Source organism: Pezoporus wallicus, unplaced genomic scaffold (genome assembly GCF_028554395.1).
Source record: "Pezoporus wallicus isolate ANWC-B61680 ecotype Strahan unplaced genomic scaffold, APGP_CSIRO_Pwel_v1 contig_2, whole genome shotgun sequence".
Taxonomy (NCBI): domain Eukaryota; kingdom Metazoa; phylum Chordata; class Aves; order Psittaciformes; family Psittacidae; genus Pezoporus; species Pezoporus wallicus.
Window position 1 is genome coordinate 206,285 of NW_026639478.1, and position 72,089 is coordinate 278,373.

The 72,089-nt window shown below is 41.1% G+C and overlaps 1 long non-coding RNA gene across 2 annotated transcripts; it reads left to right on the forward strand.

Annotated features, from left to right (window-relative positions):
• Positions 1-778: 778 nt before the first annotated feature.
• LOC130602170 (uncharacterized) lies at positions 779-42,659 on the forward strand. Of its 2 annotated transcripts, XR_008972839.1 has the most exons (5): positions 779-930; positions 18,294-18,384; positions 21,830-21,950; positions 40,499-40,588; positions 42,523-42,622. It is a non-coding gene; the product is annotated as an uncharacterized LOC130602170 (long non-coding RNA). The 2 variants fall into 2 exon arrangements; XR_008972838.1 differs by lacking the exon at positions 40,499-40,588 and having other exon boundaries at positions 42,519-42,659.
• Positions 42,660-72,089: the final 29,430 nt, after the last annotated feature.

Genomic DNA, 72,089 nt, shown 5'->3' on the forward strand with positions numbered 1-72,089 from the left:
TAGAAAGGACCACATTTACTTGATTATATGCCCCTATAAACACTGAAGTCAAATACACTGGTCCCAAATCAGGCATTGGTATAGCAATCGTAATCTGAAACAAGACATCAGCCTGAGTGAGTTTGTGAGGTTTTGTGTGTGGGTTTAAAAGAAAGAAAAGTGCTGGGATCCAGGAATGATTAAAGGAAGTTAATCTAGAAATGCTGCCATGCAGCATTCCAAATAAGAGGAGAGGACTGATTCAGCCTGTGCAGTTTGTATGCAAATTGATCGTGCACAGGGAGATTGTTTTTGACAACTTGACTCCAGCAACGCTGCAAGGCACCTAGAATGGTCCTACTTTCTATTTTCTCCAGCTCCTCATATTCCTTGAGGTCTTGATAATGAAAGACTCCTGTCCAAACTAAATGTAGCTCATGTTGACAGGGACAGCAAATACACATGGTAGCTTTCATGGTTCTCTGTGAAATCTTTTGACTTTTTTCATGCCTTTTCCATAGGGCAAGCTGTTAAACAACATATGATTTCTGTTACCTGTGTTGAGATTTCAGCAGTAGGATTACAAAAGATATGCAGGTCTTTAGAAAAAAACCATTCAGAAAATGGTGTTTGAATGCTCTTTGGACTCTCTTTAGGCTTCAAAGGAACTGCAACACTTTCTCCTTAACCTCAGTAATTGCTGCTTAACCAAAGAAAAAGAAAAAAAAAAAAAAGCAGATTTTAAAAAGAAATCGTGCAATCTAGAAACATACTTTCCATCTGTGTATTGCGGCTGAAATCCAAAATAGGCCAGCTGGTCATAGCACAGCTCACATATTCACGGTATCTATCCTCTGAATAAGTCATTTCATCATAAACAGTGGAAAGCAAAAAGTGGAGCCTTAGCTTCTCTGATTTTCTCCCTGTATTTGACACTCAAAGGACTGGCAGGTACTAAAAGATTCCTCTTTGATGTTAAATTTGATACCGTCATTGCATTTTACTTGCTGCTCAAATATGTCTTTTTAAAACTGTGTGATCCAGGATGTGGAGTGGAATGTTTGTTGTGGCAAATGCCTCTCTTCATTGGAGCAGTTTGGTCTGGCAGTGTTCCCAGTTTGCTGTAGATTTAGCAAGTAAGTTGTGCACAATCCCTTGATTTTTGTTCTTGCTTTTTGTGGCACTCTCTCTATATCTTGAGACCTCCTGGAGTTTTACAGTAGTGTCTTTCAGCATATACATTTTACATCTAATCAACAGGGACTGATCCCAGCAGACTAGAAATTCCTCTTTAAGTAGTGGGAAATCTCTCTTCCCCTCTGTATTATTGATTTTGCTTTGTGCATAGAGGCTGCAACCCTCCCCACTCCTTCCCAGGGCTGGAATGTTTTAAACCAGCGATTGCCACTCTGTGCTGAATCCTTTTAGATAGAAGACAAGAGATGATGTTATGTAGAGGAGGAGAAACAAATGGCAAAACCCACGGTAACAGCACCCAAGGACCATGATGTTAGTCATTGTAGTCTTTTGAGGTGATCTAAAACAGTTCTGATCAGATGCAATGGATATAGAGCCAATGACCAAGCTTCATATGAAACATAACCGGTGAAGGAAATATGGACATGGAAGGGGAAACTCCTGCAGTTATGAAAGGTTCTCAGGCTTTGACTAGCAGTCTGTAGGTGTGGAGGCACCAGACTATATGAAAATGTATAAGGGTTTTGGCACTGCTTAAGTTCTTCCTGTCTTTTGTAGTTTGGGGAGGCCTCCCCATCTGTCTCGGTGGCCCTCCACTGAACTTGCCGCAGTCTGTTGAAGTCTTTCTTGCACAGAGGAGAATTATGTTGAATGCACATAAAAACTAGACCAAATGACAGCTGAACTTACGGTTTGGTGCTTTATTATTTTATCTGGTTTTACATTCTTAAAGTATGAATCTAGACAGAGTGTGTTTAAAGTACCTTGTCTACATAATGGTCAGTCTTTTGGATAAATCAGTGATGGAAAGCATGAGGCTAAAGTCTGTATCCTCAGCAAGCGGATATTAGGTTTGGAGTGGGAACATATGCAAAAGAATGGCTGCATTCATAAATGTAACCAAAACCCCTGCTGTACATACAATGCAGTTTCCATGCACAGTCAGTCATGCACACCTGTATTATATCTCCATGGCTAAATAAGTGTAAGCACAGCCTTACTTCAGGCTCTCAGGAAAATACTACTATGCTTTGTAATTGCAGCTGTGTGCTAATATGATGCCTCCTCCCCATTAGCAATTGTTTTGTACTTGTAATCGTATGTCCTTTTCTGTACTCCTTAAAGAACATCAGCTTAATCCAATTTTGCTTTTTCTTTAATGACAAAATGTCTCATTTGGCTATTAGTTACAAAAGTGCACTTACTAGACACAAGTTTACTAACATTACAGAATCATTTAGGGAAAAGGGAACTTCTATAGGTCCCCAGTCCGACACCTAACTCAGAGCAGGACCATCTCCAAAGTTACAGTAGGTTGTTTAGAGCATTGTCCAATGAGTATATGAATATCTCCAAGGACTGAGACTCTACATCTTCTCTGGGCTACCTAACCCAGGGTTTTACTGCTCTCATCATGCAGCTCTAGCTGGAGTTTCTGTTGTTGCAACTGGCGTTCATTGCCTTTTTCCCTATTACTTTGCATCTCCGAAAAGACTCTATCTGTCTTCTCTATACTACCCATATCTTGGGTGGCTATAGAGATAACATGTATGGTAGCTTGGAAAAACTTGGTTCTTAATGAACCCTGTAGGTCCTACTGTAAATCTGAAAGGATTCCCTCTCCTTCCAAGTGGCTATGAAGTGGGTTTTTCTCTGTGAAAATTATCACAGTTGTTCGATCCTTTGGGCTATGCCTGTCCACGGCATTTGTTCTCAACTCTGGTGTGTGTATTGGAGTGTGTCCTGCTTGTTTCACCTGCATGGATATGCCCTGTGCTAGTTCTAATGTGAAAACTAGAGAAGTCTATGAGATTGTGACATAAATTTTCACACAGGGTTGGTAGTGATAAAAGACAATTGATCCCTGAGATAGGATTCAAGATTTCAGTCTCTCTGGAATGAAAGTGGAGCACAGGTCTGTGTGTTTTCTCCCAGCTCTCCAGTCTCCCTCTGTGGCCTGGCTCACACTGCATGTGTTCAATCCTCTCTTACCTTCATGGCAAGATACGTGCCACATGCACCTCCTATCAGGATGAACAGCTCTATGCAAATGAATTTCACTGCTTTTGATGAGATCAGGTGGACTGCTCAAGAAAAGCTGGCAGTCTTTACATATGTACTTGGACAGTGTTATATACAATGTATTTTGCTTCCTACCCTAGAAATTGTTTATTCAAATCTGGTTTTGTGTGAGTGGCTCAGGCATAAACACTTGTTGTCACTCAAGCAGGATTAAGTGTGGTTTATATCCTTCCAGATTTGTTTATTTGTGGTGTGGTTCCATCCTTAGAGATGCCTGATTGTTGAGATTTGTGCTAATTCTTTGCCTACTCATATACTTAGCTTTACTCAGTTAAGTAATACTGCCAAAGTTTAGCACGAGCCTGTTAGACTGAGGTCTGCCTCTGTATTAACTTACTGTAATGAAAATGTAAAATAACCGCAGCAAACCCCTATTCTAACTACATATACAATCAAATATGCCCTTAAGTAATTGGAACTGTAGGATAGAAAGCAAAACATTGCAAATCGTACTGGTTTGCAATAATTCATAATCCTTTAAGCATATAAATCCACCAGACAGCTTCAAAGTGCAATTTCTGCCACCAGCTATGTTCAAAATACACTTACATACTTCGTACTAAACTATAGCATCAAGCAACAAGCTATGCTCTAGGGATAGTGTAGAGCCCCTATCACTCCTCTGCCAGTCCTGGGAGCTGTCATGTCTTAGGGAGGCAGAGTGCCTCCAGAGCTGCTCTTGCATCACTATTAATTAGGGAGCAGTTTGCACTCCTTTCTGCATCTTGTCAGCTTTAGTGGCTGGTGTGCAGGATGAGATAGTTTCGTCCCCTTAGTGTATGCCATAAGAACTGCTACAGTGGGTTAGATTGGAAGTTCAGCCAGCCCAACACGCATTTTCTGACAGTGGCCTGCAGCAGATGTTTAGAGAAAGAGAAGCAGAACAAGGCAATTACAGAGAGATACATTCCAGTGGTTTGCTGAGAAACCAGGAATGTGGAGGCTGCTTGAGCCAGATATTGTCTCTACACTTTAGCATATGATAGCTGTATAGGCTGCCAGTGAACTTGTTTTAATCTCCCTTTGAATTATTTTTACTCTTCCTGCCTCCCCAATATCCAATGGCAATATATGCCATAATGATTCTCTGATGTGTGAAAAAGTTATTTCTTCTGCTGTCTTTAAACCTACCACCTGCTAACTTCACTGGATATTTTCTCTCCCCGCTCACCCTCTCATTCTTGCACTATGAGAAAAAAAGCACTCTAGCCCAGTGTTCAGCAACACCCTTAGCTGGAAACAGTCCCCTCCTGAGCACTGCTTACACAAGGGGTGCCAGCAAGGAAAAGGATATTTTTTTGCCCAGGTTTTGCTCAAATGCATCAAAACCAGAAGGATACTATCTGGCAGTCACCTCCAACAATCCCCTTGTATCGAGGAGTAGAGAAGGCTCACCTACATAGATTTTTGCCACAGATAATGGCAAACATGGGGGTAGATATACCTTTCTGTACCAAGAACAGCAAACACCTTCTAGTGAAATCAAAGCATAGTTCTTACAGACTTGTTCTAAAGGAGAATGTGAAGGGGATGTTTTTACTTTAAGAAATGCCCTTTCAATTGAAACATCTGTGTAAAATTCATTACATTGTTTTCTTTCAAAAAGAAATGACAGTTCGGTTCAAAGCTTTGGAATTATACTTAGATTTTTCTTTAGGGGAATGTTTTGTTTCATTTTGAAATTAAGTTTACTGGAGTTTAATTTTAAAGAAAACAAAGAAAATGAATAAAAATGCAGTGAAAGCAAGAAAGCCTGCCTTGCCTACCACTGTGAGCTGCTTCTGATAAAAAATGCTCCTCATCAAAATAACAAGCCCCTTCCACCTTCTCTAATATGAAGAATTAGATCTGTTTAGAAAAGTGCTAGAGACTGTCTTTAAAATGGTCTTTGGCAGGCTGTGTGTGCTGCACAGCCCAGACCTTCGATCTGATAATTATGATCAAAGTTACATTTTACTCTATTTGCATATTTTAAAACAGATTCCAGGTAGCTAATTGCAAGAGAACAAGAGAAGGGTATTTACAGAGCTGCATTTCATGCTTTCCTCACATTTATGTTGCATTGGGTCAGAGTTTTCCACAACTAAAAGAGCCAACTGAACAACAATCCCTATTCACAGTATGAAAAGAGATACTACAAAAATTAGTGTCTTCTAATGCCTTATTTGACATTTCTCCTTATTATTTAATTATTTAGTTCCAGGACAGACACAGTGAAGTAAAATAGGTATTAATACGGCTAACAGACTATCGGAGACTTTGTGGGTGCAGGAAGTAGATTCTGGGAAGCAATGGCTGAATATTCTTGGTAAAGATCTTTCTAGCAACTGATCAGTATTTATTTTAGGAGATGTCTGAAATATATGTGTTATCAATAAACTGCAAAGAAGTGTTCTCCTGCAAGTCAATGTGATTGCCAAAAGACTACTACTACGTAAATTAAAATCTGCTAATTGTTTAGTGTTGCCAAATGTTTAACTGGCCTCTGAAACTTGGCATACACAATGAAAATTAGTTACCAAATGGATAAAACAATAGCAGCTATGAAGGAAATTTGATCTTGTTCTCTGAAGTTGTGTGCTGAGATGGAGTGCTATGCTGCCGCTGTATCATGCTGGATGAGCTGGGTGAGCGGTGAGATGCCCAGTACACAAAGGTAGCTGTGGGAGGTGCAGAGACCTATAGCATTGCAGCTTGGCTCAGTGGGTCTGGGCTTAGTGAAGGAGCACACATTAGAAAGTGTAGCAGCAGTAACAGCACAACAGTTTTCATGATGTGAAGCCTCTGTATGCTGGTGCACAAGTATCAGCTGAAGGGTAGGGTCTGATTGGGAGAAATTTCTAGTGATACTTGTGTCCATCATGATGTCTTGGTCTTTGAATTTATCAGTCTTTGGTGGCTTCTGAGGGATGGTAGATTCTGAAGTCAGGTGCTTTGTTTAACTGCCTGGAGTTAGACGGGATAATTCTGGGTCACAGGTGAGACTGGGTCTATATGTTGGCTTTCTGGCTCCAGCCAATCCTGCCCAGCCTTAGATGGCGACATCTAAGATTCCCTTTGGGGATTCTCAGCATTTTAGCTCGTAATTCATTTAATTCTAAAGAAATGGTGCAATAGCACCCCTTTTCTTTCCACAGGCTAAAAGAAAAACCTAGATAACTGGTTCAGGTGTGTGTAAAAATATCTGCAAGTTAGGTGGGACCAGGTGTTCATTTACAATTTCTGTGGATAGGGACCATTATGAACTTCTGAATGCACACACTGTTCTGGCTGTGTGTCAAAGATTTGGTATGATGTTGCTCTAAAATATTCATGCTTGGTTTCTTTGATCTGGCTGTGGAAAGCTCAGCACAGGAACCAAGCCTGGCAGAAGCAAAAGGATGGTTAGGCTTATAACAATACTTCCACTTGACTACATTTGACCTTCCAGAGGTCCCTCTTCCCTTATACCTACATATAATATAGGCATTACATGTAATACCTATATTATGTTGTTAATAAAACCATTGCAACTCCAAGCTCCCTTCCACAGAAATGGAACAGAAACAGAGATGATGGTAGGCATCCCCAGTGTTCATTGTTTGCGCAGGTTTTGTTTTCAAAGCCAGAGAAGAAGTGTGAGGCCTGAGGGCCTTGCTAGGACTAACTCCTACATCATCCTCTGCAGCCTTTCTTTGCAGGTACTGAATAGCCACAGAATTACAGTAGTTTTCTGGTAAGTGACCACTGGAGTGACCACTGAATATGCATCCTGCTACCTAAACGTGTAGTTAAACTCTATTTATAAAATCCCTTCCTATTTTCAGCACAGCCTTCTGTACAGCCCTCTGCAAGATGAACTAATCTTCTCAAGCTGTTGACGTACTTTAAAGAAGAAAAATATACTATTGCTTCCCATGCCAAAAAATATTCATTACCATCTCTGAAGTATGAATGAAATCACTTAATCTTCCAATCATTAAGCTCCTCCCTAACTTTTCTAATTGCTGATTTTAATGTGATTAAAAACAGGTACCATGCATCTGCTAACACGTTTGCACAGGACACGCAGAACTGTTTCAATTGGACTTTGCTGCTGGGGGTACAATGCTGTTTATTGGTATGCAACAGTGTTCAGCTCGAAGACGTTTCATGCTCATCTCAAGAAGTGACTTCTTCAAGAACATTAGGATTCCAAGTGGATGATTTTATATGCGATTTATCTGCTCACAGTCTATGGACAAAACAACCCCCAAGGTCTTTCCAAACTGCCCTGTGGTTACGCCCCAAAATACATTTCATGTGCCATGTGTAATTCAAATACGCCCAAAAGGACTCTGAGACCAAGAAGCGAGTTCTGATTGAAAGAATTCCTCAGGGGAATATTTGTTGCTAAGAAGTGGCTGGATGCAACGGAGATTAATAATCCCAGTATAAAATACTTTTCCTTGCTCTTTCATTCCACTCATTTATTTAGAACATATGCCAGGGACCATTAATGTTTAAAAGAGCCTCTGCCGATACCCGTGTACAATGTTCTAGTAAGATGGACCCAAAGTTGTAAGTGTGGTCTTCTGACAGAGCAGATAGGTATATTTACATCATTGATTTTATTCCCTTCTTTCTTCCACGTGTCCTCTCTATAAAGTGCACAAGCTTTTTCCCAAACACCCTTAACAGATGTAAGATGGACCTTACAACATATAAGCTTTTATTCTTGACTTTATAGTCTGGAAATGGGGAGAAGGGGATTTCTGTGGTATAATTTACCCAGAATATTTTACATAGCTTCATTAGGATGAGGTAAATTCACCCTGGAAATGCCTCTTTAAAGTTTAGGTGACTGATAGAGGTATGGATGTGTGAAGCTAGGAAGGGTGAATCCCAATGTGCTCTTGAGATAGCTTGCTTATTTTGGGAAGTGAGAGGTTGCATGTCTGCTGAGTTACTGTGTTGTTTCACTACTAATGCAAAGTGACAGTACAGGATATAGGGACAGTATCCTGTATTCCTGGTGTCTCAGCTGACACTCGCATTAAAGATGTTGTGCTAGAACTGGTCTTACTTAGAGACCAGCATGGGGCCCCCTTCCACTACTGTTTCTATACAGCTCCCCCTGCCCCTTCCTTGACTCAGTTAAAGGCAAACAGGACTGCAGTTCTGCTTGCACATTAAGAAAGAGAAAATACATAGCAGACTATACCAATCCTTTAACAAAATAAAGCAAAGTTTTCCAGCTCATTGCTATTCTTTTACTCCTTTGAGTACACATAACTACAGAAAGAGCAACTGTATAATTTGACCCCTTTTGAAAATGAAAGTAAGGAAAAAGTGAAATGTAGTTTCACTGAAACATGAAGATTGCAATTAAAATGAGACATTTTGTACAACTGTGAGGAGAAAGCAGCTCTTAAAATTACAATGACAATCCTTGAGCCAGATCCAGTACTTGGGTGATTGTTTTAATTAGGACTGACATATATTTGTTTCTAGATGTTTCAGGGCGTAGGGAAGAAGAGAGATCTTGGCAGAAAGTGTATGTATCAGGAGGCACCTGATGCTATTGAGCCTGAAGCAATCCTCCCCCAAACTCTTCAGGATGTCATTGAAATACACAGATGTAATAATTTGAAGTTCCTTAAGGAATTGATGTTGCAGTAATTAGACAACTCGTTACATCAAGAAATAAGGAAATAAGACTGACAGAAGTAAAAATGAACACACTGATAATTTAGCAATGTGTGAACTAACAGAATTGTAAGAACTGCCTTTCTGAGAGGAGAAGTGCCTAGGAGAGAATCAGCAGACCCATTGACCCATGGGCTGATCTGTCCATCCAAGTACTAGTAAAGAAAAAGAGGTCAAACCAGGATACACAGTCACTGCCTAACCTAGCAGTTTGCTCAACCCCTTGCTCCTAGGCCTCCATCCTCCCCAGCCAGTTGTCAAAATTTGTCCAACGGTGTCCCATTGCAAATGGAGAGTATCATGTGTGAGACCTCTAGAACCAGACTTTGTCATGTCCTCCCAGACAAGTTGATAGAGTTTTTCCTGATTTCAGATAACTGAACCAGGGCTTCAAGTTGTCTACATTGACACCTTTCCTTGAATGAAGATGCCCATGGAGTGTGCTCATTCCATTGTGGAGCTGATTCTCCCTTCTGCTACTTTTTTGAGCTCTGCATATATTACTTGCTAGGTCTTCTAATGCACCATTTCAGTCTTTTCATCCAAAAATCGCCCTGGTTAATATTCTATTATTCATTCTAATATCTGTTATGTCAATTATTAAACAAACTTTTTCCTCAGGGAAACCTTGGTGGTAATAACATAAGAGGCAGAGAGGTATTGTTTACATGTCAGTAAATATTTTGAGAGCTATGGTGAAACTAAACTTTAAGACATGACATTTTGCATTATAGCAGAAAACTTCACCATGTACAAAGTGCTTAACTGTTGTCTTTACAGATGATGTGGTGCTCAACAAAAGCTTTGAACAATAAAAATAAATTACTAGCACATGCTACTTGGCAATTTCTCTGCCACTTAAGAGAAGAAACTGAGTAATTTCTATGTTCCTCCCGGTATCTTTGCCGACTTTCTTGAGCCTCTTAATAACTGTGCAATTTATTTGAATTATCTTCAGATTCACTCTGGCAATGCAGTCCTCAGATGCCATTTCAAGTTTCCTGCTGCATGAGAATACTCTTCATCTCCTCCCTTTCTGATCCCAAATCTTCACTTCTTGTATCCTTTGCCTGTGAAGAGCTGTCACCAGTTTTGCTGAGGACTTGCATCACTCTACAGGAAGAGAAGATGTTATGAGGTCCCCGGATAGCCCAGGTCTTATGACTGGACATTAACCTGAAGCCAAACTTACTTGGTCAAAAGGGACCAGAAGTAATTTGTGAAATCTCCTTGACACCCACACATAAATGGAAACTAGAGCTAGTGAAGTCGGTTTTGGTTATGGTTTGGGGGGGGGGGGGAGGTGTTTGATGGTGGTTTAGTTTTGTGTGTTGTTGGTTTTTTTTCTTCATTAATAGAGCATGTCCTGTGAAAAATTTCTTGGAAATCTTTTCAACAAATTACTACCTTTTCCCACAAAGTGCCTTAATTCAAAAGAGGGGGTGAGAATTTGTCATGCTGATGTTCTTCCTTTTTTTGCCTTTTGCTTTTCCCCACACTAGTCAGGTTCTAGTCTTCGGCAGTGAAAATGCAAAAAACACCCCAAGTACAGAGATGGAAAACTATTAGCGAAACAAGAACAAGCCCAAGGAATAGTAGTGACCTGCTGTCCTGAGCAGCAGTTGAACAGAGCTCATCTCAAGGTGAGATGAGGCGCTGCCCATTCTTCCATTGTCCTTGCTGACATCCTACCACCGCTTCTGTTCCTGACACAGGGCACGGGCAGGAAATATGCTCCTGAGGTGTCAGAGGCAGCAAAAGCTCCATTGTCCCCAGAGCCTGAACACTGCCTCTTTGGAAAAAGAAGCGCTCATCACCAGGCAGGCTGCTGTTCAGCACTGCTGTTTCTGAGACTGATTTCAGGCTGAAGCAGCCCCTTGGTGCTGGGACCCAGCTCTCCCTCAGAGGTGCGCTGGGGAAGGCGTGTGAGGGAGTTTGCACAGCTGCTGTCCATCCTGTAAAGGCCTGACCCAGGAGCCAGAAAACTGGTCAATTCGAGGCTTGTCATTGACTCCAATGGGCTGCAAATGAGCTCCAGAGTGAATAAAGAGTTTCAGTTCCTGAAGCTGCTCATCTGGCACCTTTCACCAGAAAGGGGCCAATTTTACAGTTTTAAGTAAATAAAGTTTAAAGTAAACAAAGCTGTTTTTCACCAAAACTCTGGATTCTTTGTATGTGAAGAAGTGGAAGCTGCTATTGGCTCTGAGGAAAACTGACTGATAAAAGGAGCAAAAAACGAGGCTTGTGAATGAAGAAAGTTGTATGACACATTGCTTCTCTCCTAAATCACGCAAAGCAGCCTGCTGCAGTAATACCTGAGCTAACTCTAAATCTGAGAAGCATTATAGCCCTGTCAGCATGGCACTCTGCCTGAGCCACATATCTTGTACCTGATGTAGTTACACTGCTTCTAGGACACAAGCTAGTATCTATACAGTACTGTACTGTGCTGGTGTGACCAGCCGTTGCTTGTTAATGCTCTGCAGGTACCTAACTTCATGTCTTAGTGCATGCTAGCACACATACCTATCCCAATTTGGTGCCATACTGTAAAATTTAAATCTGTTTAAAACCCACATACAGATATTCGATTGTCTGGAGAATTCAGCAAATAGCCATTTGAGCAGCTAAACTGATGGGTTGTTTTCTGGCTTTGGTTGGTTTGTTTGTTTTAATTGAAGTGAAATGGTGCACTAACATCACTAAATCAGCCTAAATTCACCTTTTTGGATGAAGTCACACCAAATACACAGCCTACTTCAAAGAACCACGTTGCTGCATTTACACTGTGCAGAGTAGAAAGACTGATATCTGGATTTCTTTGGGACATTCCTCGTGTTCTCCTTGTGATTCCATCATAAAAAAGGTGCAAAAGGGAGTTATAACTAATCATTTGGAATTTCCCTTTCTTTTTACTGCAGTACGTTAAGTATTTAGTAAATAGTCTGGAAGGAGACTCCTTCAAAGATTTTCATTACTTAACACCTACTGTTTAAAGAACTATTACTAAACTGTTGTAATAGTACAAGCTGAAGGGATATCACATATTCCAACTTTCTTTTTTTCCACTCCCTTCCCCTCACCCCATTCATTCTCCCTTTTCTAGCCAGAAAACCTCAAAGCCCAGAATTCCTCCAAAAACACAACTCTGGTAATAATCAGAATGTTGATTTTCTGACAAATGCCATCTGCTGATTTCTTTTTTTTCTCCCCCAAAAGACAAGATTTTGGATACGTCTAGTAAGTACTTTAGCTTCTTCTACTTTGTGGTACCAAAATAATCACCATGGCAACTCTTTAAGGGCAGTCTTCCAAACAGATTTATTGTGAATGCAAGAACTCAACAGCACTCTCTAGCAAGAAACAAGACGGCATCTATTGTGGGTTATTTTGGTACAATGCTTGAATGATGACTAATAGACATAGGCATGTCTGAACTTTTTCACTTATCCCTAATAGTTTAACTTGCCATATTTATAGGTGGTGGACGATGCAAAGGGGAGGGAGAATAGGGGAGAGGAGGGAGAAGCAATCAGTATTAAGCTTACACAGCTTATGTTGTAATTGCCTTTCCTGAATACATTTTGTGCGGCCCCTGATTGCTGTAAGACAAGAATACCAGAGAAACAGCACAAATACTAGAACAATGATACACTAGATTAGAAGGAGGTTAGATTTCGTTTAGGATAACTAATGCAGCTTTTGGCATATCATTTTTCCCTTTTCCATCTCTTCTTATTTCTTCTTTCTTAGCAAAGCAATGAAAGTAAAGGAGATCGCCAAAACTATTCTTTGTCATTCTGGAAATGAGAAAAAAAAGAAAATAAGAAGAAAGAAAAAAAAAAAAAGAGAAGGTCTGTTCTGCAGGCTGTGAGGAAGACAAACCAGGACAAATGCTAAATTATTAATCCTTAACAGTCATGCTAGTATTGTCCAGGTATCTTCTTTTTGGCTCAGGTGTTGGTTGGAGTTAGGAGATATAATCTGTACATAAACTAGAATTTTGGAAACCAGCCAGCATTGCTGTGTTATGTAGTTGTGTAAGAGGTTATATATGGTTCTTGCTTTGCATTTGGCAAATGGTTCTCACTTAAACATTCATTTAGCATGATTACTTAAGTGAACCATATAAGGCTATTCCTTGGAGCTGCAAAATTAACTTGTTACAGTGATGCACTATGCCAAAAGCTAATTTAGGCTCTACTTAGGAATTTATAGCATTTATTTACCATGCCATTTGAATAAGGCAACTTTGCTGACAACTCTTAGCTGACCACAACTTTCATATCATGCTGCATCTCATCTAACACTCCCAGATTTTTGTTTTTCTGTTATGACTATCATCCCGTTATCCTTACTGCAAAGGAAGAAGACAAGAAACACTGTGCACAAGCAGAAGCACACTGAACCCTGTGAAAATTTTCCTTTTGTGCATGGATGAGGGGAGGACTTAGTGTTTAGGGGAGTTTTGCTTTAATTCAGTTGAGCACTGAAAGAAATAAGAAGGATCTTTCCCGCCTTCACCTCTGATTTGAGAAGATCAGAGGCACAAAACAGGGACTTTTTTCCTATTTTTGTCAATTCAGCCAGAAGAGAATGTTAAAAATGCTGAAGTACCCCCTGCCTGCAGCATCATGCTTGGAGATAACATCCTGAGGATGATAATTAATGTATACCTGCGTTCTGCAGCAGGTACTCATCCTCGGGTGTAAGGTATCCCACAGGTTTTGTTTTGGGGCTTTCCCAGCCTCAGCTACATTGCAAATTGCTTATGAACTGAAACACGAGGTAAAGCAGATATACTGATGCAGTGAAGCAAGTTCTGCAATCACTGGAAACTCAGGAGATTTCCTTGAAAGTAGGGAGTGAATAGAGGTAGGGGAAAGCATTGATGTCTCTTTCTTTTCAGTCAAGTCAAAAGTTTGCTCACTGGCTTATGTTCAGTCCAATAAGCACATGCAGATCCAGGAGAGCTCTCTCCAGTCAGGTTACTGTACTCCTTATTTGTCTCAGAGAGACTGAGATCAAAATCTGTCCTGTCGTCTCTTTGTACATCTTTTTCTCTGCAACCAGCCTTTGTGCAGAAAGCTCCCTGTGTTGCTCTTCGGTACTAGTTTCAGCTTTCTCCTCAATCCCAGCTCTTTTTCTCTTTAGCACCGTAACGATTCTCAAACACTCCTTCTTTTGTCCATTTTTTAAACAAGAAGAAAAATAATGAAGGGAAAAATTAATTTATGTCTCATTGTAGATACTAATTGCAGAATGCGTTGTTTTTCTTTTCTCCCTTTTCTTCCCTTTGCTGACGCACATGCTCTATAATAAGCTCTGTTACTTGGAGCCTGTAAGCCTCTATAGTAAGCTGAAACTGCCACTATATTTACTCACTTTCCACATTTAGACAAAGGCTATTTATAACCAGAGTTCTATTTGCGGGGGCTGCCAACGTCACTTAATGTTCACATGCATCTTGGGCATCATATGCTTGTTATTTTTATTTACTGTGCCTATGCCAGGTCTCCTTTTTTTGGGGGAAGAAAGAATGAGAATGCTTCTTTAGGCCAGGTCTTGAAAGCTCTTTTGTGCAACAGCAGATAGACAGATAAGCACAAAAAAAAGCAACTCGGTGGTAGATTTGGCAAACCTGCTTTTTAATGGCTGGCATCATTTTTCTCCCGGTTTAGTTGCAAGGCTGTGTTCTTAGTCCCACTGCATTTACTAAAGGTGAAGATGCTTGAAAGGTATATTAATTATTCTGGTGTTTCCTGGAGGAGGCATCAGTTCATGTTGTGTGATGATGGATGCAGGGATCAGGAAATTATTATGATTCCAGTACTGCTACCATATAGTTGAAATAGACGATTCAGTGCTTTCCTGATCCTTCTTGGAAATAGGTGCATGCTTTGGAACTTGAATGCAACAGATGTTATTTTCAGCTCATTAGTTTGTATTTTCAGTGTAAAAGTCCCCTGAAAATGCTGGAAAATACTGTGCTGCAGCCATAAATCAAGACTGCAAGCTGGGGCTCCTACGTAGTGTTTTCTGTATGGGTTTCCCTGCATTGCTCTAGTGACCTCAACTTGACCTAAGGGAATTGCCCTCTACAGAGGTTAGAAACACTGCATTCAGCTTGCTGACTCAGGACGCCTGACTCATTTGATATTGTCATCATCATATGCCCAGGATTTTGAGATACCCACATGCTTTTGTAGGGAATAGGTTATCCTCTGCACACATAATAACATCTTTATTTGCACTGAAGAACAAATTCCTGGAAAGGACTGAAGTTAGGGAGAAAGCCTTTAATGCTTTGTTGTCAGCAGGCTTTAGAGGAAAGTTTCAGCAGGAAGCTAAGTTAAGGAAGAAAGCCGAAATGGAACCTCCTAGAAGCGGATCTTGTTTAAGTTTGAAATGTTTTGGAAAGCTTACAAGTTTTTTTTGAATCTCTCTCTCTGTACTTCCTACTCTTAACACTAATTCCATTTTCAGACTGATTTCAGCATGACAGAGACTGAATAAGCTTCACACAAGTCCAGATTTATGTATGCTGATCACAACAGTAGAAAATGCTTTACATTTCCCTGTTACTAATTTTTCCAGTGTTGTTTCTTTCTCCACTACAGTGAATGCTTCCATTTAAAAAAAAAACCAACAACCCCAAAACAACCACCTTTTGGCTGCCTGTAAAGCCAAGTCAGGGTTTTAAAATCAAAACTGCTGTTTTCACATATGTACTTCCAAAGCTGGGCAGCAAAATCCCCAGTAAGTCATGGGCAGGTGTTGAGAGTCAGTGAGAACCGCACATGTTTAATGTTTTATAGGTTAATGCATTTAGTTAAGTGACTACATATGAATGAATCTACATGCCTGTCTTTATATGCTTTTATTTAAAAAACATGTCATCCTGATATTACCCTATTTGGGAGTCCTTCCGTGTGAAATCGTGTTTCTACCACTAGCCAATGCTGTTTTTTGATGGTTTACAAACTACAAACTGAAACTAAAAGCTAGAAGGGAAGCATGTCTGAAAAAGAAACCAAACCAAACCAAAACCCCAATCATAACTATGTACCTTTGATTATAAACTGTCCTGTAAAAAAACCTGCCTTTTCCAGTGCCCCTCAGTTCCTGCCAGGCCTTAGATTTACCATTAGAGAATAAACTGCTTTTAGGTCCTAAGGATCACCCCAGGCCAGCAGTATGTAGCGTCTGTGTGAGTCTCTTGCTTTGGGCATGGTTCACACTGGTGGGGCACAGTAGCAAAGCTAACTACCGATGTTAGTTACCGAGTTGAGGAATCACAGCTTAATTCTTTTGTTATAACTTCTTTAACAGGAGTGTAATTGCAAGCATTCTGTCCTGTGTGTAATGTCTCTGATATCCACGGCCACATGACAGCTAAAACTGTACAAGAAAGAACATACATAAACATCCTTCTGGAGGCAGAACCCATCTTCCCTTTGTCATGCCACAGGCATGTGATATGCACATGGCTCACAAATGACATGCCACTAATAGCTGTACATATCAGGAGCAGAGGTGAGATCATCTATGTTTTCAAGGTAAATCTGTCAGTTACCTCATACCAGTAAGAAATGAGTATATCAAAATCATGGCTCATTAACAGAGCCACTTGTTTGCTGTCACAAGTTACAAGTAGCAATAACGGCTTCAGCTGGCACTGGCATAGTTTTCAGCTATCTCCTTAAAGCTGTTTTCTCCAATGTTTTTACTGCAGTGTCCAGACAAGTTTTTTATAGCGTATGCAAAGATATGATATTTTTACGCATATATGGATGGTTCTTTCCCTGTCAGCTCTCCACAGGGGGAAGGGTGGGTGTGAACAAGCAGGGTTCGGGAAGCTTTGATAACATCCTCTCACTGCTCTGTCTGATACATTTTTCTCTGTCTCCCCAACAAGCAGCAGCAAGCTTTGTAATTCATAGTAGTACTAGACTTATTCTGCAGACACAAATGGCAGGCAGGTTACTAAAAGATAAAACAGACTCATAAGAAAGCCTATGCAGCCTACTGCCAATATATCTGACTTTCTACAGTATCAACTATTTGCACTAGGCTGTGGCAGAAGGAGACTTATCAAAAGAAAAGAGAACCTTTTTCATCTGAAGAGCTGCTGTGGAGGGGAGGAAATGGGTTAAGTATTACAAAAGTTTATGCTGACAGCCAGCCCTTGGTCTCTGCTGCTTCGCAGAGGTTTCCCTTTGATGGAAAGAATTTCAGTGGCGCAGGACAGCACCAGCTGAGGTAATAGGCTTCTGCTGCAGAAACCTTGTGCTTGCCAGTGAAAGTCAGTGCATGAGACGGGTCTGAGAACAGCAGTGGCCAGCTTCTGTTCCTCCTCATGCACTGCTCGTGCGTGAGAGCATGCTGCAGGGGTGGTGGAGGGGATTGCACTGGGAAATGCACCATATCAGGATAAACAGGAATTATTTACTCAATGCTATGATGAAGAACCTTTCTGAGGGATGACGAGCGGTCCCAGATATTGCTGTTATCCATTATGGAGAGAAGCACCAGGACAATGCTTATGGATCACTGCAATCAAACTTGAGTCTTCAAAGTAATGTTGTACTGCCTTTCCCATTGATTCTGGAATGCACTAAATCTATATACGAGTACATTGTAGCTTAATGCAAGAGTTGTCAGGAGACAACGCTCAGAACCTGCAGCACCAATTCCGTTTCATGTGACTGATCAAACTTGTCACCTTGTCAATAACATCCTTTGTTGTAAAAAGTGTTTCATGTTAAGTGTTAATATGAAATGATTTATACAATAGTTTGTGCTTTTCAAAATGTCCATTACGTCTAACCAGAGCACTCTGGGCCCAGAGCCCCAAAACTGAGCCACAGACCTAACTACCTTTTGCAAACTGTAAGCCTACGTTGTTTGAACAGGGCAAGGAAAATTGCTGGCAGGGCAGAAATATGCACACACACAATTCACCCTTGGTGCTCTGGTATAGCTGGATACATAGAGAAGTGGGGGTGGTTTATTAACTAACAAGAAATTAACAAATTAACCTGTTTTGATCCAAAAAGTTACTGGTAGACATACCAACAGACTGGAAATTTTTGGTAGATATCTACATTCACTAAAATTCCTGGGATTTTTGAAAAAAGCAGGACTAGCTTTTCTTTTTCCATTGAAATCCAGTGTTTGGTGGCTTTGAGGAAGCACTGCCATCCAGGCATATGAATTCAGAAGCCATTTTACTCAGAGAATAAGCAGTGCTTTTTCAGTTGTTGCTACACCATATTACTCGTGGCAACACTTGGCGAAGACAAAACAGGAGAGAAACATTCTCTTTAAAAATACATCCTCAGATTATTCTGTGTACCCTGTTCCAGAGATTTTAAAGAGGTATTTGAAGCAGATATGGCCTTATTTAAAATAGATCCAGATTTCACATATGACAAATGAAAGTGGTTTGGGACTGAGGTTAGTACGTTCTAAAGAAAGAGACTATTTGTACTATTTGGATTTGGACCTGCTTTGGAATATGCATGAATATTTGGATGTAGGCTTACAGGCAGGGTAAGGCAGCATGAGCTGCCTGGAAGGAAGTTGTGAATCAGGCCCTTCATTTCCAGGCATTTCCAGGCATCGCTTTTCTTCAGAAAGAGAGAGAGAGAGAGCAGGTTGGCATTCATCCCTCAGGCTTCATTCAAACCAAATTCCAGTTGCAATTTTGCCAACTCTAAGTGTTAAAAATCAGGAAATTAAAATAAATAAATAAATATATGTTGTGTATTTCTGTTTGCCGTCTGGTGTTTGAGACTTAATACGGGTTATGTTTTCAGGCTTTTCTCTGCAACCAGAAGAGATAGAACCTCTGGGGCTAAGAGGTTGAGGGCAGAATGAGACCCTCACAAAGCACTTGACTCCAACAGCAGTGCTTGAATTGAAATCCCAAATATTGGGAGATCTATACTGTAAAATCCCAAGAGTCAGAACACATTACATTTAAGCTTGTGGGAATTTTGTCGATTAAGAATTATCTAAGGACCCCAAGCATGGTTTTGTTGCATTCCATATTACTGAACATGCTCTCAATAAGAGCTAAAGAAGTCATTTTCAGAATTAGAAGCTTCACACAGAGCTTTTACTCCCTGTGTTCTCTGTATGCTGTGTGTCTGCCCCCTGGACTAGGCTATAGCATAGGAACAAGCAAGAATAAATGAGGACATTTGTTATAACCTGTGAATCCATCCAGCTCAAATCTCCTGATACATAAACAACACCAGATCCAAACATCTTGTCACATCTGCTTCGTACACCAAACAGCTGGGTGCACAGATGCTTTGGTCTGCTGGAGCATCTTAGGCTGAGTGCATTCTTCTCTATGCTTAGTTATTTGTTTTAATTGGTTTTGATGGTTTTACTTAAATTGCTTCTGATATTGCTGAAAGATAGGTACTTTTGTGGCTGATTGTGACAGCTGCCGCAAGCACATGAGAGTAACCTAAACCTATTAGTTACCATCCGTAACCTAAACCTTCTGGGTGAGAGATCACTGCGAGCAGGCCCTGAATTTAAGGACACTGACTTCAGATGCAGGAACGTTGTTCTCTGGGCTAGAAAAGACACTTCTTCATGTGTCATGAGGCCCTGCCACCAGAAAACAGTGGAAAATCACACTTACAAATGCACAAACAGCTTCTGGCAAAGGAAGTGAAAGTTGAACAGCTAAATAAAGTCTTTGTATAAATTGCGTGTAGATCATACATATAAATATACACACACAACTATATCCATATATTTTTAACAGGCACAACAGAGCATCTTGTTGATTTCTCCCTGCCCTTCCTCTCTAAACCCATTCTGTCTTGCTATCACACCATCGTATCATACCATAATTTAATTTCAAAGCTTTTCAAAGGCAGCATCAGGGCGCTCTCATTCACATGGTTAAACAGCCAGCAAGCCTATGAGGACTGGAAATAATAGATAGCATTTCTTCTGAAAGGGGAAACACCCTGTGGCTCAGTGACTCCCCACACTACTCAATCTTTTCTCAATCCATTTTGGATTCAACGGGGAAGAGCCCTTTTGCAAACAGCACCTCCTTTAACAACCTGGCATGTGTGTCAGTGCTCCAAGGGGAAGTATTGAACCCATCCAATGTTCCTCAGCTGACAAAATTAGAAACCACCACAGACCAAGATGGTCTGGATTCTGGCCAGCCTTAATTAAGTTCTATGAAGCATCACACATCTACCTCTAAAAAAGATTACGTTTATATTAAAAACTTTTGGGGGGAACAAATCACCAAAACCCCACCAGAACCTGATCCTGGTTTCTCACAGTGCAGGACAATAACCCCTAACTGCTATTTCGACCTGTGGCTGCTTCTACACGGTGCTGAGCTGTGTAGCCTGCACCATCAGCACTGATGTCCCTCACAGTGCTTCGATGGCTTTCCCTTTGGGCCATCAGTATGCAGCCTGCCTGTTGCATGCAGCTCAGGTGTCCAGGGGCTTCCCTGCCCCTGCCCGCTCCCTCCATCCCATCTTTGTTCTCCACATCCCTTTGAGAAGTTTCACCTTTGAGGATGCACCTACACAAATCCTCTGTGCCATGAGCATGTATACAGAAATGACCCAGCTGGCACAGATCCTTGCAAGCTTTCTTGCAAGCTTTCTTGCAAGCTCTGGAAACATGCTAACACTTCTTTCCTCATTCAACATGTTTATTTTAAAATCTATAAAACAAAGAGGAAGGGCATAGTGCTGGTAGGGGAGGAATTTTCCCTAACTGGTGGATCAGGGAAAGCGCTTTGTGTCTAGCACTTGTAAACCGGCAAGAGGGAATCCTGTCCTTGGTGTCACCGGCAGGACGTTGGCTCACCTCTAGTCATTCTATACTGACCGTGACATTTGCTAAGCCAAGACTTCTCTCTCACGTCTCCGAGCGCTTTCCACGAGGCACCAAATTACTCCTTTCACCTGGGAGCACCTCCCTGTCATCTATCCTGTGCTACAGTGATACTGCATCACGAGTCACTTCAGATTAATTACAATTGCTCCCTTTTTACTGAACCTTGAAGAACTGGGTATTGCTTCTCCTTCCCATGCCTTGCTGTAACAGGGAATTCACCTTCTGAGTCCAGCATAGCTATTCGATAATCTTTGGAGTTTCCTGCAGGTCTTCATAGACTTTGAGATCTTTGTAACACAAAACTGAATTTTACTTTGATGAATTTTTCATTACACTTCTTTTTAATGATCTCTGACCCAAACCATGGGAAAAAAAAAACAGTCTAGCTTCATTCAGTGCCAGAACTTGCACAAGTAAAGGGAGCATGATGTTGTCCCTTGATGTAAACAGCTGACAACTACTTTTGCATTCAGCACAGCTTGTACAATGTGTTTTTTTTAAACATCAAACAGGGCAACCACTTAATTGTTGAACTCACCGTGCTGCAGGAGCTTGTGCTATGCCACCAAATCAGAGAGGTTGATAAACATTTCTGCCTCGGGTAAATAATTTGCGACAAGAAATGTATTCCATGAACGTAGTTTCTTTTCTGCACAAGGAGTGTCTCTGGTAATGTTGCTGTTTCTTAGAGGTGGTTGTAATAAAAGCTAAAATTAACAAAATAGGCGTTACTATAGGCATTGCCAATAATCTTTCAGGAAACTAAATAAAGAATCTCAATCTATGCATATTTGTGCATGTAAGATCATAGCTTGATTTCCTCCTATTGGTCAGGGTAGTTAACCTCTATCACCCGAATAATCATGCAATTCAAACAGGAGCCTTGCAAGAATGCTAGTAAAGTGTCTCAAACATGTTCAGAAACTGTAAGCTTTTCTTTATCCTTCAAAAAGCTGTATTTTGTGAGGCTGGGATTGTGTTAAATGGCAAAATTTCTACTTCACAGGGGTTTGAGTGCCAAATAAAGGTAACGCACAAGTATGAATGTTTGCTATTTCCCACTGTGGAAAGAAGATGACTACATTTGCAGTGATGGAGGTTCAGATGGGAATGGCAGAGAACGTATGGTTGATATTATATATTATCATTTTGTGTCAAGGATTTGGAATGCCATTTTATGGGTGATGGGGTGGGCAGAAGGGTGAAGATAGAAGAGTGTTAATAAACAACCTTATTGCTTCCTACTCCTTGTAATTTGTTTGCTTTTTTTTTGCAGAAGAAACCCTCTTCGTACCTTATGTCAATCATAGCTGAGAATATGAACTATTTTTTATGTGAATAAATGAATGTGAATGTATGTGAATAAAGTAACATGCCATTTCCTATCTGGAAATTATGCATACAGTTCATATGGTGAAAATCCATTTTCTCCTTAAGCCTACACTGGTGTTTCAGATGCTGATGTTCTTGTAGAAACGAGGAAAAAACCTGCTAGTTGGAGTTGGCTTAAAGGAAAACAGTCAAGATTTGCAAGACCATCATTTGGATTGAGTGAAGTCCTTTTCCTTTTTTCATCTTTAGTTGTATTCAAACAGCCTGTCAGTTTTTAGCCTTCTTCTGAAAGTAACAGTCAACAGTCGTAGCTCTGCCATGCCCAGGGACCAGCAGCTCCGAGCCGTCTGTTGGCCGGGACGGAAACAAACCTGGGGCTGGTGTAAGTGTGAAAATTCTCAGTAGGGAAGCAGCTGTGTTTTGATCCTCCCAGAGCATCTTGGAAACTAGCAAGGGGAATGATAATTATGAAGATGATATTATAATATTCACATTTAAATATATAGGTTTTATAGTTGCTCCCTTTTCAATATGCATTTGCTTAGGCACAAAAGGTTGCATGTATACTAGCTGTGTATGCTTTGCCCCATGCCACAGTAAATATGTGAATCACATGGATTATACATCAACATAATTGTGGCAAAATAGATGTCCAGGGTAGGGTTTGGGGAAATTGTTGTTTTTTTTTTCCCTATTCCTTGGAAAGGAATCAAAATTTAGAGTTCAGTCAGTACCTACTGTTTCTGATGTGGTGGAGCACCTTGGAGCCTGCTTACTACATGGAGGATTGCTCTGAGCAGAGCTGCAAAACCCAACATATTTACGAATGGTAGAAACCTGTCTTCACAGACAATGTTGCATTGAGATAACTGAGTAATACCTGGTAAGAAGAAGGGAAATTGCACTGATTCCTGGCAGGAGAGAGAGGGTATGTCGTAGGTGCCGTAGAATATTGAATCAGATTTTAGATATCTGCTTAATTTCGTGAAGCTTCAGGGCCTAACTCATCTACTTAGAAAGTCAGTGAGGTTCACAGCTGCCTGTTGAATTAAATGAACTAAAAGCATGAATATGAGTTGCAATTTGTATGTCTATAAACAACACACATCATGTGGACAAAATAGTCAGAGGCCACAAGTAAATGTGTTGTAGGGCCTAACTTGGAGGGTGTACGGAAAAAGGGTGAATAAGAAGGGCACTCGGCTTCAGTAACTCCCAAGAAAACATTTCATGACATATCACTCAGTGGATCTACAGCTACTTGCAGAAGTAGATCTGCCCCAGTATTGCTCTCAGTTTGATTTTCCTTGGGTTTTTTGCCCTCCCAATTTTACAGTATGTTAGGTTTTGGTGCCTTAAATTTTACACCTGTTGTTTGTACACCGACTATTAAGGTGATAACACCTAGATGTGTCTGACTTTGAAAGTTTGCATTGCCATTAAGCTATTTTCCTTTCTTTTCGTGAGAGACGGACAATTAAAAACATTCCCACTATTTGTAAATTCTCCTTGTGAGGAACACAGCAGATTGCCTGGATCTTCTGCTTGTTGTTCTGGCTTCAGTTTCAGAACTGAATGCACTCCTTCTGCTCCGTCTGTTTGAGTTTTGACAATGCAAAGGATGAAGCTGGAGGAAGTCCCATATATAAGAGAGGTCTATGCTTCTGCTTTATCTCATTTTTAATTGAATTTCAGTTGGATTCTGCTCACTTTTATGTAATTCAGTGCTGGAGGATACAGAGTTTTTGCAGTACGCTTTTGCAACTAAAGTTCTTTTTAGTCACGAAATGGTAACATATAATGGGCATTATATTTAAGCACAGCTGATGCTTTCAACTAGTACTCTTTTTCTGCAAAATAAGCTATTTTGCATGCACTTAATTGCTGAAATGTATATAGAAGTGGCTAAAAACTTCACTATTGAATGCCTCTTAATTAACTGCATGTTAATTATTCATCAAGCAGAAAACAAACTAGTGCATTTCCTTCAGCTGATTATGCAGTGTGCTTTTGTAATATGCCCTTTTTTTATTGGGCAAAGGAACAAATGCTCACTTGGTTAATGTATGTTGGGCTTCCCTGCAGTGTCTCACTAAAAGCCTTTTCTCTCAATCGGATTTTCTTTACAAACTTCTGACTTGTCTTCTCAGTCTGGTTTTGTATTGTAGGTTGAAATTCAGCATTCTTGAGCTCCATTGTATTTTACAAGAGTGCCACGCTGACAAAGCCAGCACTGCAGCAAACGTTTTTATTGTCAAAAATCATTCCTGTATGCAAGCCTATCAAAACAGACGGGCTAACTTGCCTATGTAGTATCTTTATGACACTTTATGTCAATGAATTTACAAAATATGGGACTGTGTAATGAATCTTCTAGTTATTAATTAAATATTAATTGCATTCTTTTGTTGCTTCACATACTTAAAGTATTTTTCACAACATATTCTGCAATGTATTACAAATGAAGTAAGGAAGTGTATGTTTAAGTTTGCTTGTATAGCCCAGTTACACATTTCTGTCTGTATTATTAAACTAACAAACCTTTATTAACAAACAACTTTAATTGCTAAGAGCTGGTTCAAAGAACATATGCCATTATGCGCTCTTTTTATAAGCAAAATACGCAAATATAGAAAACTTTGCTCATCTTTCTGCTCTTCTTTCTGCTTTTTTAAGAGTATAGAATGAGAAAGATGAGAAAGCTCATCTTTCTGCTTTTTTAAGAGTATAGAATAACAGTTTGCAGGACTGAATACTATGAAAGACTTTGAAAATTCAGTTAGAGCACAGCATCACTAGATCATTAGAAATGAAGTTTTTGTACTGTGTTAACAGAAAACTTCTGCTGCTTTGGGGTGTTGTAACAGAGGGCAAGCTAGGCCTGCTGCCAGGGCTGGGTGGACTACATGAGTGGACCTGTGAGTGCGAAGACAGCTGTCTGCCTGGGAAATTCAGAATGTTTGCTCTGCTGGAAACATATAAGCCTAATATTTGTGACATGCAGCGTAAATTCATTACATGGAATTAATTAGTACCATTTATATGAACTACTAATTAAAAAACTGTGCAAAAATTCTACTACAAAGCCATGGCAGCTTACCAAATTGAGACCCAAAATGCTGATCTGGTCAAAAGCTAGCAGTGAAAGAAAAGAAATTTTGCTATAGAAGCTTGGACTCAAGCAGAAAAAGGGGAAGGATTTATCTCCTCTAGTCCAAGACATGGAACATCCAATATCTGATCCGAACCAGAATCTGAACCAGCCATTGGCAAGTGAGAGAAGGTCACCTCTAGAAGGATGACTTACCCAACCCTTGGGGAAGTGGTGACCCCACAGCGCTGCTCCTTGGTCCTCAGCAGCTGCAGAGGCAGCTTAGGCTGCTTGCTTTGGTGAAATGGTGAGCTTTCCCATAGCTAACCTGCAGGGAGATTCACTTGTCCCTGGACCCGAGACTGACAGGCTGACTCTCTCTTCTGGAGGAGCAGTAGCTTTATTAGGTTGTAAATCATTAATTTCAGGTCTTGGCCATCCTCAGGGAGCATATAAATTGTCAGTAAATTTTTTTCTATGTTTGTGTAGTGATGTTTTGTCTGTTGTCATAAGCGTTTCAGACGGGAGAGTCTGTACACAGTACATGTGTTGTCATAGCTCTGGGCAGTTTTCTGCCTTCAGGCCCAGCTTATGTCCCTGCACCAGTGTCTGAACAGTTCCATTATGCAACCAAAATGGAGAACATGCCAAGCCCTTTGGCATAGTCCTGCTGACAAAATCCTCCATTCCCAGGAAAGAGAAGGGCATGGCTGTGGCTGGGCTACAATGGCCCGTTCAGGCTCTTTGCTGCATAAGTCTTCGCAGCAATGCTGTCTGCATGAGGAGGAACAGCAAGAATGGCTTATCTCCCTGCAGATCCCAGCCTGCCGTGCATTTCAGGGTGGACAGATGGAAGCCCCATTGGATCTAGCTGTGGAGGGAGAGCAGATTAATTGCTATCTGACACTAGCAGAACGGTACCAATTTCACTTGCCTGGGAAACAGTGTCTGTTCCAAGGCAAAGGAAGAATAACAGTTGTCTGATGCTGTTACTTCTCTTGTTCTCCTGCTTGCAAGAGGAAGAAAGAGGCACGGTACTGCATGGAAGTCTGTTTACCCACTGAGGAGAAATAAAAGCACCTCATCCTGCAGGCACATAATTGTGTTAGTCTGCTTTGCCAATTACCTGTTTTTAAAGCACTTTAAATTAGATTCAACTTCATTCTGTTTCACTTTCTGGTCATATTATTTAGAAACATTATGGAAACACAGACACAATAAAAGTTCTCCGTGGTTAAAAAGAAAAAAAAAAAAGAGGGAAGATGTTTCCATCATCTTTGCTGCTCAACTCTAGCCCCTTTGCTTAGCTTCAAAGGAAACCCCCAGTACTTCTTAGCACCTGTGCCCCTCGTGCCTGCTCTGGGAGTCCAGCAGGTGGATGAAGCTGTCAACATGTTATGGGACCCACTTAGCAGTGAAGGAGGTCTTCAAGTCATAGTTCAAAATGGTGATGAAACTTTAGTAAACATGAAGAGTACGTGAGGCAAGAAGGGGGGTCTGTGGGTCAGTGCCTCTCACTGCTGCTGCTCGCTGAGTGGTGACAACAGCAGGTCTCAGCTGAGATGCTGCAGGAGAAGGTACGTGTTGTCCCTACTGTCTCCAAGGGATAGATGCTGATATGGCAGTGACCGGTTATGTCTGGCAGACGGGGTCCTGGAGTGAGAGTGAAGCTAGTCTCCTATGCAGAATAGATATGAGGCATAGGGCTAATAGCAGACACAGTAAAGACCCAGTTGTGTGAATTTCCTCGTCTCTGAGACCTCTCGGGTCAGCATCTATTGAAAACTGTGTTGGTTATTATTCTGGCTCCCAGGCTCCTTTAATAACCATTTTGAAGACATTGCTTTGCAACAGTAAAATAATATTTGCACGGTGCAGGATAAAATTTGGAACTCTCAGTTCTGCAGACAAACGCTTGTATTTTTTTCAGAGCTTAGACAAAAGCTTGGGAGCCTCTCTGTTTAAATTGATGGATGTGTGCAATTACTCCATTGAAACTTATCTCAATATAAACGTAGTTATACCAAAATAGAATTGGTATAAAACCCAGGTCCCAAATAATTGTCTGAGTCTTGAAATTGTTACACATGGGTACGTAAGCCACACCAGTTTATTTTTACTGTTATCTAATGCAATAAAGTATTTCTTTGAATTTTCTCCTTGTAGAAGCATGTAATGTGCTTTAGTGAAGTTAATCATGTGCAGCCTCAGGTGACTACTGCTTGTATTTCTAGTTTATTTCCTAGCCTTCTTTTCATTCTCCCTTATTAATAGATGTGCTGAGTTTTCAGAGGAAGCTTAACTTTCTAGAAGCCATTTCACTTCAACTAGCTGTGACACATGCCCAGCTGATGGATGTATGGTACTTGTTTTCTCTGCAGACGAGCATCTGATTTCATTGGGAGTCCTCACTGACTCCAATATTGCTGAGACAGCTGCTCATCTTTCTTTTTTTTTTTTTCAGCGAGGAAGCACCATGTACTCACTCTAATTACAAATCCTGTGATCTGGCCATTCTTCAGCTTTTGCAGCCTGCCTAGAACTCTCCCTATGGATGTTTTAAAGATGATCCAGACATGGAGCACCTGATGCCCCCAAAATATTCCACTTCATTTATTGCTTAGTTTTGCACTGATCCCACTTTGGTGTCCTTACTGGGGGCAGAGGGGTAAGAAAGGAGAATGTTATTTGTTTATTTCTATTTTCAATTCAGGAAAAGGGGACTGAGAAAGCAAAACTGTGACTCCCTGGCCACCATGACATGGTTTAGTGGTCGACTCGGCAGTGCTAGGTTAACAGCTGGACTCAGGGATGTTAAAGGTCTTTTCCAACATAAACAATTCTATGATTTCATTCTATATTTTGCTAAGTGGTGGCTCACAGGGTCTGTGCAAATTTACCACTGATTCTGATTATTGTACATAAAAATGTGCACATGCATTCTCTTCAAATACAAGATCTGTCTAGTTATATGGACATGGGTATTGTTATTTCTTTGCTTCTGTTGTTGTCTCTCAGTGGCTACGTAAACATGCCAGCCTGTAAAAGCAGAGCATCCATCACTGGAGAAGGATGACTGGATTTTCACTTGGTCTGTAAGCATGTGGAAGATGTTGGTGTGGAATGAATGTATCTTTGAAGTTATACCTTTAGTATATGATTCCTCTGTAACTCAGGGATTTCTCTGTAAGTCAGCAAAGGTCTTGTCAAGTCAGTTTATATTGTCAGCATTTACTGATATGGCTTTCTCCAATAGGGTTTATTTTCACCTTACAAGGTGACAGCATTTCTTACAATACCTTTTGCTATATGGAAGCCAAAGCCCGTAATAAACAGGATCCTCTTTCATGTTCTTATCTTGTCTTCATCCCCTTGAAATTCGAAGCCATTCATTTGTTGAAACAAGTATGTAGCAGATATTACTCAAAAGTTCTTTTGTTGGTCTTCTCCATAGCAATGTGTTTACTTAGAGCCCAACAAGGTGTGAACTTCGGGGGGGTTGTGCTGATGTGTCCTCTGAGTATTATTTCCATGAGTATTTATTTTCCAGGAGATAGCGCTGACTGCCTACCTAATGATGTGTGGAAAAGCACAACCCAAAGAAAAGACCCACTCAATTAGCTGCAAGATAGAATCATAGAACCATAGAATACCTAGGGTTGGAAAGGACCTTAAGATCATCAAGTTCCAACTCCCCTGCCATGGGCAGGGACACTTCACACTAAACCATGTCACCCAAGGCTCTGTCCAACCTGGCCCTGTCTTTTAAAAATTGCATTGTTCACCACAGAGCCTATATTGATGTATTTTGTTTAAATCTTGGTCATGTGGCTGAACAGTTTGAAAGGTGCATTTCAAAAATAACAAAAAACAAGGGTTGTTTTTTTTTTTTCCGTTCATTTTGGATGACCTCCAGATTCTAGCCTTGGCTGCTGCCATCTCATACTCTTTGTCCCCTGTTGCTGTTGCATCCTGGCAAAATCCTATTCCTTTCTGGCTGATAAAAGCTTCTAATATGTATGAATCTGGGAAAGTTGCTCTTTGATCTGGAAGATTCTGAAATTATGCTGTTTGTCAAGGACTTGAAAACAGCCTTGTGCAGATGCTATGCTCTTTGATCCCTACCTGTTAAGCACACCCAGACACATACAGTTGTAGTTACTCCCTTAAGTAGTCTTATTAAATAAGATTGTGCAATATAAATGAGCAAAATTTAAAGGACTGAGTAAATCCTCATCTCACTGAAGTCTATAGCAAAACTCCTTCTATGGAACAGCAAAACTGCTTTGTTTATTTTAGACCTGGATCTCTGTTTTGACACTTTTGAGTCACAGGGAAGCTTTTTACACTGACATTACTGTATCAAAAGCAAGTACTGTGTCAAAAAAAGTGATGCCTTTGAGTGGTGGGTGACATGATTACTATTTCTACCTCATTATGTGAAGTTCATTTTGAGTTTGCAAAGCATTCCACAAGTCTCAGTTAAATCACACCATAAGGGAAATACCAACGTATGCATTTTAAATGTGCATATACAATGAGTATAATAGTTCATCCAGAGACTACAGAGAAATGCAGCATAGCACTCATAAGCGTCCTCTAAGACTGAAATAAATGGGGGCTGTAAACTGGGATATGTTAACTTTCCCCATTATTGTTTTTGATATCTTTGTATCTGAACTTAGAAGCACCACAGAAATCTGCTAAGCTGGCATTTGCACTTTGTTGCTCTCTGGTAGCATAACAAGCAACAGAAAAGGGGAGTGTTTGAGAATGCTCCCAGATGTTCTGCTTGCTAAAGTACTGCACATGTGCCGGCTGTATTTGGTATTTTTAGATTTCTTCAAGATTCAAAACACTATCAAACCCCAACAGCTTTTTCTCTCTGAATCTTCAATTCATGCTGTGTGGCACTTGTTTGTATTGTGTGATGCCAAAGCAGGGGCTGAATAATCAGATACCCTTGTGCTTTGATATGTTTTGTGAAACTACAGAAGAAAAATTTGGGCTCAGGAATGCATTCTTTAGCTCCTCTGGTAAAATCCTTAGAAAGTAATACTGTCCCTAACCTATTATGGGGTTAAAAAGGAGGAAAAAACCATCTTAGCCAAGTTCATCTTCCTTGTAAGGCACACACAGATTTTGATATTCCCCCTGCCCTGACTGCTCAACACTCCTGTCATGGTTTGAGCACAACTCTCCACTCCGCCACCACTGCCCACTCTGTCTCCTCTCATGATATAAAAATATATAAGATGATAGAAAAATATTATAGTGCTTCTCCTGGGTACCACGAGGTTGAACTAGGAAGCCTGTATACAGCAAGTTCACAGATGACACCTGTATCCTGCTTAGAGCAGGTTCTGAATTTCAGCCGACACTGCTGTTTCTCAGTAAATACGCTAACATAAATGGTTCAAGACTCTGCATCCCTTTTCATACTAATCTTTTGCTTGCTCCCATCCTGCCCCTTCCTCCTTCCTAGGACTTCTTCAGGCTCTTCTTTTCCTCTGACTGTGACACATCTAACCTTCTACCTCAACCGCTTATCTCCAGTATTGTTTCCTATGCTGCTGGCTTTAAATGGCTGATTGGATCACCTTGTTATATGGCTGGTAAATGTGCAGTGCCCCTGAGGGAACAGTTACAGCTTCAGGGAGCCTGCAGTAGTCAAAATGCAAAGTGACAACTGGGAGCTTCAGCAAGCAAGTTCCTCCCTGCCACGCAGACCCCTCTGAATCAGCATGGGAGGTGTTTTCTCTGCTATTTCCAGCTTTGGTGTGAGGAGTCTCCCGAGTTATTTTTATAAGAGATTATTTTGTTTTAGAACCCTGCGTGTCCCTCCTGTACACTCTGTGCTGGCTGTCCGAGGGCTGCCGGGTGACAGACAGGAGGAGGGATAGCAGCCAAGGAGGTGGCATAAGCCAGTGGGACATGTGACCCACATGGAGTCTCTGTCACCGAGCAAGGCATGCCTTGGCAGGCCTGCCTGGTCACTGACCCCATGCTGGCTTCTTGGTAAGATTCCTTTCTGGAAAAGGCTGCTTACGGTACAGGCTATCTGGCTGTTGTGCTTGTCAACTTGCTGCTGACACTACAGCAACTGCTCTTTGCAAGGCAGGTATTCATCTATTTTTCAATGTCTTAGCTAAATGCCAACAGGAGGTTTTTCTGTGCGTGCACCGAGACTGGATTGCTGGTCTGAGCAATGTGCCACTTGTAACACGTCTCATTACATCAGAGTTCATGTGTTCAAATTACTCTAATGGCAAATGTCTAGTACAACAAGGGACCTTAGTCCCCAAGAGAACTACAGGGTCCTAAAATCATAGCAGAATTTACACAGGAAGGAGCCTTCCTAGAGTTCTAGTCCAAGCTCCGGCTCAGTCCAGGGCTAGCTTCAGAGTTAGAGCAGGTTGCTCAGAGCTGCATCCGGCCAAGTACTGATATAAAGAAATTTGAGATTTTAAGAAAAATCTCAGAGATTACACAGCCTCTCTGCATGCATTTTCTCAAAACCGGTGTGCAACTTTTACATATGTCTCAGGTGTTCAGGTAGGAAAGGGTAGGTCATACTTTACTCCTCTGCTTGGAGACTCATGCTGTGCCTCAGCTGCAAGTGCTCACACCAGAAGTTACTCCTGTGACTACAGCAAACGTATGTGGCTAAATTCCAGAGGGTTTTCCTGGAGCTTTTACCACGAAGGTCAGGGGATTATAAAGCTACCAGTTATGAGTGCAGTGTGAAAATATGCCTACGCAACAGAATCTGGCCTAGATTTACCTCTTGGATGCCCACCAGCCTGCTCTGCGAGGATGCAGACACTGGATCTTTCACTTGAATTTTTATGGAGTATGGACATAGTCCAGTCAGTTGCTCCTGTTTCGTCCCTCTACCTGCTCCCTAACACCTGCTTTTGAGACCTCATGGTTTGACTCCTTAGCTCAGGTTCAGTGCTGACTCTTCCATCTTTTCTTGTACCTGCATTTCCACTATAAATTTTAATACTCAATTTCCACCTAATTTTTCAAGAGTTAGGCACTTGTTAGTGGAAAATACATACACATGGGTGCATAAAGCCTTTATGCAGAGTTTCTGAATATAATAAAGTCAATTACTTAACAGAAAATTACAGAAGAATTTACTAGTTCTTTCTTTAAATGCTCCAAAAACATGGTGAGTGATGCCTTTCCTTGGGACCTGGGCAAGGAGCTCAACCATCACGAAGGTAAAACCTCCCATTGCCCCATGATGCTAAACCAAACCTTGAACTGAGAGCTCAGTTTGGAGCCTACCGCAAAATTCCTAACAAACTCTGCAGCTTGTCACGATTAAGGGTCTGGCTTGCAAAAAGACTGGTCTCAAGTACCAGTGGGAATGCACAGCTTTTTAAAGAAGAGAGATTAATTTAGCAAAATTTAGCAAGTCTGAGAAGCATTTGGTAAGCAAGGAATGGGAATGCTGCTCTAATGTAGCAAATAAATGTTCAGCAGTGTTACAGTGCAAATGGTTCACACCCTGATTTGAAGTGAGATGTTTGCACATCTGTAGAATTGCGAATGAATGAGCAGACGAAGAGACATCTCAACACCAGGGAGAACAGAGCAGCGCTGACCAGTGCCATAGCGAAAACAGTGAAGGCAGAGCTCAATGCTAAGTGTGTGTTGTGTGAGAAGAGGCCAAATGCACTGTGGCAAGTGAATTTTCCAGCTGCGGTATGTCTGGAGTATTAGGAAGTGTGGAGACATCCCTTAGCCTGCAGTCCATTTCCTCACATACAGAGAAGCACCACAAGGCACAGAAACAAATACCTTGGCTTTGTGCTCTTTAAATGGGAGTTAACATAAAGGTTCAATCATTTGTATCCTTTGATCAGGAATTGGTATGTAGGGAAAGCTCTGTGTTTCTAGTGGGAATGGGGTGAGTAACCCCAGGTGAGTTGGATCTGCTGTAGTAATCTGCTCCGTGGCTCCTAAAACAAAATTACTAAGAGTCTTCTTTGGTGCAAAACATTTTAGTTGTCATTCATTAATTTGATTTTCTATTCAGAAAAGCAGAGGAGATAAAGCCCTCAACCCCTCACCACTTGCCAAATACACAAAACAATAGCAAACACGGAACATGCATTCTGATTTCACAGGTGATACCTGCAAACACAATCTGAGCCAGACCTCAGACTCTCTTTAAACCTGGCAGAGTTAGTCACCTCAACACAGAGCATGACCCCTCTTATCCTAAGGTAAATATCTATGCTTGGCCAGACGAATCATTCACTAAACCCCAGTTTCTATATCGATTCTATTTCCACTGGTGATAAAGAAGGGACATCCACCCAGCAAGTGGACTCTGCAGATAGTATCAGGAATCCCACTTCTAGTTTCAGAACATTAAAAATTACCTTGTCCCAGTAAGACTTCTGTGAATTAGGGCAAACTGCGGAGTGCAGATCCATAAACGAATCGAAGGAGAAGGAGAGTTTCCCCAGTAATTTTCCAGGCAAGAGTAACCACCGGAGGGAGAGAACATTGAGCCCCACGATGGGATAATTTCGTCCTTCTTAACGAAACAATGGTAATATAATAAAAAGACTTAGAAACGAGAATTTTCAGAAATATTCTTTAAATGAGCTTCATCTATGCAGAACTGACTTTTATTTTCTTCCCCTTGGAAAATATAATAGAAGCAGTATCTGAGGAAGCTTTAAGGAAAGCACAAACAACTCTCAGTGTGGTGTTTTTTTTTCCTCTTGGTAGGTGATCAATTTAAATGTCAAAGGAGACCAATTGGAAAATTCTTTTTATAAAGTTAAATTGAACATATTCAAGTAGAACTTGTTCACTTTATATATTCATGTGTTTTATATTCTGGCATGATTATTTTAAAACATGACTAAAATACAATGAGTTTGATTAAGATGGTTTTAATAAGGAGCACAGAAAATGTGTCTGTATGTAATAATAACGAGTCTCATATTTTACAGTTTAATTTGCTGGGTCAACATCTAATGCTTTTCCCATTAGCATTGGTGTGATTTGATGTGGAAAATAATCCCGTTTCCCAACGAACTTTAGGAGATAACAAATATTTAATGACACCCTACGTAGAAACAATAAATAAATTTGAGTTGTTCTTGGACTCCTGTGGAAAGAGGTTGTGAAAATTTTATAAGTTGGGAATTAATAAATTATAACCTGGCTGTTAAAATGTGAATCACTAAAGACTCCTGACACCCTTTTCCTTTCTCTAATTAGAATTTAAAAATAAATAAATGAACAAATAAACTTGTCATGTTTAGAGGCTAACTTACTTCCCTGCACAAGTTGCTAAAGTAAGAAAAGTTGATGATCATCTAAAGTTTGCATATTTTCATTTACAAATTAGAACTTCTGGAAAGAACATGAGTGAGATAAAGGACCAGCAGGGTAAAATATTACCCATTTATAAAAACATGTTGTAACATACAAAAAAAAATCCTAGATTCTCCAGATTCTTTACGGTGCTGTTATTTGCTGTTATGCTTTACAGAGTATTAAAGTCTTAAGAATTGCCAGTGTAATTTTTATTTAGTAAAGCACAGTTACCTGGAAACGCTTCCATATATGCCTTTATTTATTAACATTTTTAATTCAAATTCAGAATGAGCAGAAATAAACACCATAGTGATGGTACAGGGACATTGGTCAAAACATTGTAGGTACTGAATATTCTGTGGAGCGGAGCTCAGATATTTGTCCAGGAAAAATGGGAAATATGTAAGGGTGTACCTGGCTCTGGTAGCTCCCTGGTTCTTCATAACCTTTCCTCTCTGCTGTGCTCTCCCTGTGCCTATGTGGAAGGGGAAGGTGGCTCTTCCAGCACCATGAGGATTTAGGTATGAACAAAGGGAAAAGAAGTGAAAGCAGCCCCTTATACCTCAGAGCAGACTGAAGGTAGGTTTAAAATGTAACTCAGCCTGCATTTATATCGGGAATGTTTTTTCTGTCTTGTGAACAACCTGGCTTTTTCTGCTGCCCTTGGAGAATCTATACTCAATGAGTAGCAGGCAGAGCCAGTGTGCTGGGAGGGCACTCAGAGGAATGGTGATGCCCATCAAAGTCTTGGTGCTCTCCATAGATGTCTCTGCCTGCCTGTTAACCTCCCAGTGATAGCTTGGCATAGAGAACTTAACTCTCTGGTCTTCTCCCTTCCTAGAGCAATTCAGCAAGATCATAAGGGAATTCCATGAAGGGCAATTTAAGTTTCCTGTCTCTTAAGCATGTATTTATCTCCAGCATGGGGATCTTTTGCTCAGAACAGAGTACCTGTTCTTATACACTAAAATGTCCCTGCTAAATGAAAGCCCATAGTCCTGTCTGCTTGCTTCCACTTTCTCAGTGTTCACTGTATAAGGTGAGATACAAAGCAATGTACTAGTAGACAATGCTAGAGGGTGATTAGGCAGGCCTTGTATCATCCACTTTAAATTATTTCTGTTCTTTTTCATGATCTGGCTAATCCTCATGGCCATTTTATTATCTCTTGTTCCTCTTTTCCTCAGTATTTGTGACTCATGATGTCATCATGTGTAAACAAGATTAGATTGGCTGCCTCTGCTCAGCTGGAATTAGGTTTAGTCTCTTGCTGATCCCACATAGAGAAAACTATTGCATAATTTGATTCGGATAATGACTCCTAGTATTGACTTTTGCTGAAATATCTCTTTTATTCATCTCAATAAGTATCTCTTCCTCCAGATTTTGGCGATTCATCTTACTTTAATTCCCATTTCCAATTTCTACATTTACAAACCAAGGTTCTCTGCTGTTTGGTAATGTTCATTCTCTGGCACTGTTTGTTTGCGGGTAGAGCCAGACAAAGCTCAGTGAGAGCAGCAGTTTCAAAATCAGGGAGTGTCATTATTTTAACTAAAGAATTAGTCTGGATTTTGCAGTCTCATTTTTCACACAGGTTGATGACAACCTTGGAAGCCACATGAAAAACAGGACTTACCTAAAAAAAGAAAAGATGTTACTGCCTGCACTCTTTTCAATAGGTGCTGTGTAGGTGCTAGAGATGGAGTTTACTCCTCTTTTCATGTTTCTGAAATGATTCTCTGTCTGAAGAATGGCTAATTGCCTCATCTAATTGCTATGTCTTTTTCCTTCTCAATAGCATGATACCAAGTACTCATATGTTGTATGCACAGTAGAGTTCCCAGGAATTTCCCCTCCAGGATGTCTGCCATTCCCAAACCTTGATCTGGTTCAGGAACAGCACATTTCCCCCAATGTGGCTCTTCATGAGGCAAAGCATATCCAGGAGCCAGGATGGAAGCTCTAGGCCATCCAGGTGCTCCCTTCACTGCCATTGTCTTCTGTGGTCAGCTGAGCATGGGTTGTGCTTGGGGAAACCTACTCTACAGCTGATCAGAATCAGGCTTTAATTACAAAACCTTATGGTACTTTCTTTGCATGACACACTACTTGAAATGCTGGGTACAAGTCTTCTGGCATTAGACGGCACAAAAGTGGTGCTGTGGACTCAGCTTAGACTTGAGGACAAGATCATGTTCTGATCTCCCCTGGTCCAGTCCGTGTGTCAGTCCTGTGGCCAAGGGGACCATCTGGGACCATGGCATAAAAAGGGACAACTGAATGCAAACAAAATATCAAAATGTTTCCAAAACCTAAAGTTTTTTGACCTCATGCTTGAATCAGGTCTATCCTTTCTGGAGACATGCAATCTATTTTAGCTATGTATTTTTTTAATTAAATTAAAAGAGGAGAAAATATTTTCCCATGGATTTATTCTGATTCTGTTACTGTCTTATTATGGTTCTACGGGTTGTCTATGATTTCACTGGCAAGCTGTATCTGATTACTGTTCAGATCTGGAAAGAGAGGTACTCTGTTATATGTAATAGTAGAGTGGAAAAAATTTAACCTGTCATAGCTGAGCCAATTACCTAAGTAGTGGCTGTTTCTTTCAGTCATATGTTTAGCATATTTTTGTAACATACTGAAGAATTTCCTGCTCTTCCATGCATGAGTGATAGCTTGGAGCAAGTAGTTGAATTAGCATGATTTTCTTTAGAAAACAGATTAGAGACTTCAAACACCTCTTGGTTAACTCAAAATATTTTCACAGGAGAAGGTAAATGAAAATAGATACTTGTTTATTCTCCCAAGACTGTAAATAATTTAGGAAATTAGCAGCTATATTTGTTTTTCCTACTAGAAAATGCAGAAAATCAGAAAAAGAAAAGAAATTAAAAAATTAAAAATTCCGATAAGAAAATAAATTACATTAAAGTTTTAAAAATTCCAATATGAATTAATTTCACATTTGGGGGTGGGGGGAAATTAAGCTGACTCATGATTAACCTGCATTGATTCATTTGTTTTTTTGTCAAAAATGAAAGCTTCATATTACCTTTCACATTTACTGTAAACCCCCTCTTTATTATATACATCTCCCCAGCAAAAATCTGTCTCCCAGTTGGCCACCCATTCTTTGTAAGAGAACTGGGCATACTTGAATTCCCCAGGACATGACTGTAGGAAGACTGGTAGAATGCCATGTTCCTCTGGCTCAGTTCTCACTGATTTTTCTGCCAGTAAAAGTTTTCACACAATGACCTTCCCAGCAGGGAAGGGCTGGCTTGGGCTTGGGCTTGGGCTCCATCAGCCTGGAAAGCCATCTATACTGGTGATCATTTTGACCCCACAGCATCTCAGAAGGATGGTCTAAGACCAATTGAGCCTGTAGTCTCACAGTTTACTATGCTCACACCCCTTTATTGTCCTTATGATCCTAGCATCCACTTTTATGGATACACATCTCTTGAGGTAAGCAGGAAGCCTGAAGCATATAATGGCTCTTGGCAGCTTCATTTCTCAGTAACAATCCAAAGGAAGTTGGAGAAAGACAACTGGAATGGTCCTTAGCACCCAGAATCCCTTTATACTTCTCTTTTGTCACTGTATCCTTAGCTGGTAGGGTGATAAACACATTTGATGGTGTGTTTAAGTTTTAAATTCTGATGTCTATGCCCTTGTTTGTAATGAGTAAGTAGACATACTCCAAAAGTGTTAGCAGCTCTTTTCCCTCAATGACTTATAAAAAGAAGAGAAAAAAGATCTAGCATTTTCTAGAGTGGTTTAGAAAGTAATAGTGCCAACCAAAAAATATGTATATATATATATATATATATATGTATTTAATTTGATTTAAGCCTTATTAGTGTATTTTCAATTTGAGGATTAACTTGTTTCTCACTGGAGTTTTGGTATCACCCTCTTTGCAAAGAGCAGTTAAAAAAATTCATTAGTGGGGATGGTAAACTCTTCTGCCATTTCAGTCAATGTTGTAAGGTAATGTAGCCTGGAGCTTTGCACAGCTTGGCACTTGTTATAAAAGAGGGTATTTCTAATAAGATTTACATTTATTAAGACTACTGTGGCTGCTCCAATCTTGATCTTCTTGAAGTTAAAGGGAGAATTCTTACTGACTTAGGATATGACCCAAACATTTTTCTTTTGAAAAAAAAGCCGTCTTATAGCATCCCTCATTTTACTGGTATAAGAAGTAACTTCAAATCAGCCTTTCTCACATTTTGTTCTTACCTGGATATATAGTGCACATACATTCTCATTAATTCCCACAAACATTTTGCATGGATATTTTGACATGTTACCTCTGTGCAAAGCACATATGATAGAAGATAACAAGTGAAGGTCCTTGTTTTAGAACAAGTATAGGCTTCTCAGCAAATTACTGTTTTCTTTTAGCAGCTGTTCAAGGCTTTGTAACTTTGGATGCCCAATATAAAAGTTTTCCCTGTTAAGCATAACTGCATAGATAAAGCCAAGCTATACAAAAACTAGCCAAACGTAGGCCTATGTCATGATGTGCATTTGTGTTCCTTTCCCTTATCATATAAAATTGTATTTGTCGTATATTATTATGCATTATTCTTTTGTTGTATGTAACTTCTTTGTTGCCTAATGAAGTGATAAATGCTCCATCCCTGGCAGTGTTCAAGGCCAGGCTGGACAGAGCCTTGGGTGACATGGTTTAGTGTGAGGTGTTCCTGCCCACGGCAGGGGGGTTGGAACTAGATGAGCTTAAGGTCTTTCAACCCTAACTATTCTATGATTGTATGATGGGAGAAAGATTTGATCATATGAGGTATCCCTTCTACCATGGCCTCTTACCTCAATATGAAGAACGTATTTGAGGGCTGAATTGCCATCTGAGTTAAACCAGGATATCCCATCCAATTAGAAAAGTACAGTACTAGCAGACATCATTGTTAAAATAAACAGCCACTAAGATGTCCTCTGCCTTACCAAGGCCCTTAGTGTAGTCATTATGTACATTCTTGTTATCTTCATTGATGTCTTTTCCTTTCATGGAGCTATGTTTTCCATTATACCAACTGAGAGCAAATGGCATGTCTTGAATGACTTGGGTTGAAAAGAACTTACTTTGCAATGTTCTTTTGAAGATTTTGCCTTTTTCCAACTATCAGACTCTGCACAAAAGTGCCTGCTATTCTTAAAACTAAAAGACTTTACCTGGTGAATTTACTGACATATTTTTATATTTAGAGAAGATAGTAAGTAAAAGACCCTTCATATCAAGTCAGAGTATTTTTCCTGATGATGTAAATTTATTACAGTTGTGTGAAATGTCTGTTTTCTTAGGGTATTTTCTTAGGAAAAGAGCAGTCAGTAGCTTCATTGCAGCTAAACACTGGATTTTATAGAAGCACGTTATGTATAAATAATTGGTTTAAGTGTCATAAGTCTTTCTGTACGAATGCTTATTTTTCACTCTTAGTAAAACAGCCAGACTGGTATCTGCTCATGAGCCAAGTCACACACTTTTATTTCTATTGTGAACAAGAAAGAGCTTACAAACAAAAATTTAATTCTTTAGCTGAATAAATAGCTTCTTGGCAGCAATTATAAGGGGCTCAAAATACTTATTATGCTTTGATTAGAATTGTAATTCTCACTGAATCATCAACACCTATAGCAAAGACTGGTATTTTTTAATAATGAAAAACTGAATTTTTAGCCTTGAACAGTCATCCACCCTAGACTGCAGAAATGTATCAAATATATAGCTAATGTAAATGAATGTTTTCTGCATTGCTACTATTATTGTATAGTTTAGGGAGAAGAAATATGTTTATAAATGAGAAAGCTGCTTATAGACAATACATAATTCAATACATTTCAGTGTTAAGTTTGTTTCCAAATTAGGGTGATGACATCTTGGGATGCTTTTTGAAAAATTACCCATTTTAGAAAATCTGCTGCATGATATGAGGATGGATAACTTTGGTTATGCAAGTAACTCTTTGATATCCAATTTATTAGTTTAATAAGTTGAACGCTGTTCCTCCTATTTCCTGACTGGATGCGAATATATCCTGGAATAAGAGCTGTCTGTACTAGAAATTCACCTTTTCCCTGGTATAAAACATACTGATTTCAGTAACTTCTGCCAGTGACTGTCTTGAAAGAAGATTCAAGGAAAATAACTGTGACAGGAGCAATAAGCCATCATAACTGTTCTGACCAAATACTTTGAAACAATATTTTAATTCATCCATCCATTCACCTATTCGTGCTAGTTGTGATCCAGTCACCCAACTGAATGCAGGTAAGTTCAGCCTGGCAGATCTAGTCTATTCCTGTGGGCACAGCAACATTCAATAACCCAAACAGGTAGGCAAACTCACAAGGAAATGGTCAAGACTAACACCTGGCTTTCACCATGGCAAATAATAGTGGATGTCCTTTGAAGGCAATGTTTCAAGTTCAGCAAGCTGGCATTTTTCAGCACATTTCTGTCAACTAGCTCCATGGCTGCTGCATCTGAGATGTTGCAGTGTTGTCACAACCTTACTGACAGCTTTTAACAAATATTAAGTCCTGAACCAGTTTGAAAAGTATACAGGAAATCTGCCCCCAACCCCCCCCCCCCCCAAACATTAATTCCTGGTCTCTCTTTTAAAACAACGCTGGATTGACATTAAAAATGCCAGTCCTCATGAGGACACAGTGTTAGACTGTGGCCTCAAGCCATGACCATCATTGGCTATAGAGCAGAGAAGCAGCAGCACGTGTAGACCTGGAAGCTGTGTTATTAAAGGAATCTGATCAGCTGAGCCAATATGTCTCTTGGAGATTCAGAGCAGAACATAGAAGAATGCTCTGTGCCAAATCACTCATTACCTCACACCTACCCAATCTTACCAGACCTCTTTTAGGAAACAACAGAAGCAGCACTGCTACTACCCTTGTGTTTTTACACTTGGGACACTGCACAAAGGCACAGAAGTCCCTGCCCCAATACTTCTTAGAGCTAACAGGGGGTTTGCAACAAGCCCCATGAGATGGAAGGACTCTTTGCATCTCCTCTCTCTCCAGCCCCCACTCTCATGCATGCATACATACATATGAAGAGTCAGGTCTTTATTTAATGGGACTTGAATTTATAGCACACAAGAACAGTGTGGGATCTGTACAGAAAGTGATAATACGGATTTAATTAGTTTGATCTTCCTTTCTGTGCTAAAACTGGGTGTATTTAAATTATTATTGTGGCTTTTCTTCACTATTTGCTTTGTACATATAATAAATAATAATACAGTAATTTTTCAAATGTCTTTACTGGTGTCTATGCAGCAAAATGGGAGTGCTCAGTGGAAGACTAACAACTTTATTGTTATAGTACATTTAATTCCAAACAAATCTGAAATCTAATGACTTTACAAATTTTAATCCCTTCACCCATCTCGGAAACGCCAACACATTTTATACATGGCTGTTATTTAAGAGTTCAGAAAAGCACAAAACAACTAATTGGGGCAGAAATCCATTTAACCTTACCTCGTCAGCCAAAAGTAGCGTAGTCTAGGCTAGCTGCACCAGCTCCTTTTAGTGAAAGGCTAATCTAACTCACTGTTCACCCCCATGATCAGCTGGGCTAACCCAAAGGAAAGGGCAGGAACACACAGTGAGGATCAGAGAAATGTGGGAAGGCTCTTATTCAGAACAAAATAGTTTGGAATTAGGTTAAGACAACTCTAAAAATCTCACCTGGTTCTTATGGCTAGAGAAGACCCTTGTTTCATTTACAGCTGCGTCTTTTCTTTTTCCCCTTATAAATTCCTTGTATTTAACTCTGCAAATTAACGCAAGAAAATACCAGGCAGGTCACCTGAGGAGCATGCTATTTGTAAAAAATAACATTCAGTTCTCTATTTCTTTGCAGATAGGAAGAAGCAAAGATGTATTATCAACGTTATGTTGCAAAAAGAAAGCATGCAAATCAAGGAAAAGTAAAAATGAGATATTCTGAGAAGACCTGAAATTAGCAGAGTTGAAATTAAATTAATCCCTTTGAACCAACGAGCTTTCTGCCTTCCAAATTTGCTCCTATCTATCTCTGGTTCTATACTGTGACAATGGAGAATTTCAGTGACCTGTGTTGCACCTAAAGGATATGCAGCTCTGGAAAAGTATGTGTGGACTTGTTAAGACTCAGCAGTACGCTTGCTCTGCCTGGATAAAACTACTCCAAGGTTACAGGGAAGGAAGAAGGAGTTATTGTTAGGCGTCGCACTAATATTCAATTTATTTCTCTTAGGGAAGACATTGTACTGTCATAACAGAGTAATTACTGTAAATTGAAGAAGCTGATTAAAAATTTCCTAAAGTTTTGGTACAAACATTGACACAAAATAAACTCCCTGAAACTTACAGCAAAGACTATTCAAAGGTACCAGTGGAGAAATTATAGAAAGTACAAGTTTAAAAATAAAGCACCAAGGTAACCTAGGGATTTACTGTGATTTAAAACAGCAAGGGAGTCAGACTTATTCTAGAAAATAGATACCCAATCTGAAAACCTTCTGTAAGAATGAGCTCAATGATAGGCCAATGAAAACAGAACTGAAAAAGAATAAAGAAGAACCAGGTGCACTAAACACAGACATAAATACATATACAGTTTATTTAGTTATACCTGACACAAGGTGTATATTAGCATTTACCTAAAAGCACAGTGTAGAGAAATTATGGGAAAAGATCACTCATTTTCTTTATCTTCATGAAAATATTTGGAGGCATGTATTAGACATAGTTCATTCAGTTATTTGAGGAGACAGACTGCTGGGAGATTAAGCTAAATCTAAATTAAGAACAAAAGGGCTTTTTTTGTTTGTTTGGAGGTTTTTCATTTGAAATCAGGAAATTTGAGCCTTGATAAGTCAGAGCAACAAGCATGAACATAGTACTTCACTGGAAATTCGTCATCTCCTAGTTTATCAAACCAGGTCAAAAAAGCCAGTGTTCAATTCACAGGACCCTCCATCAGATGTTAAAGTTGATGTTCTCTCCACCTGCACACTGGATGGAGTGCAGTGCCAGGGACCTTAGCCAAGGCATGGTGTATCACAGCCCTGACATGGTCCACAGCCTGAGTTCAAGACACGACCCAGCATCCATGAGCAGTCATGCCTGGAAGTATCATGGGGAACAGCCAGTCTGCAGGGTGCTTTGGTGAATAACTATGCCCACAGGGCAACTCTTCTTCTGGAGTCACTAGTTTGTAGAGAAAATTGGCTTTTGTAGTTGCTGTCAAAGAACGGCTTTCCTCCAGTATCCCACTGTCATCACCCAAGCCCTTTCACATTTTTAGAGACTGTCCTTTTGTATTCATGGCAGGGAAACACACTCTGGATGGTTGCCCAGCCCAGGGCTTGTTCTACAGAGTGGGACAAACAGGATAGGAAACCATGTATTTAGAATAATACGTACAGATATGTACAGGACTTCAATCTACATTTTCAAGACATTGTATGCAGACTAATGCAACAGCAGATTACAAATCTAGGTGCCCAGTTAATACTGTCAGAGGCTCAATCTTTACAGGACTGACTAAGTACATTTCAGAACACTGGATTTTCATGCTGGATGTATATTTGATTAACTTTGCTACTCAATATGCAGGCTAGCGTGGTGCCTGGTGCATTGTGGGAAAAAACCTTCATATTGTATTGCAGATATATGCATGGAAATATATTTATTCTCGTATCAAAATGTCATTATTGGCTTCAAATCAGGACTTTGATAGTTTGAAGTTTCTGTTCATTTGCTTAGAAACTGAATTCAGATGTCATTGATGAAGCTTTTACTAACTTGCCTCTAATGCGGCTGGCAGCTCTGTCTTTATCTCTGTTTCTTTCCACCTCCTCTCCTGGACAACCATTCCTCCTTTGCTCCTTGAGTCTCTACTCTGTACCTTGTTTCTTTTTTCCCTAGTACTTAACTTTGAAGTTAACTCCCTAGGGGACGTTCATCTGATGTTCTTAACAAGCAAAGTCTAGCATTCTGGGAAACTCCCATACCTTTGGGTGTCACTACAGACTCAGATCATGGTCAAAGTTTTTCTTAGATTCATTACCCTTTTTGCAGGGACTTGGTCCTTTCATAAACACTCAGACCACTGCTTACTTGCATTATCAAGGACCACAGGAACCCAGTGGCTTCATGACATTTTCACAGAAAACAGTTTGTAGCAATAGTTTCTAAATGTAAGCAATTTACCAGCCTTGTAGAAAATTCTGGGGATGTGCATACATGCAAATCATATACAGAAAACTTCTGGCTGCACTCTTACATTTGTCTTGGTTTAGCCTTAGGTCTTGTATTATCTATCATTTGTACAAGTTTTAACTTACCTTTAGCAATTTTGCTCAAAGCTGTTTCTCCAACTGTACACGTTGTCACATGGTTTCATTTTATCTGCTGTGTGCATATATTTTGCTATTTTTTGGTGTATCTTTCCTAATCAGCTATTCCAGTAAGAACTGTACCATTTATGTCTGACTCATTAACCATGCAGTCATTTCTATTTCACTTGGTTTTGCCCTTAGTAAAGAAATGTTTTATCAAAATGGTTAAGCTGAGCAAATAATTTACATCAAACGCTTTATCTGCTCTCTCCTCCTGGGAAATCTATGACCAGATTGCACTTATTTCTCAATTATTAATTATTTATAGTTTCCCAACACTAGTTCATTTCTTGCTATATGGATTAATTACAAATATCTTAAACAGCAATTAATTTCCTTCACTCTATAGTTAGGCAGCAAGGTCAGGTCACTTTGTTGCTGAACCCTGAGCCATGTCATGCACAAGCATTCTTTACTTAGAAAAATACTAGTGTCAGTAAGTGGACAGCCCTTGAGTGTTTACAGAAAAACACACACCCGTGTCTTTCCAGGTAAAGGGATTGTATTTTGGTTAACATTTATCTTGTCAGGTTATGAGAATGCTAACCATGCAGCAGGCAAGCGAAGCTTTGTTTTGTACATCAGTGTATAAGGCTGTTCTGAGTATCTGCAAAAAGTCCAAATGACATAAAATTCAGGGACTGTGAGCTTCAGATGTCCACCTTCCCTTGAAAGTGAAGTGAAACCAAGGTCAGGATATGGGTGCTCATTCAGGCAACACCAGGCTGAAAACAGGGTGCATCTGTCCTCTGAAAAGATCAACATCTGCCTCTGCTGCCCTTGAACAAGTCCACCAGTGGTATGAATTCACCTCACGGTGGCATGAATTCACCTCACCTTCCTTTACTGACTTGTCAGTAAAGTCAGTAAAGGTACAATGTCTCCTCAGTGGGTCCTCTGACAGTAGTACACTAGGAACACTGCACTGGTCTACTTGTAACCAAGTCAGAAAGAAGCTTATGTGTTTGTAGACTCACACAGACCTCCCTCCTGCAAACTGCAGAGAGGAGTTTGGGGTGCCTCTCTGAAAGCACTAATCTGAATATCCCTTCAATGGGGGACAGTCCATCAGTCACAGATGAAGTGCTGGGCTTCTCTGAGCTTCCTGTTCCCACATAGACCGAGCAAGCTGTATCTTTAAGGAGAAAACCTTTCTGTGTATATGCTGTGAGGGGCAGTTTAGTTAGTTTTAAGATGTTCTAGTTGTTTAAAGAAAAATATCTGGTCCTATCACAAACACCTACAAGGTGCTGGAAGCTTATCCCGCAAGTTGCTGAATCTGTTTGTCTGAAATCTGCAGACAAATATGTAACAAACACAGTGATTTTAAAGGGGTTTAACAGCCGTGAGCTGTTCAGAACTGCATTTCTTCACCCAGACCCACCCTCTGGGCCTGGTATTCTCAACTCACTCTTCAGGCAGCAGCCCCCTCTGTTAGGAGTTCAGGTCACAACAGACCTGTAGTTGGCATAGAAACAATTTGAAATCTCCTGACAGGGCACTCTTCTGCCTCTCAGAGGGGATTTGCACTGCTCTGTTAATGAGCTAATAACATTTCAAAGCCTAAGGAGAAAAGATAAGTGAAGGCAGAACTACAGCCCTTCTCAACCACAGGTGCAAGAACCACATTGCTTCCATTTTTAAAACTCGGGCTTCTTTATTACTTGGTTTAGCCTTGAGAAAAAATATGGTTCTTCAACATTCACCCTCAGCTTCCATGGCTTTAAGGCCCGGAGGTGGCTGGGCAGTGGGCAAGTTCATGCTGGATTGGGTCTTCATTGGCAAGGGTCCTTATTATACAGATGCCATCTCTTAAGAGTGTAGCACATGATCCCAACACCGACACCTTAAGCAGATAGTCATAATTGTCATAACATAAAAATGATGTCTCTGACAGAGCTGTGCTTTCCATTATCACCCCTGTTGTCTGTAAAAGTGAATCTGAACAGGTATTTCTAATAAGCTGTGGCATGGGCTTGGCTTGCTAAACCTGGAAAAACTGTAAGAGAAATTAATGCATCTGGGTCTGTGATCTGCATCTAAACTGAATTCCGCTTCAGGTCCCATCCCAGCATACAGCAGACAGGAGGAAGTTATGTTATCTACTTTACAATCTATTCTAGGAAAATGTTTTGAGTGGCTACAATCAGCAAGAGATTTGTCTTCCTTATTCAGCAGTTACGTATTCTCTGTTCTCTGCAGAACATGGTAATATTGTGGGGTGATTTCCTCACTGTCAGCTTATAAAAATACCACACTAATTTGTTGTAGTTGGAGTGGCTTTGCTGGGAACCCTTCCAAAGCAGTCAAATACCTACATGGACTGACTTGGCTGCCTGGCTTACTACATGCACTCTAAATATGGCAGGGTGAGACGTATTAGAACATACCAGCCTAGTCACCATCTCCCTGCTCTTGTACTCTTCATAGTAAAATCAATGCACATTGTGCTCTCAGGCTGGGGCTATTTTTAGGTGGTATTTTTCCACTCAGTCTGCAGCTGTTTTCAGTCACAAGCTTCTTTAACTAAAACAAATACACAGTGCTTGGCAAAGAAGAGGTTGTAAAGAGGATGGAATTGTGCACATGAATCTTGTGCCTGCCTCACGGAGTTTTACGTAGGGAGGGTCAGAGGGGAGCAAAGAGGACACCGATGTCCTGGGAAGCTGGGGACAACAGCTACCATTGTAATTAGTCCTACCTTCAGCTCTCTTCGAGAACGACTGATGAAGGACAGGCATCTCAGGGCAGAAGAATGTGAGAGGAGGAGAGCTGGAAGGCTACCAGACCCAGCATTATCTACAACACCTCTCTGAGAGATACACACAGTCACAGTCATCGATGAGCCTTTTGCCCTTAGTATGCACAAGCTCCTTAGCAGAATATGTAATCCCATCAGCCCTGCTGTGTTGCTGTAGTTTCCTCCTTCCCTCTCCACTTTGGGGAATGGAGAGAATGGAAAGAATGGGAAAAATTATCACATGGGATGTCTCAGAAACAGTTGGTCTCTAAGCTCTGACTTTTGCAGCATTTCCTAAGCTCTGCAAAGCATGAGAGCAGAGCTTCCCTTCAGTGACAGAAAGGAAACTGCTTTATTCTTTCTTCACCACTGCTCCCACTTGGCCCGAGGGCAGCAGTGAAAGTCCATAGGCCAAAGCTGCAGCTTTCTGTCTTCAGTGTGGGAATAGCTTAGTTGAACTTCCTGTCAATTAAGATCAGGGCAGAGCAGAGTAATCCAAGTTTGTAAATGGAGGTTGATGTCATATTAGGATACATTTGAAGTCAAAAGGGCATAATGGTAGTCAACTAACTGCCTTCAGTTTATTTGTGAGGGAGGCTCAAGGGATGAAGTGAAATGGAATTATCATATTGTCTGAAGCCACTCTCATCCAGCACAACGGACATCTTCACTGTCTACTGTGTAAAAAGATATGGTACTGAAAATATATAAATCTTGGGATATTTCTTAACCTTTAGTGCTGCATACAAGCCATGAACACTAAGAAGCCATACCCCCTCTCATAAGGTTTTCATGTCATAAAATACCATGGTTGTGCTGGCTAACACGAGCAAGCAATATCTTCATTTCTCCATCATCCCATTCAACTTGTCCGAGGAACATCAGTGAAATAATGTGAATACTCTGGTGAACAGTACATGATATGCTTGACAGCAACTATTGGAAGGATTGGGAGCTCAGATTACAAAATCCCAGTTGACCTCCTTAATCTAGAACAGTGCACACTTCAAACAAGGTATAAGGATCAGAGTGTCTTGCAGATATCACACTATTTAAAAAGATTCATTCTGTGACACAGGCCCTTCACTGTGAGCTGGTGCAAGTAAAACAAGTATAATTTTAGCTTTCTCTGTTTTCACTAAGCAGTGCACTTACTAGTGTCACTGCATAAAAAGCTAGCCAGCTATGGTGGTAATTAAAAAAAGGCTGCATCATGAAAGTCATTTATGCTCATCTTTTGACTCACACTGTTGAAAAAAAAGCTTTTGGTAGAGTCTACTGTTTCGTTGTTTAATATGGAAACCTTCTCACGCTGTCTGTCCATTAGGAGAAGTGCTGCCATCCTCCACGTGGACCAGCTAAACCACAGATATGGAGTACCTTGTTGTGCTATACTATCAAGTTCTTCACTAGGTTTTCTATGAAAAGCAAAGACACTTCTTTCTGAAATCAGAAGTGCCCAGGTTATATTTCACATATGTGAGTTTCCTTGTTTTTATTAAAATTAAGTTTGCTCATTTGCCATTTTCAAGCTAGTTTGAAATGAGGATCACCTTGTATCCTAGGAAACACAGTGAGAATTTTATATGTGATCACATTTTTATCCATGTTATGAAAAAAGCAGATGGTAATTAGGTGCATTATTCATATGAAAGCTTGTTGAGCACAGTGTCTGTATGGTTCCAGCTTCGATTAGAACTTGTTTGGGAGAACTACTTCATGCCTTTCAATTGCCCCTCATTAAGTGCAATCATTACTCTTCTGTGGCCCCAGTCTGCTTTAATTTTTGCAAAACAGAATACACAATGCTATTTTTTTTTTTTAAAAAGGCAAATTTCTGGGGTCCCTTTCATTCTGCTTGACATCAGTGTGACCTTTCTGTTCATACAAATTCATTATATTTTATTGCAGCTGTGAAGGTGCCTTGTAAGAGACCACTTGGCAGTGGGAGAGGTGCAGACTTGTCATGTTTCAGGTACAGCACCGGAGCCATTAAAAGAGACCAACTCACCTACTTTGGTAGTGCAAAGGATGCTGAGAGCACACTTAAGAGGATGGAATAGTTTGCTTAAGCATTGCACCTGTCAGGACTTCTGTCTTTCCAAGCCTTCCACCATGGACAGAGTAACAGAGCAGAAAAAGCACAGCCATGCTGCAACAGCAACAGAGTGTCTGCACCAGGACTTATGTTAACTCAGCGTTGTCTACATATTTGCCTGTTTAGGAGAGTCCTAAATAATGCCCAGCAGGGTGACTAGAGGTTGCCAGATAGCTGGTTGAATAGCCAAAAATTTTCTGCTCCCCTCTAGAGACCCTTATCTCCTGCTGCAGGAGTCCGAGTCAGGGCAGCTGCCTGGGACCCAGAGAATCCAGGGCAGTAAAATCCTTCTGTAGAGCCTATATAAGTGACATGCTCCACTTCTGAGACTGACTATTTCACAAACTGGACAGTCCCTTCAGTACTAGGACAAAAACTGTGTTCTCCAAAGGTAGTGAAAAGACAGACACTAATACTTGTGCCTTTTGCTAAGAGAAGGCCCCAGTGCTCCTTTAACAACATATCTGCTGCTCACCTTGCAGCAGGATGTTTTCTAGCCCACATCCAAAAAACACAGTGACCATCAAACAAGACTTGCAGTCTGCCTTCTAGTTTGCAATCTCCCCCTCCTAAGAAACACAGCTGGAAAAATCCAAACGTAGCTGCTTCCCCTTCCACCTTTGACATTTTCTAATTTATTCACAATTAAGCTTTCCATATGGATAGGACAAAGGTAGTGGTAGTGGCTTCTCTTAACTTCTGTCCAGGAAGAGCATTGGCTGTACTTGTACTGCCAGATCTCTGCAGCATTCAGTCGAGGTACTGCTGTCTCAAAAAGCTGACAGGCCTTTGAAGCAAATCAAGCTGACATAATCCCAGGAGACCATGCTAAGGATTTCCAGATCTCTGTTGGTAGTTCTGCTAAAAGTTCCCTATAGTCCTCTCAATCTCTTGCTTTTGGCTTTTCAAATCATAGAATCATAGAATAACAGAATCGTTAGGGTTGGAAAGGACCTTAAGATCATCTAGTTCCAACCCCCCTGCCGTGGGCAGGGACACCTTACACTAAATCATATCACCCAAGGCCTCGTCCAACCTGGTCTTGAACACTGCCAGGGATGGAGCATTCACAACCTCCCTGGGCAACCTACTCCAGTGCCTCACCACCCTAACAGGAAAGAATTTCCTTCTTATATCCAACCTAAACTTCCCCTGTTTAAGTTTTAACCTGTTACCCCTTGTCCTGTCACTACAGTCTCTAATGAAGAGTCCCTCTCCAGCATCCCTATAGGTCCCCTTCAGATACTGGAAGGCTGCTATGAGGTCTCCACGCAGCTTCTCTTCTCCAGGCTGAACAGCCTCAACTTTCTCAGCCTGTCTTCATACAGGAGGTGCTCCAGTCCCCTGATCATCCTCATGGCCCTCCTCTGGACTTGTTCCAAAAGTTCCATGTCCTTTTTATGTTGAGGACACCAGAACTGCACACAATACTCCAGGTGAGGTCTCACAAGAGCAGAGTAGAGGGGCAGGATCACCTCCTTTGACCTGCTGGTCATGCTCCTTTTAATGCAGCCCAGGATACGGTTGGCTTTCTGGGCTGTGAGCGCACACTGCCGCCGGCTCATGTTCATTTTCTCACTGACCAACACCCCCAAGTCCTTCTCCGCAGGGCTGCTCTGAATCTCTTCTCCTCACAACCTGTAGCTGTGCCTGGGATTGCTCCAAACCAGGTGTAGGACCTTGCACTTGTCATGGTTAAACTTCATGAGGTTGGCATCAGCCCACCCCACAAGCGTGTCAAGGTCCCTCTGGATGGCATTCCTTCTCTCCAGCGTATCAACTGAAACACACAGCTTGGTGTCATCGGCAAACTTGCTCAGGGCGCACTCAATCCCACTCTCCATGTCAGCGACGAAGATGTTAAACAAGACCGGTCCCAACACCGATCCCTGAGGGACACCACTCGTTACTGGTCTCCAGCTGGACATTGAGCCATTGACCACATCTCTTTGTGTGCAGCCATCCAGCCAGTTCTTTATCCACCGAGTGGTCCATCCATCAAATTGATGTCTCTCCAATTTAGAGACAAGGATGTCGTGTGGGACAGTGTCGAATGCTTTGCACAAGTCCAGGTAGATGACATCAACTGCTCTACCCCATCCATCAGTTCTGTAGCCCCATCATAGAAGGCCACCAAATTGGTCAGGCAGGATTTCCCCTTAGTGAAGCCATGCTGGCTGTCACCAAGCACCTTGTTGATTTTCATGTGCCTTAGCATGCCATCCAGGAGAATCTGCTCCAAGATTTTGCCAGGCACAGAGGTGACACTGACTGGTCTGTAATTCCCTGGGTCATCCATTTTCCCCTTCTTGAAAATGGGGGTTTTATTTCCCTTTTTCCAGTCATCGGGAACTTCACCTGACTGCCATGATTTTTTAAATATGATGGCCAGTGGCTTTGCAACTTCATTTGCCAGCTCCTTCAGTACCTGTGGATGGATTTCATCAGGTCCCATGGACTTGTGCACGTTCAGATTTTTAAGATGGTCTTGAACCAGATCCTCTCCTACAGTGGGAGCAAGGTCTTCATTCTCACAGTCCCTGCATCTGCCTTCCAGGACTTGGGTGGTGCAGTCAGAGCCTTTGCCAGTGAAGACTGAGGCAAAGAAGTCATTCAGAACCTCAGCCTTCTCCAAATCCTGTGTATCCAGTTCTCCTGAGAGCTTCCGGAGGGGACCTACATACTCCCTAGTCTGTTTTTTATTTGCTATGTACCTGTAGAATCCCTTCCTGTTATCTTTAATACCTCTAGCTAAGTTTAATTCTAACTGAGCCTTAGCTTTCCTAACCTGGTCCCTAGCTTCTCGGACAACATCCCTGTACTCATCCCATGCCACCTGTCCTTGCTTCCGCTTATTATAAGACTCTTTTTTCAATTGAATTTTCCTCAGGAGCTCCTTATCCATCCAAGGAGGTCTCCTGGCCCTCCTGCAACACTCCTGAGCTTGCAGCAGGTGATCCACAAAATGTAGTAATTTTTGTCCTTTTTGTCCTAACACTGAGAGCTCACTGTGTCCTGATGACATTAGTGATCCCATATGAATAAGGTGATGCACCATCAGCTAACACAGCACACCACATCCCATCTCTTTGGGGATGCAGATATTTCCCTGCATCTTTCCAAAACAGGAATCCAATATTCAGTTCTTGTTTCTCAAAAGTCTTCAGTTAGATATCCCCCCTCAAACTAAATTGAGGCATTTCCACCTGTTCAGCTTTGCAACTCAAAAGGTAGAAATGTATACAGGAAAATCCTATGGGATGACCAACAGGACTGAGTTACACCAGAGTGACTGGATAGGGCACCCACTTCAAAGCCTGACTGCCATTTTAAAACATCCATCCTAGAGACCCTGGAACAACTGCATGGCTACACCTACTCTTCCAGACGTTCAAGGTCCATCTGCAGCACAGCATTTCCAGTGAGCCATACAGTCCTAACTAAGGAATTACCCTGAACTGAATGACGAGGAAGTAGGACCCACCACACGAAAGTGTCCTTGTTTCTCCCTGAAAAAATCTTGTCAGCCCAGCCCAGTCTTGCACTTGGGCTTCCTCCAGAGACTTCTCTGTAAGAGAAACCCAAGAAGTCCTCACAGATGGCACTCAGACTTGGAGATCTCCATATGGAAAATATTTTTGGAAAGACAAATAACTCTAACTGGGTCAGACAAGGAGATTTATTTTATACTGCCCCTGAAAATAAAGAGGGGTAAGGCTATTGTTTGCCTGCTTGTGCTACACAGCGGTTTCTGTAACCTTCTATAGCATGCTAAAATGGGCAAATAAGGACATTCAAGTGCATATTAACACTTGCATTATGTGAGGAATTGTGTGTGTGCAAGTGTTTAAGAGAGAGGCTGTTTAATCTTATCAGTACTGTAGATGTCCATTTTATTTGTTTTGTGATTAGGATATTAGCAGCTTCTACTACGTCATCTGTATTTGCTTCTGAAGAAATTAATTTCAATGTTTTCCTTAATGACAAACCGAAGCTCTTAATGTCTTCTCTCTCCTTTGCAGCACACAATACACTTTGACAGTGCCAACTGCATCCTACAGAAATAGATTGCTTTGAAGTACCCATCAATAAACAGATGTGAGGGTCCAAATAAACCTAGTTAAATATACACTTGACTAAACAATGCATCAACACATTTAAGACTTGTTTTGTCTTGTTTTTTTTCATTCAAAATGTTTGCCAAGTCCCTCACTAACACAGTAGGTAAGATGGACCTTTAAGAGTCAACATAGCCATCTTCAGCACCAGTCTTCTGGAAGAAAGGCAACACAACCCTCCCATGAAATCAAAATGATTAAAATTTTGTGCTTTGCTAATCATAAAATCCAAGAGAAATCACTTAGAGTTCCTTGTGCTTTGAGGAGGTTACCATTTAAAGTCTCACCAGGATTTCCAGTATAGATTTTTATCATTCATTTTCAAGCCTCTGCCATCAGAAAAATTGCTCTCCTCTTTATAACTCAGCTTAGGAATGACCTTAAGGCTTGTGACAGGTTTTCTGGCTCACCTTCTGCTGCCTCGTAATGAGATATCTGTATTGCAGTGACCTATCAGACAGCTAAAGGCACACATCTCTGTCAGTGTTGTAAACCCTATTTCACATGAGACCCCAGATGAACCACAGGAATTCTGAGTCCTTCTTCCTATGGTTTCCACCTGCACATCAGTATAAATGGCCCTTATTTGTGGATCTACCCATGTCCTCTTTCACAGGCAGTGGCTTGCTGTACTTATGGAACCCCTTGATAAGAGAAGTCTATAAATTACGTGAAGGAGAGAACAGCATCCTGTGAACAGGTCTCCTGTACCTAGGATGCAGTCTACTATAGCTGCCGGCCAAAGGCCATGCCTCACAACACAGCTCTGCTTCTCAATCACATGCTCTCATTTAGGAAAAGTCAATTTCTGAGCCTGTCTTGCTGTAAGGAAACAAAAGAACCCAGTCTACAACCGATTTTAGTCATAGTGATGCTGCCTAAATTAGACAAGGCCCTGAAACAGTGGGCCTGGTGGGTGCGTAGGATGCCATTCATCTGTTCTAGTATTGGTATTCATATCTAAATCCCTAACCTCAGGTGTCTGTCTCAGTACAAGTCCTTTTAGCACCCTATTAATGGCCTTTGCCTAGAAAAAATCCCAACGTTCTCCATCCCATGATCCACCTACCCACTTACCATACCCTCTAGACCTCCTAATTGCTTTTCCAGAACAGGCACATGTCCCTGCTCTAAGCTTTATCAGCCAAGTTGAAAATACAAAGTGAAGCAAAACAGATGGAATTTCATAACCAATTAAATACTACAGAGGGAACCATAATGCGTAGGATCCTCATTTTCAGACTGAAGTCAGTTATCTTGTTAAGCCTCCTTGAAGCTGTGACAGATCCCCTATGTTCTCTTCTGCAGCCTCAGAGCTCAGCGGTGATCCTGCACATTGTGAGCATGCTGAGGTCCTGCTGCAGGACTAAGACCTTGCTCCAGATAACCTTGCACTTTTCCCCATTCTAACTTCTCAACATTTCTGGCCTGCAGTGAGCCTGTGCTTCCTTTGGTATTACTGGTCTGATTTTCGTATTTGCCTTGTAATGCTTCTCAGCTCAATGAAAAAAATGGATGAACTATTAGAGAAGGTTCTTAAAACAGCTAGGAGATACTGGGTTCATGGCCATTAAGTGTTATGGGCTTGTAGAAGGTAAATCCATGCCAAATATCAGTGAGGAACTTCTATGGCAGAAAAGTAGGGCTAATGGGAGTAGGAACCCCCTTAATCTAGGCTTTCACTCCTGTCACAGCCTGAGCTTGTGGAAATAAAGTTTATAGTACTCTTAAGTGAGAGGAGGACCTGGTTCAAGTGAATTACAAGAGAATAAGATCAGCACATATGAAGTGAATTAGGTCTAAAATATCAAGGGTCCAGGGATTTTTTTAGTAAAACATCTGATAAAACCCCCCAAAACCTTACCCACTAAATTAATTCAAATGGGCTACTGCAGATTTGTAGTGTGGATATAAATGCAGTGACGATGCAGGGAATCACCCCATAAGAAGCTACACAGGCCATCACTTCTGACATCATTGTCAATGGGTTGGAGAAGTCAAAGAGAAAGCTTGATCCTGTAGAGAGAACTCCCAGTAGGGAGCACACTGCCTGAGGAGACTCACAGGTGCCACCAGCATGGGCTACTCAAATGAGAATGTGAGATTTTCAGCACCACCAGATACTGAATGGGCAGGAAAACCCTAAACCAATTACCCTACCACAGGACTGAAGTGTGTTGCATTGGCCGGTGTCACACCGAGCACATAAGAAGCAACTAACTAGTGTAGGTAGGTGGAAAAGTTGAAAAATGAGCTGGGATGGCCTTTTGAGAGGCATATGTTCCCTGCTGATGAGCTGATCTTTGGCTCTTTTCTCATCTGAAGCCAGTGTGCAGCATAAGGGAAAGCGAAAAGGAGGGGCAATGAAAGATGCTAAGGTTAGGGAAGGATGGATCGACACTGTTCCTTTCTGAGCTGCACAAACTTCCTGTGCCTCTATGCGTGCATTCATAAGAGAAAGGGATACAGAAAACACCACACTGCTTGTTGTGAAAGGTTACAGGAGTAAAAAGAAACACAGAGGTAATGTAAGAAAGATGTTTCTAGTTAGTAGTGGTACAGCAGTCAATTGAATGTGTGTCAATTCCCTTTCTTCCTCTCTGCACTCAATATATATATTTAGATGTGAGCAGAGACATTGTTAATCTCAGATCCCAAATGCCACTTTGATAACTGCCAAGATTTGGGGAGGGCTGCTGTAGCAGCAGTAATACGACATTATGTTTTCTGTCCTGACGGACGACTGTATGTGAAGTGCTCCTGTCTCCAATATGTACAATATTTCAAACTTTCCTGCCAAAAATAAAAATGGAAAAAATCAAGAAAGCCTTGAGGCAACAATAACTTATTTGACATCAAGTTACATGGGTTTTACATGTTTATTTCCTCAAATATTCAATTAAAAGCTTACTTACTGTGGCAGATGTCATATCACATGGTGCATATGCTCCCTCTCCAATACAGAGCAGCTTTTTAGAACTGACTGCCAAAATGTTGTAAGAACTTTTATAATGGTTTCAGGATGAAGCATAAAATGTAATAAGTCACACATTTTTTTGTGTGTATTTTATTGATAATTTGGTACTAGTTTTCTGTTTAGGGGTGGGGGTTTTGAGGGGACGGAGGAATTGTTTCCAGGCAAAGAGGGAGAAATGGAAACTGTTGGATATTTGGAAACTGGGCATAGCTGCTTTGTTGTGAAAAGACAGCTGGAGTGACCTGAGTGAGACAAGTTTCCTTTGGTCTGCTCTTGTTCCTGCATGGGAAACGCAAGAAGTATGTCTAACTACTAATAAGAAATACTTTGGTAAGTTTAGCTCCATTGAAAGCACTTCACGTCTCTGAAAAAGACCTCTGAAAACTCCACTGTGGGCCATTTGGTTAGATATTATGTGGGCAAAACCAGGCTGATTTCCAAAATCCTTGTCTGACTCCTATTCATAAATTAGTGCATGTGTTAACCAAACTTCAATTAAATATTAAATAGATGTAATGCATCTACATCTATCCAAATCTGGTATAGCCACCTGTTATACCTCACAGCACAAGCTAGTCATTAGTGACTTTCAAGAAATAGGATGTTTTCTGGTGGACAGAGTCATCCATACTGGAGACACCAAATGCTTTGCCATAGTACTTAAAATCAAGCCCTGATTCAATGACGCTGGACTACCTACATAGGGACTAATCAGTTATGATAATCTCCGTATCTTTCTTTTCACTGGTGCTAGTATGAGCTCTGAAAAACTCCAAAGTATCATGAGAAAAGAGCTGTGAAAGAAGACTGAAGGTAACAAGACTTGTATTTGTTTGCACCTACTGAAGCCTTGTATAATCCCAAGGCGCAGGGTTCCTGGAAAGATTACTGGCTTGTTCAGTGAAGGAACACCAGACCTAGGAAAGAGGGTGAGTTTCCACAACATGACCATAATGCATGCCAGCTGACATGTTATACACAGGACAAGAGTGAGGCAGTAATGCGGATCTGTCTTCGCCAGCATCAGTGCCTGCTCTGATCTCTATAAACAACACATGTCAGCGCTGGATCAATATACTTGAAATGACAGAAATTTATGGATTCTGAGGAGCTTTTAGGACAAAAAAAAAAAAAAACAAAAAAAGAAATTCCAAAGTCTCTTTACTGCAGGGTAAATCCTGACTGTCATCTGAACTTAGCTCTCTGTGGGCAGCCACAGAGAGTCTTTAACCCTTGAACCAGTGCTTTCAACCGAGGACAGGTAGTGTTTGAATTTAAGCTTTTGTTTCACTTTAGCATGGGCTTATGATCCACTTTCTTTGCCTTAAGATGATAGGGTAATCAAAGCCCATGGCTGTGAGACTCCCAAAACATTTCTCTCTCCTCTTGTGGATATGATTAAGAGATGAAACTGCATGTCTTGTGCAAAATTTCTACAGCATGCAAGCAGAGATGCCATGCACAAAAACCAGACTGGACTAACTCACTTATTCAAGAAGAACAGGATAAGCTTAGAGGTTGCCCATTATCTAGTAGCCCAACAGAGGTGAGGCTGCTGCAGCTCCATGTCTCCATGTCTCCAGGTCCACGCCATGTCTGCCACTAGTGAGGCTGGGTATGTATTCCCAAAAGGCAGACACAGACACATATACACAATCACAGAATTATTTAGATTGGAAAAGACCTTTAAGGTCATCAAGTCCAACTGTAAACCTAGTACTGTCAAGTCCACCACGAAACCATGTCCCCAAGTGCCACATCTACATGTCTTTTAAATACCTCCAGGGATGGTGACTCCACCACTTCCCCGGACAGCCTGTTCCTATGCTTGACAACCCTTTGAGTCAAGAAATTTTTCCTAATATCCAATCTAAACCTCCCCTGGTGCAGCTTGAGGCCGCTTCTTCTCATCCAATTGCTTGTTACTTGGGAGAAGAGACTGACCCTACCTCACCACAAACTCCCTTCAGTCAGTTGTAGAGAGTTATAAGGTCCCCCCTGAGCCTTCTCTTCTCCAGACTAAACGTCCCCAGCTCCCTCAGCCATTCCTCATCAGCCTTATGGTCCAAGCCCTTCACCAGCTCTGTTGCCCTTCCTTGGACCCACTCCAGTTCCTCAATGTCCCTCCTGTAGTGAAGAGCCCAGAACTGAACACAGTATGTGAGGTGCAGCCTCACCAGTGCCCAGTACAGGGGGATGATCACTGCCCTGGCCCTGCTGCCACACTGTTGCTGATACAGGCCAGGATGCTGTCGGCCTTCTTGGCTGCCTGGGCACAACCTGGCTCATGTTCAGCAGCCATCAAACAGCACTCCCAGGTCCTTTTCCACAGAGCAGCTTTCCAGCCACTCTTACCCAGGTCTATAGCATTGCATGGGGTGGTTGTGGCCCAAATGCAGGACCCAGCATTGATCCATGTTGAACCTCATGGATCCAGCCTATCCAGATACCCCTGTGGAGCCCTCCTACTCTCAAGCACATCAACTTGGTGTCAGCTGCAAACTTGCTGAGGGTGCACTCAATTCCCTCATTCAGATCACTGATAAACAGAACTGGGCTCAATACTGGGCCTTGGGGAACACCACTTGTGACTGACCACCAGCTGAATTTAAGTCCACTAAGTCCACTCACCACAACTCTGGGCTGGAAGAGTGAGTCAACCTGACTCCCATGGTTGGACAAGCATACTAAGAAGCAGCATCTCTACATACTGCCAGTCTCTTCCAGCACATGAGGCAGAGGAACACCATGTACATAGTACTTGAAATTTGGTTTAAAACTGGATTAACCACTTAATCTGGTCAATTGCCAGCTTTTTCACTGACCATTCTTTGGAATGGATGTTCCCAGGATTGCACAACTTGGTATACATTTTTCACTGCATGCCATACGAAGGTGTTGCAATGAAAATTACCTTCTAAAGTAAGGATATGTTTTGTAAATACACAAAGAAGATTCATGCACCTTTTAGAGGAACTGGCTATACGAGGACCTGGAAAAGATAAATAAAAGCTGTAAAGTGGTGTGCTGTCGTGTAATTTCAAATGGTGGTAAAAATTTCAGATATGAACAGAAATTCTGATCACCTTAGATACTGTATTTTACAGTCTGATGCACTCAGATCATCTGGTAAAATTCCATTAGGGACAACAGTTAGATGAATAAGGACCTTTGTAAGTACAGGAGTGATGTTCACTTTGTAGAACCCAGCCTAGAAGAACAGGTTACTTATCCCAGATCTAACACAGCAATGAAACAATCTGAACAAAGTATTTGAAGTTGAGTGCTACTTTGATAATTAAAGAACTAACACCACATCTTACATATATACCAGTCCCCGTATTACTGATCGGTTTTTAATGCATTCCAACCTTGCAACTACTGTTCCTTGGAGACAATTGGTCCTTTGTCATTTTGATGGGGAAACATGCAAAAAAGCCATGGGAAGCCTTTTCCATCCACCCACATTTCCCCATTATTGTTGGACTGTTCCCTTCAGCAAATTTTGAAATAGATTTTCTCGTTCAGTTTCCCATGAATCCAGCATTTCTAGTTCCATTACTGATTTCCATACCACCATCTAAGGTGCTTCAGGGCTTAGAAATTCTTCCATGACATTGCTATGCTTTAAATCATTTTTCTCAGCCCACTTCTACTACTACTGTAATTATGTGGGGTGTATTGCTCTAAGCCACTGATATTAAGCCATGCTCCACAAGTCTGGTTGGTGGTCAAAAGCTGTTCCATATTGACCTGTGTCTTTAATTAAAAAGCTGGTGAGATCAACTCCAGCAACCTCACAAGAAACCCTGAGTGCTGACAGCAGTCCCATTAGTACAGTAACTTTGGGAATTTGTCTTCTGGGATATCCATGTCCCTGGAATGCTGGGCTGGGATTCAAAACATGCATTTCTGCTGAACCTTGTGAGTAAGTGGAAGGTGGAAGTGAGGATAAGAAGGCTGCACAGAATATGACCCAGAAAAGTAAAGCCTTTGAACGACTGCTGCTCCACAATTGCAGTTACCCAAAGTTACTGAGAAATCCAACTTGCAGAACAGAGCTGTGAAGGAAAGAAAGTGCTGGAATTTAATTTCCTGCACAAGACTGAACAGCAGGACCCCTTTGAAAGACTTCATCTGACAGCAAAGCTTCCACAAAAATAAATTGTGGTTTAGGGTCTCTATTGACAGCTAAAAGCATAGACCAAATGTCAGCACAGTCGTATTCTAAAATGGGTGCTTATAAGCATAATTTGTTGAGGAACCAAGAGCAGCATCTGTAGCAATAGCAATTTCCCCTCCTGTGTCTCTGCAAAAGATGCCTGCATACTTCTCCACTTCCTTTCATCAAGCAATGGCCACTCCAGGCTCTGTCCAAAGACACTGTCTGGTAAAGGAGAACAGGCATAAAGGTGCCTTTTGATCTTGAAATCTCTAGTCTTACAGGGAATGCTGTGGTCATACCCACTGCACAGTTCAACCCAGCCACAAAGGGAAAACTCCACTTCAATCTCACATGCAAAAAAACCTGCCCACCCACAACTTAATGAGTGAACTTAATGAGTATGGAAAATAAACAAATAAACAATATAGAACTGAAATATTGGCTGGGTTCCTCAGGCATGAGGGACCTGGGTGCTGAGTCTTCTGTTATCACAAGCATTTGTGGAAGCCAGGAGATAAGATAGTTCCCATCCTGTGTTCACACCCACATGGAAAGATGGGAGCTAGATAGAAAGTCAGTACCAGCAATTGCTCAAAATTTCTCTGATCTTCCTAAGAAGACATACTACTGGCTCTACTCTGAGAAAAGAACATAGTCACAGAAAGGCTGAATATGTGCTCATACACTAATGATGCAGGCGATTCCTGTGAGAAAAACATAAAACGAACAAACAATTCTTCCCTTGATTTGACAGGTCACGTTTAAGATCTTGTTACAAATACACTTCATGATCTGTTTTATGGCATCATGCTCAGTGTGTGAATAACTAAGAAAGCTTTGCTATCAGCCATCCAGAAGTTGGAGACTGAATTACATTAGAGCTTTTTGGGACTTTTTTTTAACCAATCAGTGTCAAGGGACATCGCTTTCTGCATGTATGGGTGTGTAGTATTTCTCCTTTCTTTCTTCTGGGTTGTGCAGTATTTCTTCTCTTTGAACTTACCTGTGACAGCCACTGGTCCATTTCGGTTTTTCTGTGGAATATTGGGAGCTTCAGATACATCCATATTGCAACCAGGATCAATCAGAAGGCTGATTTTTCCAGAAACTGCACACAAGTCATTTGAGGGAGAGACCAAACTAGGGTTAGAGGTGGAAAAGTGGACACTGACCAGAAAATACCACTTGTGGGAAATACTGGAAATCAGGAATAAAGCTTTAGTAATTTAAAAATTAGATTCTAATAAAAATGTGCAAATATATTGTAACAGGTTATTGGAAAGGAAAAATAGCTTTCATATATTCTTGTGCGTTGTAAAAACTCAACAGAGCTAATCTGCTTGACATGGGAAGCAGTGACCTGTTCCGGGTGTTTCAACTCATTTTATTAATAAAGGTTTTCCAAGGTGAATGTATCAGATACCAAAGACAAAGTCTTTAAGAACATGGATAGGTAAATGAATCGTTCAAGGCTTTTAACTCTACACAATCATATTAAGATAGAGAAATCTAGTCATAATATATGACAGTTATTGTAACCAAGCTAGGTGATCTAGGAGATGGCCCCTCTGGGCCTGCAATATTGGCCTACAGCAGTACATAACCAAGGGAGAACATTTTTTTTTCTGAAGATACTATCTTTTGGAAAACTTTGCTTGCTTATCTAATCAATAATTAAAGAGGATGTGTCCTGACCTGTCAAAGAATATTAAAAGAGCTATCTGAAACAACCTTGCAAAGTACTCTAAACATGTGCAGTAACAGAAATTATTTGGTCCGCTCAGATCTTGAAGTCAAATACTCATTTACTGGAGTCCATAGTGACAGATGGTTGCTTCCAAGGGTCGATTCTTCTCAGCTGTTGGACAGTTAGCTGTAGATGGGATGAATTGTCTCCTGTTTCTCTGCATTAATTAAAGAGGAAGCTGAGATCACTAACATAGACTAAACTCCAGTTTTAGATTGTCACAGCTGAGTGAGTTCTCCCCTTACACTTTTCTGATTCGGAAACCAAACATTATCTTTAGGGGTATACCGTAGGTATGTGCACCTACATATATTAGAGTGCACTTCATTTATGTAGGGTTAAGTAAAAGGTTAGGTAAGTAAAAGATTGTGCTTTCTTTTGATGTCTGAGGCGTTGACTGAGAATGAAACTGGCCCCCACTAGAGCCTTTGCACGTAGCATGCAGATGTCACACATGTGAGCTCCCACTATGCAATCCAGGTCTCAGTAAATGGTGAACATGCTTAGAATAGACTTGGGCATAGGAACTATTAATGTAATGTATCAGGCAGGTCCTTTCTTTTTCCTGGATTTTGGATCACATAGGCCAGCTTGGAAAAAATAAGTATTGGTCTTCATGCCAAATACTACCAATATTTATGTTTGTATGAATATGTTCAGAATTATCATTGGTTTGAGTCAAAGGCATTCTCCTTCTGGAAACGTTTTATCATTTATAAGTTAGAGCTGAGATTATTACCACATTGTTCCCTAGATAAAACTGGTTTTGCAAACGTAAAGGCTGGGGACTTACATCAGAAGGGAAAGAAAAACCCTTAGAAACACAGCATGGGAATCTTGGCTCCTTTGAAATTAATGGCAAAACTTTCACTGACTTTAGTGGGGCTGGGATTCCAGGCAGTGATGATGAACTCCTTCATGCAGCTGCTGAATCAATGGCGAGCATCCCCAGTGTGATTTCTGAGACTTCTACAGGTTAATTTAGCCTTCACTAATTCCAGTGACTTTCCTTTAGTTCCCCTTTAAAAATATTTTCTTTTCAGAGGAATGCACCACAAATGAAAATTGTTCTGCTGCTGTTCTTTGCAACACTGGATGTAAATTACATGTGCTAAATGGATGATCCACTGTGTAGGAAGTAGGAAGTACAAGACAACAGGGAGTATTTATCTGTCATTGTAAAGTAAACAGAGCTAAGAATTAAAGATGAAGTGGGATGAAAAGGGAAGGATGCATATTGACTGAATAACCCGAGCATCATCATTTTCAAATCTGTCTGTAATCTACCTGTTCTGTAAATGTGATTAAAGCTATCTTTAATTCATCTTGGATTTACATTTATCTTGTTTGGTTTCTGCCCATGTATTTGAGGAATTTACAAAACTTATTTTCTGATTCAGTGAAATCTGAAAAAAAACATGTCAGTTAAAAACCAAATGATATACGTGAAAAAGGAACACAAATACATTGGGAAAACATGAAGGGAATAATCAACCGCACAGCACAGATCGGAGGGCTTAAAATAACACACAGCAAATGTGCACAATAATTCTGAGGAAACGAAAAATGATCAGCAGATCCACTCATAAATGCAAACAAATTGTCTCTAACCTGGTGCATCTCTAAGAAAAACAGGCGAAATCCCATCCCTCTCCCTGGAAGAAAATGCTCTAAACTTCCTAGAGAGAGACACTCTAGGAGTGATTAACAACAGTATCAGTTGATCTTTGTGCCGTGTTTTAGAGATCAGTCTTCTCACTAAAGATTGAGGTTAATAGATGCATCCAGATTCTTCATTTTCAGCTGTTTCTAGTTTAACTAACATATAAAATACTATGTACAATAGCCATGGTTTGGAGGCATTGTTTCTACATTCCTTTTTTAATTTTAGCAGCTATATTTTTTCTCTTAATCCCTATAATAATGCTGTTTTGAGGCATGCTTAATTATTTAACTTTGCCATTCTCTCAGGGAAACTACGGACTAAATTGCATGCATGTTATTAATACAAAGCACCATTTTGCTAGCTAATTTAAAATTTCACACCCACATCAAACAGGCAGATGTCTATAATCAATTATTTGTGATCCCACTCAACTGTGCAGAGCGGACAGAGCCCGTGCTCCTGTTCTCCCTCCCTGCTGTGAGGGCAGCATCCTGCCGTCAGGTCCCCTCGGAAACCCAGCCCTGCACACACTGGTACACCATCACTTGAATCTCCCAGTTTCACAGCCTTTCTCCCTTAATGCCATGCTCAGTGGACACAGCTGGCTCCTCTTTTCTTTTTGGAAGTTGTCTTTTTTCAAAGAAATTCCTTTACTATTCCTCGATTGCCATTGGATACACCCTGGCTCAGCATGCTTCTCAGCTTGCGATTATTTCTGGCCCAACTTTGGGCCCCACCAAACCAACAGGCGGAATTTCTCCCAGAAAGGAGGAAAAGGCAAATTTAAACTCTCTTCCCAGTTGGTTTTGCTTTTAATTTAGAAATGAAGAGCATATATTTATTTCAAAAGGTTACGTGTCCCTTTTCTTCATTCTTACCTCTCACATTCATTTTGTATTGCAACGACTTCATTTTAAGCCCTGTGCTCTACAGCCTTGTTTCCACTGTAATGCTGTTTAATGTAGCAACACAAACCTGGCAAGTGACCTGAATTTCACAGATCAACTGCAACCACACGGGAGACCTGCAACAAGAATGTTTTGTTTCCTCTCTTGATGTTCTAATTGCTGCCCATGATCCAACTGCTCCCCCATCTGACCTTGAATGCAATTTTCATTGCTTATTCTTTGGAGGCTGTCTAGATGTATGACATGTCTGCAATTCCTCTTGCTATAATGCATATTCAGCACCTGATCAGCTGCGTGTCTCTGGGTGTGAGACAGTCTAAATGGAGTCATATCAAATGAATTATGTGATGTACAGGGTGTCTTCAAGTATGTCAGAAACATAGTGTATAAGCCAGATTCAAGAGGCAAAGCCCTACTTTCAGTTGAATATTTTACATGGATCATCTGAGAATTCAGATGTCTTAATAGATATAATAATAGAGGTTCTTTTTTAGAACAAACAAGACACTTTGGATAGCCCAAATGGCTGGAATGTTGGTACAGGCTTGTAAAACCTGATGATGCTTTGAATGTGCTATGCACCTTCGTGCGACAGTCTTTTTTCTGGCTCTGTTCTTCAGACGATATCTCAATTCACTCAGAGACACAGAAAGAGTGAGGATGAGTATAGGGGATGCAGCAGAGAAAGCAAGATAATAGCAGCTTCTTTTGCCAATACTTTTACAATTTATATACGTTCATTGTATTCTGAATCAACCAGCCACTTTCTCTCGGGGACAGAACAGACTGCTACCCACAAGCTAGTGTGGACTCTTGTTGACCACATTCAATTTCTTCTTTCATTTCTTATGTTTTTCTTAACTAGAGGACTAGATCACTCTGGACTAGAGCATTCATTTTCATTAAAAGTTCAAGGCCATACCATGAGTATGGATCAACTTAACACTAAGACTTAAAACTCTTGGTGACAGCTTTATTTACTCGTCTTTCATGCACAGTATGTTCCTTATATCCCATATGTCTTCTCCCTCAGGAACAGCAACCTCAACATTCACAAAAAAAAAACCCCAATATATCTCTAGTATGCATCTATACATTACTAAAAGTAGGCCTGACTTGGAAACCATGCTTCACAGTTAACTTTGGGAATGAAAAAAGAAATCTAATGTGGCTTCTGAGGGGGGTCTATTTCTGACTTTAAAGGTGTTATTTTTTATAACTGGGGAACACCAACCAGTGACTGAGTCAAGAGGGTTTGAGTGGTTGGGGAGTGCTTTCTTCAAGATCACCAGAGGAAAAGGGGGACCCCTCAAATGCACTTTCTCTATTTGGCCCTAAGCCCAGCCAGACAAGCTTCCAGGAGGGGAGATATTCTCAGACTTTCTGGTCCTCAGGGACAGCATCCTCTTGCTTTCTATAGCTACCTGACAGACTCCCTGCAAGGAAGATCTCTTCATTTGTTAGTCTCCATACCTGCTGCTCCTAGCATGCTAAACCTAGAAGCCGCCTCTGACTGGTACCCTGCTTGATGGAACCCATGTCCAGTGGCAAAGGACTGTGAGACTTAAAGGTACTAGATGCTGGGCTACACTTTTTCATAGTTAGATGCTCATATTCACTTCTACCAACTGAAAATTCATAGTAGTCAGCTCCTAAAATGTGTTTGCTTCTCCTGTCTTGATACATGTCATGGACTCAGATTTAGATATGCTCCATCTCCTTCAAACATGGAAAGATGTGCTGAAACTGGACAAAGACAATACTGACCTGAATGAGTTTTCTATCAGTTCTGTAACTAGCCGTATCTTATTCTTAAATGAGAAAGCCTCAGTGGACTAACTTATCTCTTTCCCAAAGTCTCCTTTGCACAATCGCCAATTGACAGAGCTAGTATAACCCTAAAATCACATCTCTGCCTGTGGTGCGTGCTTTCAAGGCACACAGATGTCCACTGATAGAACCTTGAGCTGAAACACACAAATGCACCTGCCATCTGTGGCAAATCCTATGATTATTAATGCTAACATTAGAAGAACTTAACTAATGGAGTAACACATCTGGATTTATAGCAGAAAATCATCAGGACTAAGGCAGTGAAATTATATTCTCAGGAATGAATTATTCACTACATGTGTACAACCAGCAGGATGAGAATTGCAGGCTGAGGAAAATATGTTCAAACTTATCAACAAAAATAAATACATGAAAGTGTGATGTGAACATCAGCTACATTTCCTGGGCAAAAGCTCCACATGGGGGCCTGAAATCCAACTATATTTGCATTTTGACATATTATCACCAGAAAAGACATAACAATGCAACCCCTGAGGCAAGGGAGTTCAACATTGCCAGGCCATCTGGGCTTGTTTCTTATGGGTGGAAAATTCTTCTGCTCCCAAATGTCCTACAGGATTGTAGAGATTGAATTAAAGAGGATAAATGAGGGATGCCCTGCCTTAGAAACAATTAAGCTATTTCAAGGAATCATCCAGACAAAAAGCCTGTATTCTTGAAGAAAGCAGAGATGGTTTTGCACTACCTCCCTGAACCTGTCATCCACTTGCTTCCCCTTTCTTCCCAGTCTTGATGAGCTCACTATTATATGCTGTCACTCTTCACAAAGCTGTTTCCCTTCCTCTCTTTCTCATTTTCCCTCTGAGCTGATCCCCTCTCTTTGATTTACCACTACCCCTTATCCGAGGCACATCACTCCTAAATATGCACACATACACACACACGAATCCTGAAGAGAGATTATGATGATGCACGTGAATTAGTCTTCTTGAGGACTGCAAAGAGTGGCAGAAATGGGAAGGATTCTAAAACTCTGTGGGTCTAATTTGATAAAGCAATTGATGGCTGCACAAGGTTTGCCTTTAAGGGGATAAAGGAAAGAGTTACTGTGCTGCTCACAGAACCTTCAGAATTTAGGGGAAAAAAAAAAGAAAAAGAAAAAGAAAGCACTTTGAAATGCTGTCATAGGAGTGCCCACTTTGAAGTTGTGCTAGGAAACCCATCCTCAAGTGTTTATGCTCCTGGGAAAATTCAGCCCAGATGTGACAGCAAAAGCTGTGATGCTTGAGCCAGAGTTACAAGACCCTGCCATGAGGGAGCACTACATGTGTGGAAATGAATGGAACTAAAGTACATTTCAATCAAGGAACTGATGCTGATATGCTTTGAATCAAACAAAGAAACTTGGGGCTCTGCTGATGCCTCCAAGGATGGCCCTGGGGCAATGCTGCTCCAGGAGAACAGAAGAGAAGCGCCTGGCTTTCTATGGCATCTGTTACAAGAGTGATGGCTGAGCCTCAACAAAAACATGCCTGACTCTAAATAAAGTTTAGGTGTGGCCCATAAATGTATGAAATTTTCCAGGTATATGTAAGCTTTGTAACTAAACAGAAACTGGTCTTCAGAATTACTTTTTGCTCAAATACAACATAATGTGTATATATGTGTGTATATACACACACACATGTACTAAGGAATCTGAATCATATGTTTGTACAATCAAACCTAGCAGTGAAACTACAGAGTTAGTTATTTGACTTTCAGACAATGAATGGTAGGTGGTCGGTTAATGCAAAACTATGTGGCAGAAGCAAAGGCAGTCTCTTATTTTGACTTCATTATAGAAAAGTGATTGTGAACCTGTGTGTTCATGCAAGTGGAGCTCAACAAGGATATGAGGGAGCTGAAACCCCTGCGCTCTTTGCTAGCTCACTGAAGGTCATCAGAGCGGAACATAAGGCGAATTTCAGTCAGGCTTTGAAGAGGCTGTCAGTAAGGTGGTTTCTATTTCCACACATGAGGGCCACCACGGTAGCTAGAGGGAGCAGCTGCAAGGCAAGTGGTGGGCAGGCCAGAAAGGGACATCTTCAGTCAGACATTACCCATGCTAAATAATAAGGAAAGTCACTTTACAGATTTTCTATCACTTGGAGCTGGTGGCCAGCAAGTTCATGTCAGACTGTTAAACAGGATTTCCCAAATGGGGACTATGGTTAGCTTCCTTTCACACTGCAGTTTACAGTTTAAAGCCTGCAGTTTAAAAGCAGGTCTTTTGTCGAGAGGATTCTGCCAGTCACGGAGCATGGTGGCCCACAGATACCCTCAGAAATCTCAAACCATCTGCCTGCTTTGATTTTAATGCTACATAAGAAAATGTCTCTATCATCTCAACAGCATCTTTCCTAGCCATTTCTATCCTTACCTTATTTCTACCTTCAAAAGCCTATGGTAAAGACCAGTTGGATGAAGAAACCATTTCAAATCCTAACCGCTGTGACTGCCTTCGTTTTACACATCTAGTGGACATAAATTCTTGTCATCTAGTTTTATGCAAATGACAAGATTTATTAGATCAGACAGGTCATTAAGTAATTTTTTTCCCTAATAATGTCTTTGATTCAGTGAACTCAAATTTATGCTCTGTTATAGTGCGCTAACAGCTATTTTTTGGATAGCAAAGTCGGCAATAAATCTGAATTTAATAAACTGACAATAGATCTCAATGTGCAAGAGATTCAAGGCACTCGTTTTTCCAGTTATTTAAAAGCAGCGAATCCTTGCATAACTGCAAGACTAATTCCAAACTAAAAGCATATTTTCTTGTGCTGGTTTTGGCTGGGATGGTTAGTTTCCTTCATGGTGTCTGCTGTGGGGCCGCATACTGGATTTGTGCTGAGGACAGTGTTGATGATACAGGGATGTTTTAGTCAAGGCCTTTTCTGCTTTTCACCCCACCCCACCAGCAAGTAGGCTGGGAGGGGGCACAGCCAGGATGGCTGACACCAACCAGCCAAAGAGATATCCCACACCATACAGCATCATGCTCAGCATATAAATCTGAGAAGAAAGAAGCAGGGGGATGTTCAGAGCTCTGGCACTTGTCTTCCCTAGTAACCACTACACGTGATGGAGCCTGGCTTTCCTGGAGATGGCTGAACACCTGCCTGCACATGGGAAGCATTGAATGAATTCCTTGTGCTTTGCTTGTGTGCATGGCTTCATCTTTAACTATTAAACTGTCTTAATCTCAACTCCTGAGTTTTCTGACTTTACCCTTCCAATTCTCTCCCCTATCCCACTGGTGGAAAGTGAATGAGTGAACGGCTGGGGGGTGCCTAGTTGCCAGGGCGGTTAAACCACACCACCTCTCTAAAAATACCTCACTGATCACAGCATGTAATATGGAGATCATTTTAAAAGCTGCCCAGCAATTGCCCTGGTTGCCAATTTTTTTACCTGGCAAAGAGGAGACAGGATTTGGGTTTGCTCTTTCATGAACACAGCTCTGTTTGTGAACACATACACACCTCTCTGTGCACTCCCTCCTCCTCCCACCACCCCCATTCTCTGCATGCACATTGTCCTGGGTTCAGAAGTAGCAGTCATGTTTTTTCCTTTGTGTTAGCTGGTGCAGTGCTGTGTTTTGACTTCCAGCCTGAGAACAGTGTTGGTGAAGCCGATGTTTTCAGTTGTTGCTAAGTGATGTTTACCCTAACCGAGGACTTTGTGAGGCTCATGCTCTGCCAGGGAGGAGGGGAAGCTGTGAGGAAGCAGAGATGGGGCACCTGACCCGGGCTAGCCAGGGAGGTATTCCATACCACAGCACGTCATGCCCGGGGTGAGGGGTAACTGGGAGTTACCCGGAAGGACACGGGCTTCCGGGTGGAACTCGTTTTCTTGGCCGGTGGTATTGTATTCTCTTCCCTTGTTATTTTCCCTTATCAGTGTTGTCGTTGGTGGTAGCGGTGGTGATTTGTGTTGTACATTGGTTGCTGGACTGTTCTTGTCTCAACCCATAGGAGTTGCACTCTTTCGATCCTCCTCCCCGTTCCTCTGGGAGCGGGGAAGGGGAGAGCCCGGGGGGAAGGGGGGGGGACGGGACACGGACCTCGATTGTTGTCAGCTCGGCACCACTCACTGGGAGTGAGTGAACAAGTTACCTGACTGGGTTTAAACCACGACACACATGCATGTGAGAACACACGCACACAGAAAAAAGACTTGGAGATGAAGAAGCATGGTGGAACAGTTTGCCATTGAAGTTGTGGAACCTCCACTCTTCAAGATTTTGAAAACCGAAAAGGCCAGACTGGATGGGGCTTTGAGCAACCTGGTCTAGTGAGAGGTGTCTCTGCCCATGGCAGATGAGCTTTAAGGTCCCTTCCAACCCAAACCATTCTATGATTCTATGGACAAGGACCTGAGCAACCTCATGTTGCTCAGAGGCCTGCCTAGTTTTGAGCAATGGGCTGGACTGGTGTCCACCAGAGGTCACATCCAACCTGAATTATTCTACAGTTCTGTGAGTTCATCAGCTACCTGCTCTGTTCCTTGCTAATGACATTTGTCAGGAGCTCCACGCACACACCCACAGCTTGTCTACAAAGGCAAAATCACTGGCACAGACATAGTTTCATCTATATATAAGTCTCACTGTACATACACATATGCATGTGTGTGTGTATATTTGTAGATGTGTGCATGTGTGTTTTTGCACGTATGTACATTTGCATACAAACAAGTCCTTTACTAGTGCTAGGAGGTAGTATCAATGTCCCTACCTCCCAAGAAGATAAGCAAGTTCTCCTGCAAGGGATATGGCTAGGAACTAAGG